The 72,089-nt window shown below is 36.7% G+C and overlaps 1 protein-coding gene across 1 annotated transcript; it reads left to right on the forward strand.

Moving 5' to 3' along the window:
• Positions 1-19,320: 19,320 nt before the first annotated feature.
• LOC141347552 (phosphatidylinositol 3-kinase regulatory subunit alpha-like) lies at positions 19,321-53,812 on the forward strand. The gene is made up of 9 exons (XM_073852552.1): positions 19,321-19,327; positions 19,420-19,515; positions 21,142-21,219; positions 30,937-31,007; positions 40,979-41,039; positions 41,177-41,308; positions 47,392-47,593; positions 50,072-50,157; positions 53,757-53,812. Exons 1-9 carry the CDS (start codon positions 19,321-19,323, stop codon positions 53,810-53,812), a joined length of 789 nt encoding a protein of 262 aa, XP_073708653.1.
• The last annotated feature ends 18,277 nt before the right edge of the window (positions 53,813-72,089 follow it).

Raw genomic sequence — 72,089 nt, forward strand, 5'->3', positions numbered from 1 at the left:
GCACGCACATACATGCTGATGGGCAACGTACACATTTACATCAAGGAGAAAAAAATAACTTCAGTCTGCTTTTATCTCCCTTTTCTTATTAATTATGCATGCCTCAGTGGGCCGCGGTCAGGCGCTCATGAATGAATACATTTGCGGCGCACACACTTTAGTTCCTCTCACGGTAGTGAAGAGGTCTTTAATAGCTCATTAAGCGGCCTGCAGTACTGTAAGTGAGCGTTAATGTTCTCTTTGCAAAGGATGGACGACCACCACATTGTGTGCTCTGATTCAGACACCCCCATTCAAAGACTAGATCTAGTTACCCGACGCAACAAGATATTTTTAGAAATTAATCCAAAAAACTGTTGACTCCTTTTGAATTTTATTGGATGGACAAAAAACCGAGATTAAACAAAAAAGGGCATTTAAATGAGAGACAGGTCATGGGTCAGTCAGATTTTTTGTTACTTCTGCTTCAAAAAGTACTGAACTTGCATACTATAGTGCATGATATAGTCAATGTATTGCCTATCCCTAGCTGAAATATGTAAATACAGTTGAGGTCAAAAGTTTTCACCTTTCGGAATCTGTGAAATGTTAATTATTTTACCGAAATAGGGGGGAAATTACAATATGCATGTTATTTTCATTTATTTAGTACTGACCTGAATAAGATATTTCACATAAAAGATGTTTACCTATAGTCCACAAGAGTAAATAATAGTTGAATTTATAAAAAAAAATGACCCGGTTCAAAAGTTTACACCCCCTTGATTCCTAATACTGTGTTCTTACCTACAGTAAATGATCCACAGCTGTGTTTTGTTTTGTTTAGTGATAGTTGTTCATGAATCCCTAGTTTGTCCTGAACAGTTCTGAACAGTCCTAAAAAATTCTTCAGGTCCCACAAATTCTTTGGTTTTCCAGCATTTTTGTTTATTTGAACCCTTTCCAACATATACTGTATGATTTTGAGATCCATCTTTTCACACTGAGGACAACTGAGGGACTCATATGCAACTATTACATAAGGTTCAAATGCTCACTGATGCTCCAGAAGGAAAATACATGCATTAAGAGCCAGGGGGGTGAAAACTTTTAGAATTTGAAGATCAGGGTAAATTTTTTATGTATTTTGTCTTCTGGGAAACATGTAACTGTATCTTCTGTAGCCTGAAGGGGAGTAATAAATGAAAAAAAAAAAAAAGATCTTTAGACAAAATAAGAAAAATGTACACGTCTTCATTCTGTTCAAAAGTTTTCACCCCTGGCTCTTAATGCTTTTTTCCTTCTTGAGCATCAGTGAGTGTTTGAACCTTCTCTAATAGTTGCATATGAGTCCCTCAGTTGTCCTCAGTGTGAAAAGATGGATCTCAAAATCATACAGTATATGTTGGAAAGGATTCAAATAAACAAAAATGCTGGAAAACCAAAGAATTTGTGGGACATGACGGATTTTTCTGAAGAACAGCAGGGAGTTTAACTGTTAAGGACAAACAAGGGACTCAGCTGTAGATCATTCAGGTAAGCCATGTCAAAGCAGTAACTAAATCAGCATACTATCATCTCAGAAACATTGCAAGAATTAGATGTTTTGTTTCCCGTCAAGACTTGTTCATGCCTTTATCACCAGCAGGGTGGACTATTGTAATGGTCTCCTCACCGGCCTTCCCAAGAAGACCATTAGACAGCTGCAGCTCATACAGAACGCTGCTGCCAGGATTCTGACTAGAACCAAAAAATCAGAGCATATTACACCAGTCCTCAGGTCCTTACACTGGCTTCCAGTTATGTTTAGGATAGATTTTAAAGTACTTTTACTTGTTTATAAAGCACTCAATGGCCTAGGACCTACATACACTGCAGATATGCTCACTGAATATAAACCTGAAAGACAACTCAGATCACTAGGATCGAGTCAGTTAGTAATATCAAGGGTTCACACAAAACAAGGGGAATCCGCTTTTAGCTATTATGCCGCCCACAGTTGGAATCAGCTTCCAGAAGAGATCAGATGTGCTAATACATTAGCCACATTTAAATGCAGACTCAAAACTCATCTGTTCAGTTGTGCATTTATTGAATGAGCACTGTGCTACGTCCGAACAGATTGCATTATTTTATGTATAATCATTTTACTGTATTAATTCATTTTAAATCATTATCTTAAATGTTCTTAAATTTTGTTTTTATTGTGATTATTATAAATTTGTATGATTTTATGCTATTATGATTTTAATTCCTTTTATGTACAGCACTTTGAATTACCATTGTGTATGAAATGTGCTATATAAATAAACTTGCCTTGCCTTGCCTAACAACACAGCATTAAGAATCAAGGGGGTGTAAACTTTTGAAAGAGGTCATTTTTATAAATGTAGTATTTTCTCTTGTGGACTATATTTAAACATCTTTTATGTGAAATATTTTATTCAGGTCAGTACTAAATAAACAATAAAATACATTTTGTATGATCCCTTGTATTTTTGGTAAAATAATTAACATTTTGCATATTATATATTTTGTTGTTTGTTTATTTATTTATTTATTTATTTATTTATTTATTTTACATTTTTCATTAAAAAAAATTCAATAAATCATGAAATGTATTAATATTACTAATTTAAACATAGTACCAGGCGAGCTTCCAAGCAAGTTTACTACATCAGAAAAGCCATATAAAGGGAGCTTGTTATGTGATACAAATGTGAAAATATATTAGTTAACAAACCAAGCACTATGGTAAGTGTTTTGTGGTCATAATGTAGCATTGTGCAAGGCACCACACAAAATAATTGTTTATTAACCAATTATCTAATAATACTGTAATAGTAATTTGTGGGGAAAGTAAAAAAATGGTGTTTTAATGCCACCAGTGTTCATTTCAACTGTAAACTGCAGTGAATTGTCTGAATATGTACATTTTTGGAGTTTAGAAAAAATGTATGTTGTGTTTGTGTACATGTATACATGCGTAGTTATAGTTTGGGGACAATTATTTCATATGGGATTTTTTTTCTCCATAAACAGAAAAAAATCAGTAAATTAGGAAATGTATTAATATTACAAATTTAAATAATTCTTCTGACAAGTAATATAATTTATTAGACTAGACTAGCTGCAGGCTGTTTACATTTGCCAAGCCACATGCCACGTTTAATATATAAACTGTGACTGCAGGTGTGTATTTACCAGTGCTCATCAAATTTAAACTTATTAGTTTTATATAAAGATTCCTCCAAGGCTCTGCTATTTTTTATACATTTTTACTAAGAAACAGTTCTTTATTTCCAGCCCTAGGTGTACTGTAACCTCTGAAGCTGTAATACCATTTGCTGCAGACTTTTGTTTAATGACATGTTAACCTCAGTCGTATAAACTTCCAGCCCTCGTCTGACTCTTCAAGTTTTTTAATTTCTGTTTTCTCCCTTTTCATCAACTTCTTTCTTATACCGTTCATCTGACAACACACAAATCTTTCCTTAGCTACTACGATCCCTATCCCTCTCCCTCTCCCTCTCATTCTCCTCCCTCATGGAGTGCTCTAATTGAAGAGGCATGTGCTCTACGCCCCTCTTGTGGGACTCTGTCATTGGCTGCAGGCAAAACATCCGAGGCCAGGCCCCTGCCAGGTGGCATCTTTTTGGGAAGGCCACACTGCGACTTTCCTCTCTCCTTGCTTGCATCCATCACCTGCTTTAATTCTTGGCTATTTACATTCCTCATACTCCTGCTCTCTCTTCATTCTTTATTCTCCTAACTGTGACATGAAACACTTTTTACTTTCTGTTTTTTTCTTTGAAGTAACTGCATAGATTTCCTTTTTTTTTTTTTTTTACTAACTTAAAAAATGCCTGTGGCGACATTTCTGTAAAATTATATTAAAAAGATTCTTGGACACTTTACGCCAATTTCAAATTTAAATGTCAAGTGAGGAGCACTAAAAGCTTGTTTAGTTTTATCCGAAGCAGATGAATGTAAATCTGGCAACGTTTTATTACATTGGTTGTTGTACATTTCGCGGCACTTTGGAAATGAAATGTCTGGGGACTATCACATTTGAAACTAACATACCACCTACAGTCAAACCAAAATTTATTCAGACACCTTCAACATTTCTCACATTATCACAGTTTATTCGCTATTGTTTAGAAAATGGAAATAAAATAAGACAAGAACTCAGAGCTAAACTGTGTCAGAAAAAAATCATCTTGATAATGTCAGATAACTTTGATAGAAAGGTATGTAATGGATTACAATCAACCAAAAATCAGACAAGTTAGTATGACAATATGTACACAACTATCAATACTTTGTTGACCAATTACCAAGCAATGCATAATTTTGTTCAGTCTGTGGTGTAAAAAGATCCATTACCAATTAAAGAAAACACACTTAAGCAAAACATGGTCTGGTCAAAGTGTCAAATCAAATTTTTGGTCCCAGTTTTTTATTAATTTTACTGGTAGTGCACTGTATGAAGAATCTTTTGGTATAATATGTCACAGTTGACTTTATTTTGCTATCCTCACATAAATTAACTTAAAAAAAAAAAAAATCTGGTGTCTGAATAATTTTTGATTTGACTGTATACTCTAGTCCTACTCTAAAACTAGTCCTACTCTAAAACTAAACTGAACACAAATATAATATAAAACGCATTTGCTAAAGCAACCATGCCATTTTAGCTTGCAGATACAATTCTTTGAGGTTTATTTTTTAGTTTTTATTTTCTTTTTTGTCATGAGTCATGGGATTCATACTCAAGCCTTCTACATTGTAAGTGCAATGTGCTACCAGGTGAGATTCCAAGCAAGTTTACAAAGCCAGAAAATCTATACACATCACAACGTCACAAACCATTTACAAATCATTTACAAATCATGCACTATGGCAAAAGCATTTTGAGGTCATAACATACTTTTGTGGAAGGAAACGTATAAAAATAAGTCTTTATCAATCAATAATTTGCCCTGTAGTCATAATTTAGACCAAATTTAAAAAAAACTGAGTGTCTATTTACACTAAATGCAAATAGCCTGCCATGTTGCCATTTACTGGCTGCCATTTACCTGGCATTTACACGAACTTCACCCACCAACGTGTGGTTGGGCTAGACAACATTGCAAAAGATGGCGGCCAGTCAACAGCTCCAGTGACGCAGATATTAAAACGCATAGCGTTTTTGATGCGATCAACCTAAATTTGAATCCGCCTTTTGCCGAACACATTCTTCTCCATTTTCTCATCTCATATCACATCACATCAGAAAGGCAGGTCATTCAAATGCTCACCTATCATTCATCGACCTCAAATAGGCTTTTAATCTGACAAATTATGTAGCATGTAGTAGCAACTTTACATGGCTGCTCAATCTAATTTTAACCTTTAAAAAAAGTGTGTTATTGCCAGTGCAGTCACTTGCTCTTAAAATACTTATACAGATAAATCTAATACATCTTTCAAATCTCTAAAGTCTACGTTTATTTGTGTGCACTCAGAATAACAACGAAACACTGCGCTTTTGTAAAATAATTCAAACAAACAGGATGCGCTTTCTTCTGTCTCTGTGAACTTAGGTCGCTGTGATTTTTCCAAGTAAGACATGTTTCTGGATTAGCATCGTTTGTTTATCCTGGATCAACATTACTGTCTAAAAATATAGACTTAACCCAATTCCCTAAAACTAACCCTACCCTTAATTTATTCCTAAAATCAGAGGGAAATGATAGCTGACAGGCTTAACAAGAGTGAAGCGCCTAATCCTGATTGTAAACCTAAAACAGACATTTCCTGAAAAGTTATCCCTCAATTCTGATTGGTTGATCAGAATGTTGTTCCAGGATCATCGATGATGTTTATCCAGGAACATGTTGTACTTGGTGAAATCACATTCAGCATTCAAGTTGATCACGAAACTCCGTGTAGGATATACTTGCCTTACAGACATGAAAAAAATATATATAGAGAGAATGAAATGTCTACTTTTAAATTAACCAATTCAAATGATCCACTACTGTGGAGATGACGAGTCAGGTTCGCTGACTTCATCTCTTAAGCCGAAAATCAAGAAAGCACTAGTTTATCAATAAGTGATTAAAATGTCCTTGCTGTTTTGCCCTGACACATTCATAATTATTACATCTGCTGGTGTGCTGTGGCAAGCTTTTTTGTGAACGCTTGAGCATTTATTAGGCTATGTACGGCAATTAAAGGGTCATTATTATGATTTATATGATTTATTAATAAACGCGTCGACGTGTAATAAACTAATAGTCGAATAATGCTTAAAATGAATGACGAGTAGTCGACCAGAAAAATCTTTAGTCGAGGGCAGCCCTACTTCTTCTAGTGTTCATTTCAACTGGAAACTGCTGTGATTTGCAGGTATAGGTAAGTTTTTGAAGTTGAATAAAATTGTAGGCAGAGGCACGTTTTTCCATTGAGGATAAGTTGGTTGATAAAATACAGACGTCAGTCAAGATAAGCGCTATCACACATTCAGTATGAGAATCTAACCCTTTTATCCCAGAGGGCTCTTCATGGTGTTTAAATTTACTGAAATGGTTCAAAATGTGATAGATTGACAGTCTCCCTCTTGGCATCACTTTCCCGCACTTCATAATCATTTTAATCTCGGCCTGTGTGAACCTGATAAAATTTGTGCGAACTATTGATTTGTGTAATGTATTTTCTTATCCCTTCAGGAATAGACAATGAGCACATAATCAATATCAAGGGAAGAACTGGGCGGTTCTATCTATCTGGACAACTGGTTTGGATAGTGCATCTAAATTCAATTATTTTCCCTGACATATTTTCACCATTATCTTAAAAGATTATTCCAAACATACTGTGGCCAGTGTGAGTGTGTGTGTGTGAGTAAGATGCTATTTTGCGAGGCAGTTTGGAAACGAGCTGTGGTAATCTTCTCCGTGTTGAAGGGGGTGGCGCCCGCTATCACATGTGATTGATAAGGATGTGGATTGCAGGAATTAAAAAGCTGTGGAGTGTATGCGTATGTGTGTGTGTGACACAACAGAGAAAATATCAGAAAGCTGCATTCTGCTGCATTTGAATCAAAGTTCATACTTGTTCACGGGGTTATTTGTGAGTGTATACCTTAGAGTGTGAGCTGGCCAGTCCACTTCTTTCATCACTCTAGCCTGTGGCAGGGTCAAAGGCTAAACAGCCCTTATTGACACAGCGGAGCAGAGCAGGTAAAGAAACAGGGCAGAGTTTCAATTTCACACTGTAATGGTGGAAAGGAAATGGCTATAGCTATGTGTGTGAGAGAGAGAGAGAAAGAGAGCGAGGGAGAAAAGAGAAAGGAGGATAAATCCTTCAAAAACATTCAAAAGATTTACAGGAAGAGACTAATCCCTTATCACTTTGGCAGGAGCGTTGTAGCTGCAAGCCTTCATCTGTCTGACCGCTGCTCCTCCTCCTCATACTCCAATTCCATTCGAGAGAGCCATCAGCTCTCTTTGTCTGAATCTTATGTATTGTGCGCCGGGTTTTATGTACAAAGCTTGATTTACTATGTGACATCACTATAAGGGAGATGAAGGGAGTGTTATGTAGAGGCAGTAAGCGGGAGCTTTATTTTCACCTTGTGTTATGGATTGTATTGTGTGGATTGTGCACACAAATCCCATTTGATTTCGAAATTCAGTCTGGCTGTCTGCTGTCATTCTGCAAGTGATGTAATCTCATCCGTTTGTTCAGACAATGTAGTCAATATCCGTTGCATCTACATTGGTTGCTGTAGTAATAAATTCAGTGTTGTGAGTGTCACACTGTTTGATATATAAGGATGGAGAGGCATTGAAAATTAGTATAGTCACACATAGATCTTGACCAGGTGTCTTCACATTGGGGTCGCTGGAAAGTTAAGAGAATTTGAGACACTTTTTCTATATTTTGAGTGCTAAAATTTCTGTGGAACTGTATTTATAGTAGAGATGCACCGATTGCAATTTTCTTGGCCGATTCCGATTCCGATTTTATTTTTTTAAGAACTTTAATGAAAGCATAGGCCTATACAGAAATATTTTCTTTAATTAAATGTATTTTATATTAAAATAAATTTTTAAACATTACAGGATCTTCTTACAACAAAATAACTTTAACAGCAAAATAAAGTGCTTTGTGCCTTCGAAAAAGGTATAAAATTAGTTCCTGTAACTAACATAGTATAGTTATACTAGCAAAAATCTTTTCCTCAATGTATTTTTTATTTATTTTATAATAAAAGAAATGTATAAACATTACAGCATCTTCTCATATTAAAATAACTTTAACAAAATAAAGTGCTCTGAGCCTTGAAAACATTAGAAATAAAATATAAGTAACAAAGCAGGCATACAAAAATCTACTTTTCTTCAATGAATTTTATATGGAATTTTTTTTTTAAACATTAATTACAGGATCATCTCACAACAATAACTTTAATAACAAAAAGTGCACTGTGTCTTCAAACAGGTAGAAATAACAATGCTAGTACTAAATGCTATTACTTGAGCATTAATGGCTAATTATTCTTGATAAAGAGAAGCATTTCTGCCTTGTCACCAGTTAATCCAGCGGTACTACGCTTCAGAACATTCATTCACATATTTGCGCTACTCCACCGCATACAGCGTCTTCATACACAGATGAAACTTACTAGAGAAGTGTAACATAAATGCATCTGCAAATAAATACAAATTAAATTCACGTCGCGCACGCTTTAATTACTTTCAAATGGAACATATATGCTCGCTTCAAACTATTAGTATGTGAAGAGGCTGTATGCAGGCGCAGCGCAAATATATGAATGAATGAAAGTGTAGTAAACGTCAACGGATTTCCACTGCTCAGGGAGTAGGGAGCAATGAACATTGGGCAGGGACCATGTCAATCGGAACACAGTTCATTCACGGAGCTTACTTCCAACGAGCGGGTTATCTGAATCAGGTGTGTTAACTAACAGAGACATGCAAAATATGCAGAGCGGGGGCGCGATCTACCACATGTCCAGCCAAGCTAAACAAGCGCGTAGTTCGTGGTTGTTCCCTCACGTTGTATTTTGGCCTTATAAATGTTACAAACTGCGATCGTTGTGTCATCTTGTGTCATCGACTGTGAGTGCGCGCGCGTGGCTGTGATGTAATTTCATGCGCCTCTGGCAATAAAGGGATCGGCTAGGAATCGGCAAGAGGAGAAATTGATGAGAAATTGATGAGAAAAATCGGCCAATTCCGATCACTAGCCGATCAATCGGTGCATCTCTAATTTATAGTGAAAAGATATTTACAAATACATATGAATTGAAAATGCCTAAAGGATTAGTTCACTTCCAAAATAAAAAAATCCTGATAACTTACTCACCCTCAAGTTATCCAAGATGTTCAAGTCTTTAAAAAGGTAAAGTAGGACGAAAACTTTGTTTCATTTTCTCCTCCAACTTCAAAATTGTCCGTCATTTGTTGTTTAATTTTTTTAAACACTTTTATCGTTTTGTAAACACTGGGTCGGCCTACGCCACACCTGACCTTTCTAGCGTGACTACATAATGTGTGACATTGAGCTAGTGCAAGATGAGCATTTGTAGTTAAAAAGTATAGTATTTTTTTTTTTACTTTTCAAAAAATGACCTTCATTTCACTAGATAACACTCTTATTCCTCGGTTGGGATCGTGTAGAGCCCTTTAAAGCTGCATTGAAACTGCAATTTGGACCTTCAGCATATTGATCCCCATTGAAAAAATCCTGGAATGTTTTCCTCAAAAACATTAACTTCTTTTTGACTGAAAAAAAAAAGAAAGACATGAACATCTTGAATGACATAGGGGTGAGTAAATGATCAGGATTCTTTTATTATGGAAGTGAATCAATCCTTTAACTGTTTTCTTATAGTGAGAGAAAAACACATACACATTTTTACAAAGTTACTGTTTTCCAGGTAATATTTCAATCATTTGATTTGGCATCAATAAAGTAACAAAGAAGCCAGTTGTTTAATTTAGCAAACAAAATGTTGCCTTATATATTATTACAATTCTTACACAGTACAAATGAGTCTTTATATATAAAAACACATAGCTGTCTTTATACTTATATATATATATAAAGGGGACAGTGTCAGTTTAGTATTATTTATATGCTATTGTAACATTTGTGACCCTGACTGACCACAAAACAGTCTTAAGTAGCATGGGTATGTTTGTAGCAATAGCCCAAAATACATTGTATGGGTCAAAATTATTGATTTTTCTTTCATGCCAAAAATCATTAGGATATTAGGTAAAGATCATGTTCCATGAAGATATTTAGTAAATTTCCAACTGTAAATAAATAAAAACGTATTTTTTGTTAGTAATATGCATTGCTAATAACATCATATGGACAAATTTAAAGGCGATTTTCTCAATATTTTGATTTTTTTGCGCCCTCAGATTCCTAATTTTCAAATAGCTGTACCTCAGTCAAATATTATTCAATCCTAACAAACCACACATCAATGAAAAAAAAAAAATTAATTAAAATTATACTTAATTTTGTTATGGTCTTTTTGTCTAGTTACAATAACAACACTAAAAGGGGGTTTCTCACAAGAGACTAATCATAATTTGTGGATGTCCTTGGCATCAAAAGTATAAAAACATAGTTTTGTATACTTGGTATGCCTTGCATCTAATGTTCAAATTGAGCCTCTGTCCTGTTTGTGTATGTATTTCACATGTACCACAGTTCCCAGAATCTTATGTAAGATCCCACCAGTGGCTCTCACCATTCTTTTGTCCTTTCAAAGCGGTCAGTTCTGTCCCACACACTGTATTCCCTTCTGCAGCACACAAAGGCTCATATATCTGCATCACTGAGACTCTGTGGCTAGTGTGGCACCCCCTAGTGGTCACTGCGATATATTGCTCTGCGTTAGGTGGACTGAAGATAATGAAAGAGCAGGTATCGCATCCTCAAAGGGAATGAGCCAATAAAAGACAATTATTTAGTTAACATGTGCGGAAAATTAGTAAATAGTGCTGACAGTATCCTGAATATGCTTAAGTCAGAAAATTAAAAGCAAGACTTATTTAATTTATCGGAAACTGGGCGTAAGAGAACATGTTTGCTCTTGTTTGTCTATATAAGGACTAATGTTGTGTTTCCCACATTTTCAGCTGGCTGACCCCCGACTTTGGACACTTAATGGCTTTGTGCAGAAGTGCTGATCCATTCAGTAATTCCCTGTCATCGTGACCAGAGCTCGTTAAAACACACACACACACACACACACGCACACACACAGGGCAATGAAAACCCTAGAAATTGCTTTCTGTCCTCTTAATAGAAAACGGATAAGATCTGATAGGCTGGTGTGTTCTCATAGAGCAGCTGGGACGGGCACACACACGCTTTGTACGGTGACAGCGACACCCCCACGGTTTAACATAGTCTTGTGCTTTACACTCATAAACGCCACTAATGGGATCAACAATAGATATTAAGTGGAGATGCATTTTCCTTAAAGGTTCTTTACCAACAGTGCCATATTTAGTTTGTTTGGCCTTTCCTTTTTGCAGATCTTTTGATTGTCTTAAGTTACCTGCAAGCTAATTAGCATGTGTTTGAACGGCAAAGCACCTGGAAAAATACTTGCAAACATGTAACAGCGGGTGATATGTGACAAGCCTCCAGCGACAAGCAGTTCGTTTGTTTGCTCTGAACGTAAATCTGCCGCATGACATGACACGAACAGCCAATCATAAGGTGATTGATGTTTAATTTACTGTGTGCATATCAGTGCATCCATGTGTAGGAATTCTGTCTGATATGATAAGCTGATAATTATTATTAATTACAATAAATATGATAATTCATTTTGTTTTTGTTTTTTATGTTTTTTTTTAAATTTGTCACTTATGCTCACTAAGGCTGCATTTATTTGACCAAAAATAGAGTTGAAATAGTAATATTGTGAAATGTTATTGCAATTTTTAAATAACTATTTTGTATTTTAATGCATTTTAAAATGTAATTTATTTCTGTGATTATTTCTGCCATTACTTCAGGGCTTCAGTGTCACAAGATTCATTAGAAACCATTCTAATATGTTGATTTGGTGGTCAAGAAAAAATATTATTGTCAATGTCTGTTGAACAGCAGTGTAATTAATTTTGAACAATTTACTAAAGACTACATTTAACAGTATTTATTAAAATATTATTAGTTGCCATATGTGACCCTGGACCACAAAACATGAGAGTTATAATGGTAATTTTTTTAAGATTCATCTAAAAGCAAAATCTAAATATTTAGAAAATTGTTAGAAAGTTGTGCAAATGAAGTTCTTGGCAATGCATATTACTAATCAAAAGTTATGTTTTGCTATATTTACTGTAGGAAATTTACAAAATATCTTTGTGGAACATGATCTCTGCTTGATCTCCTAATGATTTTTGGCATAAAAGAAAAATCAATAATTTTGACCCATACAATATATTTTTGGCTATTGCTACAAATATACTTGTGCTACTTAGGACATACAGAAAGCAATAAATTGCTGTATTGTATACATTTTCGACAGAGGACGATATGCATCCTAGCTATATGAACCAATGAGATTTCACAGTAGGAGGGGCTACTGAACATGACTCTGAAGAAATGTAGCAAGGATTGTACAGTACATACAGAATAACAATTTCTCGAAAGCAGCATTTGAATTGAAACAACAGCATCATTGTATTAGTTGCTGTTGTTTTGTTCTCAGTATTGCTTTTCCCATGCCCTTTCCTTTCCCTCTTGTTCCTCCGTTCTTTGCTGTCCCTCACCCATCAGCTTGTGCCTCACGTTTTGAGAAATTGCCTCGGTGATGTTTTCTGACAGTGACGTTAATCGAAGCACCAAACGCATAGTAGCACTCCAATTGAAAGGAAATTTGCCCACTGCCTTCTACACAAAGCCAAACAACCTGTGACCGCTTTCACGCACACATATAAACGTGAAAGTCCTGTGGTGCCAGAAATGTAAACACAAGTTCACGCTGGTGCAAATCGAAGGGCAAAGTTTTGACATTTGAAATGCAAAAAAAAAAAAAAAAAAATCGTAAATACCAAGTCAGATGTCTGGAATGATTTCCTGATGTCTCGTGGTGTTGTTTTCTGCAGTAATTTTGAGTCTGTTGTGATCATTTATACATGCATTTTTGCACAAATTGCTCATAAAATGTTATGTTACTTACATCAACTAACAAACTTAATCTACTGTGCTTAAACAAATCAAATTTATTTACATGCTTTTCCCACCCTGCACTGTGACCATGTCAGAATGTATTATTGTTTGTTTTAGGGCTGTCACAATTCATCGATTTAATTCGAGTACTCGGTTTTAAAATCAGACCTAGCGCATAGACTAATTTCCAAGGCTGCGTGATATATTAAACTCATTTAAAAATCATAATACAACATAATACTGTTGTGAATACACAAACGCTATGATTTGGTTAAATAAATATATGTGCTTTAATTATTTACATGCGTGTAGGATATGTACGTTCACAGTAAATGCTGCTCCACACAAACAGTTATCATGTACATGTGTGGAGCGCCTCAAACTCCATCTCTGCGTATTGCTGTGAGTTTGGCTTTATTATAATGCTCATCTTGGAACGCAACATGCGACATTTCATCAGATTTATACGGTAAATCATTTATAAGCCTGCAAAAACAAATGAGAATACATCAATATCTTTCTTAGTATGCAAACTGTTCATCGTGATTTGAAAATAAAAGCTCAAACCCTTTGAGTTTACACATTTTGATGTACACATATTAAAGAAATGACAGTGGCTGTAGCATTTCTATGGTAAACAAATGGGCAAATATAAAAAATTAAGTGGACATTTTAATTAAATGTTGCTTAGTCAATATTAAACAAGAATTAGATCGCACAGTAAAGTGTAAAAACAATCGTCAGGCCGTTGGTGTTGTACATTAGTTCTGTTGTTTATAATATAGTGTATTTGAACAGTTTTGTTCAATAAAACCATGATTACTTGCTTTTGATACTTTATTTGAACTATTTATTAATGTCTCATTGCTATTATATATGTATTTTAAGTCTTTTTTTAAGGCTATTGTTCGCTTAGGTCTGTTTTTTATTACCACAAAAATAAATTACTTATAATTATCTGAGTACTTGATTAATCATCAGAATAATAGACCAATTACTCGATTACCAAAATAATCGTTAGTAACAGCCCTAGTTTTTGTCTTATTCATTTAAGCAATCTTTTGAAGATCAGATAAATTGTATGGCTAATTTCCACAGAAATACTGTGGAATTTGTTACGATAGAACAATAATTGGTCGAGATACAACTATTTGAAATCTGAAGAGTGCAAAAAAATCTAAATACTAAGAAAAATTAAGTTTTGATATATTTATGGTAGGAAATTTATCAAATATCTTAATGGAACATGATCTTTACTTAATGACTTTGGCATAAAAGAAAAAAAAAATAATAATTTTGACCCATATTGCTACAAATATACCCATGCTACTTAAGACAATATTATTAAAATAACACTCCTACATCTTTAGTTTCATTATAGTGCAAGATATAGTTTGCACACAGCTCCACTTTTATCTGCTGTCTTATAAATCTTGGCTGGCCAACAATTAAGGAATGTGAGGCTTCCAAAACAAAAGGAACAAGGGAGAGCAAGAGAAAGTGTGTTTGTGAGAGAAAAAAGAGAGAGAGAGAGAGAGAGAGAGAGAGAGAGAGAGAGAGAGAGAGAGAGAGAGAGAATTATGATTCCTCCCATCGTGCTCTGACCTGTTTGCTCATTCATAAGGCGTCACTTGTCGAGGTCCATAGAGAAACCAGCAGGATGTGGAGCAATTAAATGCACCGCGTGTTGTTAGAATACCAATGCGCTCCGCCGTTAACGTGTGTAATCTCAAACCTCCGCCGTCTTTGTGCCACCTGCATCAAAGCCTCAGAGGAACTTTTCATTAATCTTTCAGTTTTTTTATTTTTAATCACTGTCATCTCCCCCTTTCCTGTTCCTGTAGCTTCATCTATATTTTTACTAAAGGATCACAGCAACTTTTACATTTGCATATGGTAAGTCAAAAGTAATGGACCTAATCAGTTCCTGTACTGCAGATGCTGATACTTCTGGTTAGATTTAAACTGTCGAACCTTAAACCTTTATAGCGGTGCTTTGAAAAACAAAAAATAAATTAGCACTGCCACCTCAAAGCGTGATTCTCCTGTGCGAAAATTGCAGCGGGGTGCAACAGGAGCCACTGCTGTGCAGATTAGCGCACCAATTACACCCGTGCATGGGAACGCAAACTTTTCCTGCTGTCAACAGATGCTTGTGTGTGTGAGATTCTGTTAAATAAACAGACATTTCCTAATTACAGAAAGAAACAACGAGAGATAGCATTGGTATCTGTGTAGACATTAGCGGGTGGCACACATTATTGCTAATTAGTGTTGTCACTGAAGATAATTCACAAGAGCCTGCAAACGGCACTACAAGAGCACTACGGTTTCACGGACCTCATGCTTCACATAATGGTGCAGAAAAACTGAATTTCTCGCTTTTACGCAAATTTGATGTAAATGGATGGAATTGTCACTCGGTGGCTTTATAAAACACATAAATGAGTTTAACAGTGTTTGGAAATGTCTGAGAGAAAAGAAAATCCTACTCTGAGTTTGTTATATGATAGCTTAAAGGAGTAGTTCACTTTCAGAACAAAAATTTACAGATAATGTACTCACCCCCTTGTCATCCAAGATGTTCATGTCTTTCTTTCTTCAGTCGTAAAGAAATTGTGTTTTTTTGAGGCAAACATTTCAAGATTTCTCTCCATATAATGGACTTCTATGGTGCCCCCAAGTTTGAACTTCCAAAATGCAGCTTAAATGCAGCTTCAAAGGGCTCTAAATGATCCCAGCCGAGGAAGAAGGGTCTTATCTGGCAAAACGATTGGTTATTTTCTAAAAACGTTTACAACTTATATACTTTTAATCTCAAACGCTCATCTTGCCAAGCTAGAGAAGATGGGCATTTGAGGTTAAAAAGTATATAAATTGTCATTTTTTGTTTTTGTTTTAGAAAATAACCCATTGTTTCGCTAGATAAGACCCTTTTTTCCTCGGCTGTGATCGTTTAGAGCCCTTTGAAGCTGCATTTTGGAAGTTCAAACTCAGGGGCACCATAGAAGTCCATTATATGGAGAGAAATGCTGAAATGTTTTACTCAAAAAAACATAATTTCCTTACGACTGAAGAAAAAAAAACATGAACATCTTGGAGGACAAGGGGGGAGTACATTATCTGTACATTTTTGTTCTGAAAGTGAACTACTCCTTTAAAGGGATAGTTTGTCCAAAAAATTACAATTCTTTCATTAATTACTCAGCCTCATGCCATTCCAAACCCCTAAGACATTTGTTCATCTTTGGAACACAAATACAAATATTTTTGATGAAATCCGAGAGATTTCTGACCCTGCATAGACAGCAATGCAACTGACATGTTCAAGGCCCAGAAAGGTAGTAGGGACATTGTTAAAATCGTAAAAAAATATATATATTTTTGTTTTCTTTGCGCACAAAAAAAGTATTCTCATAGCTTCATAACATTACGGTTGAACAAATGATGTCACATGGACTATTTTAACAATGTCCTTACTAGTGATGCGCGGGTCGAGGTTTTTTTCAACCCGCGGGTCCCGCAATTATGAAATTATTTGGCCCGCCCCGCACCACTGTGTCTATTTTTACAACCCGCCCCGCCCCGCCCCGCACCGCACCGCCCCGCACCCGCAACCATTAAATAGACATACTATGCATTGTAATGCAAATGAATACAGCTTTTTTTTTGCTTGGAAACAATCACAAACATCGCCCTTTAAACTGGCAACAACATACTGTAAGATTATGGATATGAACCATAAATCAAATCATATTAATAACAAGATAATCGGTGGTGTCACGTTAGTGGTGCCGGAAAAAAAGTGGGTATATACGCTTATATATGAATATCGTTTTGAACTTTCTATTTGAACGCATTCGTTTACTGGATCCTTGGAAGTTCTGATCATAAAAATCTGCTTCTTTTTATTTGTAAGGTATTGTTTTCGTTATTATGAACTGTTTAAAATGACTAGGGCGCGCACGCATCACGCGCAATCACCATCAAAGCAAGCCGGCGCCACGGTCCTGACTGTATCATTGCTGTCTTTATTGTGTGTTTTTAGCGAATATTTACATTCATTCACATATGACTGGATGTGGTTGACTGTCTTGATTTTGACTAATGCAGGATAATGCGCATCCGAGGAGATTTAAATACGCATAGCACCAGGCCTGCAGAGCCGAATGAGCGTTCGCTTGATGCGCTTGTGGCTGGCAGCGGGAGCTGCTTGGCGCTTTCGTGACGTGACGTGTTGATAACCTTATTAAAGAACTTAATAAAATATGAAAATAGATATTCCCAAATATGTAATATAGACTATAGGGAATTGCACGCAATATACATTTTTTTTTTTTTTTAATGACCCGCCCCAACCCGCCCCGCAAATAAAGTGACAATTTCTTTACCCGACCCGCGGGTTACCCGCGGGGCCCGCGGGTTATGAGACGACCCGCGCATCACTAGTCCTTACTACCTTTCTGTGCCTTGAACATGGTAGTTGCATTGCTGTCTATGCAGAGTGGCGGGAAGCTCTCAGATTTCATAAAAAATAATCAAAGATGTTGCTTTGTTGCTAATTCCAAAACATTATTTTAGACCTACAGGGCTTGAGCTGTTGATAGTAATGCAGTTATTAATGCAGTTAATTAATGCAGCATGTATACATCTCCTGAGTGTGTGTCTCTCAACAATTTTTGGCAGCAGTGTCTCTACTAATAGAGGAACTGTAAGTTTATCTGCATCAAAAACACCATTATTACTTCGCTAGTGAGAAATGACAGGCAGTGTTTAAGTTGCTAAACTATATTTTACTGATAAGATCATCACCGCAGTGTTGACAACACATTTCTGTGTGTATGTGTGTGTACTGTGTCTGTGCGTTTGTAAAGGAGAGAGAGTGGGAGAAAGAGAGTGCTTTCAGTACATAATAAAAAATGATTTTGTGGCAAAATCATTGAAATAAGTTGGCGTTTTTATCTTGTTGTTTTATCTTGTTATTTCTTTGCTTGGTTAGTGTCATTGTGGGTTTTGGTTCTTTCGCTGTTGCAGGCTGTAAGGACCTTTGAACTAACTGAAGTAATTTGGTGAAGTCAAATGGACATATAATGCAGTCAAAACCTGACTTGAACTACCCACACGTTTCCCTGAAAATAATTGCACACCTTATAACATTTGTCAGCCAATCAGATTCTAACATTCAAGCCCTGTAGTATAACTTAAATTAATAAATGCTTTCATTGTTAGTTCATGATACTTAATGGCTAATAGTCCTAATAGTCATTTAAATCACAGGACAACATAGATTAGGGTGTCATTTGAAGCATGCTCCCGTGTTCCTTTCTGTCACACATATGGTCAGAGTGTCATTGACATTACTACATGTCAATACTAAAAATCAGACAACTCAAGGATTTTATTCATGGTGGCCTGAACGCATATAAGTGCCCATATACAGAGATATATGGGCACATTTTCCAACTGTAACCTCAGCAGAAGGTCAGCGCTTAGTGGAAGGACAGTGGAGATGGCAGAGACAATGATGCTTATGAAACATTATGCACTGTATTTCATTCTGCTGGAGGACATACCTGGAGGACATATCATATACTGAATTTTAAAAACCTGTTTGGACAAATTGTTTATATTTTCCAGCATTTAAAGGCATAGTCCACCCAAAAATGAAAATTCTGTCATCATTTACTCGTGTCCTTCCAAACCTGTGTGACGTACTTCTGTGGGGTACATATTTTAAAGCATGTTTAAACAGTTTATAGTCCAATTGACATCTGTTGTATGGACAAAATATAAACGAAATCAATGGGAATCGTAAGTGGTAATCAGCATTCTTCAAAATATCTTCTTTTGTGTTTAGCAGAAGAAAGACACACATACAGGTTGAGAGAATGATGACACAATTTTCATTTTTCGGTGAACTATTCCTTTAATATAACTTTGAATTGCAAAGTGTTAATACTTATAGAAATTAAAATAACCTAGATTTATACAAGTGTTTAGAGTTCATGGTAATTCTTGCATTAACATAAATGTGTGAGGTTGGGTTTTGAGTATTATGTTGCATATCTACCATGCTTGTGTGAATATGACAACCTGACTGTTCCCTGAGGAGAGATGAGATGTGGGTTTACAGGCAGCCACCTAATCAGGGAATTTGGTCTCACCAGTGGGATTTCTCATCTTCATCTCTCTCTCTCCCTCCTTCTCTGACAGGCCCCTGTGGAAAGGGAGATGTTATGGAGCAGTGCGCTCTGCCTGACCAGACCCCAGCCGTGGTGCTCAGGCTGACGGAGGCTCTAGAGAGACTGGGTGAGTTTGCTCCTCTGCCTCACCTATCTAATTGAACTATTCAGAGAGAGTCACTTACATTGGTGAGCTATGATGTTACTGACAACTTCTAGTAATTCTAGTGCTCAGTTGAATATTTCCTTTATCTTAAATTAAATATATATTTGTGCAAGTATAAAAAACTTGCATCTAGAATCAGTTAATACAGTAACATGATAATGCCATTTTGTTTTGAGCATATAGTTGAGGTCAAAATTTTACATACACCATGCAGAATCTGCAAAATGTAAGTTATTTTACCAAGAATAAGAGGAATCATACAAAATGCATATTATTTTTTATTTAGTACTGACCTAAATAAGATATTTCACATAAAAGACCTTTACATATAGTCCCTGTTCAAAAAATGTTCAAAACTTCTAAAGCATCAGTTTGAATCTTCTGTAATAGTTGCATATGAGTCCCTCAGCTGTCCTCAATGTGAAAAGATGGACCTCAAAAGCATACCGTTATTGTTGGAAAGTGCTCAAATAAACAGAAATGCTGAAAAAACAAAGAATTTGTGGGACCTGAAGGATTTTTCTGAACAACAGTGGGCAGTTTAACTTTTCAGGACAAACAAGGGACTTGTGAACAACTATCACTAAAAAAACAACAACAAAAAAACAGCTGTGGATCATTCAGATAAAAACACAGTATTAAGAATCAAGTGTATGTAAACTCTTGAACAGGGACATTAAGTGCTTTTTATTTGAAATATCTTATTCAAGTCAGTGCTAAATAAAAAATTACATGCATATTGTATGATCCATCTTATTTTGGTAAAATAATTAACATTGAGCAGATTCTGCAAGGTGTATGTAAACTTTTGACCTCAAAATGGTGATACCATGGTATTCTTTGAAATACGTTGTAGGACTGTATACAGTAAATGCCACAACAATCACATTCAAGACTATGTTGTACAGTATTATTCAAAAGTTTGGGTTTGGTAAGTTTTTGAAAGATGGCTGCATCAAACATACAGTAAAAAAACAGTAACATTGTGAAACATTATTACAATTTAAAAGAACTGTTTTTTTATTTTTATATATTTTAAAATACAATTTATTCCTGTCATGGTAACTGAATTGTCAGCAGTAATTACTCCAGTTTTCAGTGTCACAAGATTAATCAGAAATCATTCTTATAAGCTAATGTTGTGCTCAAGAACACGTTTTAAAGCTATCAATGTTGAAAAGAGCTGTGCTGCTAAATATTTTTGTGAAGAAAAAAAATATTTGGATTTTTTTTCAGGACTTTTTGATGAACAGAAAAGTTGAAAAGAACAGCATTTATTTGTAACAATATAAAAATGTCAATTGTCACCTTTGATCAATTTAATGCATCCTTGCTTCATAAAATTATTTTTGAAAACATCGAACTGAGGTCAGACCCTTGAAAGGTAGTGTATATATTTAAAATACAATGTTTTTTTTACCATCTAATACCATTACTTTACCATTGTACCTCCTCAGTGCATTTAGTAAGGAGTTTTAATGTAGTTTATTTCTTCAACAGATCAATTTACTTAACAGTTTGGTTTGCATGATACCACATCAGATTATAAACCTGACTTTTGACTGTCTGCTCTGTCCTGTGTTCAAGACTGGGAGAATGAGCCACTGTACCGGCCTGGCCAGACCTCCGCTGGATCTCCAGAATTATTGCAGGCTTTGGAAACAGGTAATTCATGCCATTTCTTTCATCAGTGGTTTATTTTGTACATTCTAATTTCAAAATATCTATTAAATAGTATATTCAGCCCCATGTGTGTAATAGGCATGTAGTTATTAAACAACCATTAAGTTTCAGTTTACCTAGATTGATTGTATGGTATAGGAGTCTTGAGAGTCGTAATTAAAATTAAACGATCATGAATGGGATCTAATTTATTTACATCTAAGATTAAAATGTTGCTTTCATGTGTCTGTGGTGCAAAAGAAAAAAACTGAAGGATGACAGTCCTAATTGTGAGATGCGTAAAACATGAACAGATGAAACAATAATACCTTCTTGAGCAGTGGAGTAATTTCCTGTGCTCCGCACGCAGTGTAGATCCAGGCTACTGTTGTTGAAAAAGTTTATAAAGTTTAGCTGAAGTTCTTATTTAGCACCACAAGGGAGTGCTCTGGCTCCGTACTTTTTTGGGGAGATGATGTTTCCAAAAAAACTTGGCACTACTATTGAATTAGATGAAGCAAATACGCGCATATTCTCTCTTACACACACACACACACACTGCATCCTTTCCCTCTCTACTAAAATGATTAGATAGAGCATGCATTTCCCATAGGAGAAAACTCATTTTATCACTGTAGCTCACATACAATTGTTGTTTCAGACTGAGACTTTTATTAAGTTTAAAAAAGGGACTGTGTTGAAGATTGTGTTAGCAATCTGTTATGTCACTGAAGTGCAGATATATGTACAGGTAGTCCAGCAAAACCCTTGACATCTTGACACAACTTAAGCTACGATTTAAGCATCACAACCATATAAATAATTTCGCAGGTTGTTACATGTGCACTAACATGGCCTGGGCCTATTCATGTCACTTTCTTTAGAGTACATGTGCACATTTATGCTCACATGCACAAATCCATAAAAGGGCAAAGGGTCTTTCACGAGTTGCTGCACAGATTCCGAAAAATGCCTTCTGACATGAGCACTCTTATGAACTGAGGAACTATATGTATAGGGTATGTTGTCAGGTTTTGACTATTTGACATGAATGTGCTTTGACAATGCGGTAAAGCCAGTTTACGGTGGTGTAGGAAAGGTTAGCTTTTTTCATATTGACCTTCAGCTTTGGTTTGAGATTTTGCCTTTTAAAAGTCCTTTGGTATGTTGGAGAATGTTCTTCAGGCTTATAAGTCCAGTCGCTTATTATGTCATAACAGCTTTAGATTAGATTTGGACGTTACACAACTCTCAATTTCCTTTTCAGAGTGATTAATTTTGCATGTGTTTTGGGTCAATGTTGTGTTACACGGGCAACTGACAGATCTCATTTTTAAATGTCATAACCAGTCAAAAGTTTTTGAACAGTGACGTTTTAATGTTTTTTAAAGAACACTCTTTTGCTCACCAAGCCTGAATTTTTTGATTCCAAGTAAACCAAGAACAGTGCAATTTTCTAAATATTTTTACTATTTAAAAGTTAATGTAAAATGAAATTTATTCCTGTGATCAAAGCTACATTTTCAGCATCATTACTCTAGTCTTTATTGTGACATGATCCTTCAGAAATCACTCTAATGTGCTTTTTTGCTGTTCAAGATTCATTCAAGGCACAAGTATACAAATACTTTAGCCTAAGTTAATACTTGTTCAAAACAATCACTTTAGCAAAGTTTATGCTATTTTCTGCTTATTTTGGTAAATAAAAGAATTAAATTTATTTCCATTAAAATATGTTAATATAAAACATAATTTCAAAATACAGAAACAACATCATTTTAAAATGTAAAGATTCTGAAATCATTGAAGGAAATCCCATAGTAATTTAATAGATTTACAGTAGTAACAATTAATTATATTTTATTATATTATATGATTTACAGTATATGATGGACACCCAACCTAATATGAAATTTACAATCTGAATCTAACAATGTCATGTCAACAAATGGAAAAGTCAGCCTTCTGAATTATCATCCTAATTGTTGTGCCTTTTTAGCCCCAAGAGCAGGGGTCTTTTGACCCCAAAAACCATACTTTTACATATTCTTTCGTTATTTAAACACTGTTGCTTTAATTATCTTAAACAATTATAGAATTATAGAAATTAATACTTTTATTTATGCTTTAATATATAATTTATTTATATTGTTACAACAATTTCTATTTCAGATAAATGCTGTTCTTGTGAACTTTCGATTCATTAAAGAAACCTGAAAAAATGATACTTTTCAACATAATAGTAATAATAATTTTTTGAGCAACAAATCGGAATATTGAAATGATTTCTGAAGGATCATGTTACTGCAGTAATGATAATATAGTAATATTTTAAATAGAAAAAATATTTTAAAAATACTGTTTTTGCTGTTTTTTGAATCAAATAAATGCAGGCTTGGTGAGCAATATAAAAAATCTTTCTGTTCAAAAACTTTTGACTGGTAGTGTATATATACATATAATAAAAATTCATGTATATTTATGTATGTATTTGATTAAGGTTTATGTCATCTCTTTCTTATATGCACCTTTTTACATAACTTTTGTTGTTTAAATAGTTCCATTCACATCTAACCATAAGTCTAACCTTTGACTGGTATGAATGCCATTAAGCCAACCGTGAAACGTTACGAAGTGTATCCAGCACCCATTTCCTGCAGTTATATAACACGTTAGTTACTCAGTGTGGAAATACTCACACCATTGCATACACTCTCATAAGTGTTTTGGCAGACACGCACCATGATTGCCATTTAAAATCCCAGCCAAGAAGTGGTGAAGTCCAGTGGCCACAGAAGACCAGAGACAACATTACGTCACCCAGCTAGAGTTTGTGCTAACCAACCAGCGATTTGTGGATCAACAGTGTGTTGTCATGGATACGGCAAGCCGTTTTAGCCACGGGGTTACATATTTTAGAGAAATGAGAAAGAACGAAAGAAGAAAGGTTTCATGTGGGAGGCAGAGAGGAGCGCAGAGAGGAATGACTCATGATCAGGTGTATCGAAGATCGACAAGTGCACACGCAGTAAATTCAAACTAATGGTCAAGGAGAATTGACAAACATTTGCATGTGTGCATGAATATGCATTCGGTGTACAGCAAAAGCACACAAGCGTGAACACACACGTACACAGTCGACGAGAAAAGAAAAACGATTCCAGCTCCGGTCTCCCTGGATACAGTGACAGGCGCACGGAGAGCGTGGCTGACCCGTGCCCACTCCACAACATGCCAACAGCCCCTCTTCCCTTCTGTTTATTAATTTCGACATTCATCATTGACGCATTTTTCGTCTTTTTCCTGCGTGAGAGAAGCTGAGCTCAGCTAAACACAAATTAAAAACACTCTTCTCATCTTCCGCACTTCCTGATCTCCCATTGGCTGCCAGTGATGTCATCCTGTCTCATATGCAATAGTCAATAACCTATTAGAGTCCAGCGTTTTACAGTCAGCTTGGGCAGAAGGGGCTTCTGCCACTTGAGCTTTTCTACGCCCTTTGTTTTATTGGAGTCTTTTAGCGATTGTCTTGATTAACACACCCTAAATTCCTAAAGATTTCTGAGGGAAGACGGTTCAGTGCCCCGTGGGAACACTTTGTTCTGCGGGTGGTGTTATAATTGTTTTTCATTGCAAATGATGCTGTTTTTTTTTTCCTGTCTGTAAATGCAGGCCATTTACACACTGCAGAAATGCAACCATCTGCGCGTATTAATTTTATATGGTATGTTTGAGGTATATAACGCATCACATGCACATTCACCTTTATATGAACTTTTAGCATCCTTAAGCTGTATCAGCCATTCATTTCAGTCATTTCAGCAATCCTGTTGGAAATTTTCTCACCTTTCTGCAGGATGGCCTCTCTAGTTTTGTTTATGCTCACTCTACCTGCATAATCTATCCATGGCATCTGTTCTGTCCAGCTCTTTCTCCTCTTTTCTGCAGATACAGCCTTGGAAGTGATCACTAACAGTGATGTCATCCCTCGATTGCTCTCTCTCTCTCTCTCTCACACACACACACACACACACACACACACACACACACACACACACTTACTTATGGCCAGGCTCCTCCCTTGTTCAGCCTTGGCTTTTAGAGTTTCCTGACAGAGATGTTCTGATTGATTTCGTCACTGAGTTAGGGGCTGTTTATTGAGGATGCGCTCGTGCATCCATCTGCAGTGTTTTTAAATATATCATGTGTATATATATATATATATATATATATATATATATATTAGGGCTGTCAAAATTAACGCGTTAATCGCGCGTTAACGCAAATTAATTTTAACGGCACTAATTTTATTAACGCGCGATTAACGCAGCGCGCATTTCTGTTTGACCCACTACCTAGCCCATAGTTAAAGAAATGGATGCAGTGCTGCCAACCTAGCGAAAAGTGTCTAGCAACAATACATAAACACATAATTGGACAAACCCAATATAGTTTCTGAGGCTCTTCGGTTTTGCTGAACGTGCGTGAGGTCTCCCAATGAATGCGCGCGCACCTCCCTCTCTTCATATCTGCGTCTGCTCTGTTCAGCGAGCGGCAGTGGAGCAGCGCTTTCGGTTAAAACAGATGTTATGTTCATTCCAGTGCTTGAAGTGGGCCGGTACGCAGGTACTTCTGTATTTTATCCTTTTGCGTACACCGGCACTTCTGCCATATTTAATGAATGCAAGCGGAGTCGGGCTACGTTAGGATTGGTGCTGTGGGGTTGATGCGTAAAGCCACATACGAGTATGCACGCGAAAACGGCGTATTAAATGCACGTCAAACACATGCATAATTGCATATCATATGTACGCCAAAGTTAATTTCAGCTTGTTAATAGCACGCCAAATAGAAACAGAAAGTCGTGCTAGTGCGCATTTGCATGAGACCAGGCTCTCCAATCAGTACATTATAACCAAAACAATACATTAAAACATAAAAGAAGCAGGTTTTTGGGATCACATAACTTTAAATGGCTAAACTCCTAAAAAGTCAAAGGATCCTGAAGGCATTCAAACAGGAAGTTATATGAATAATGATCATAATTCAGGATTTTTTTCAGTTATTATTTCATATTACTTTGGTTGTCTGATAACAGAAATATTAAATCAAAACAATGGAAACAGTTTTGTTGAGAACTTGGCTGCATCAAATGACAGTATGTGGGCACCGAGAGGCAAACAAATGTAATAATAAATGTAGATTTTGCATGTTCAGAAGAAGTGAGCTGCCCTGTCCTGCAAATAATGTAAACAGGCTTGTGTAAGTAAATTGCTCAGTGCAAAGAAAGAGAAGTAATGGGAACCTGGTGTTTCTATGTTCTTTTTTTCATGTGTCTAATAGACATGAACAAGTTATTTGAAAAACATCTATGACATTTGAAACAAGTTAGTCTAGTCAAGTATGGTTTCACTGATACATGTAATAAACACATATTTGCTCAAAGCATCCATGCCAATGTTGATTAGAGTATTAAAAACTTTAAAAAGTGTTAATTTAAGGTACATTTAGAACAGATAAAAATGTGTGATTAATCGCGAGTTAACTCAAGACAACCATGCGATTAATCGCGATTAAAAATTTTAATCGATTGACAGCCCTAATATATATATATATATATATATTAGTGGTGGGCATAGATTAATTTTTTTAATCTAGATTAATCTAGATTAAATCTTGAAATTAATCTAGATTAATCTAGATTAAAATGGCTAATTTGAATTCTGCTGAAGGCATTCGGAATATGTGTGCTACCCAAATAATGACTATAGAAGTAAGTCTTTGAGAACGGGTTTCTCAAGCCAGGTGGCGCATTAGACCAGGCGCTCATCTCCTGCTTCCAAAATGCATTACAAACTGCTTGACAATTGCATTTACAACTCAATTAACTATACAAACTTGTGTAACCAAGTACTTCTGCGCAAAAGGCTGTACGACGTGCGCGTTCCCGTGAAATACACAGGCGCGTGGGTATGGATAGCCTATCTGCGTGCATAGTCTTCCAATAAACTGCGTTGCTTTTAGAAGCGTCAATTCAGTTGTTGCATATAGTTTAATGTCTTTATTTCGGGATTATCAAAGTAAATTATAACTCAAACTTGAGATTTTACTGGGGCACAGCAGATTTTCACTGGGGCACGTGCCCCAGTAAAAAGGGTCTAGCAACGCACACACCTGCCCTGAAGCGGCTTCATAACTGCATCCATGTCTGCGCGTCTCATTTGATGTGGTAATTACACAGAAGTTGAAGACTTGTTCTTGCCCCCTACAGTGCAATTCAACTAGATACACGTTATCCGCGCTAAAATATCAAAGTGAAAGTCATCATATCTTACGTAGTTTAGACCCAGCTCCCAACCCAACTTTGAGAATAGATTAACGGCGATATTTTTTTTATCGCGCGACATGAGTCTCACGTTAACGCAGCACGTTAACGCCGATAACGGCCCACCACTAATATATATATATATATATATATATATATATATATATATATATATATATATATATATATACATACATATACATATACATATACATGCACTAGGTAAGTGAGTTGACCGTCATATTGATAGATAGATGGATGGATGGACAGACAGAGACAGAAAGATAGCAGACAGACGGATGGACGGGTGGATAGATAGATAGATAGATAGATAGATAGATAGACAGACAGACAGACAGACAGACAGACAGACAGACAGACAGACAGACAGACAGACAGACAGACCGGATGGATGGATGGATGGATGGACAGACATAGATAGATGGATAGATAGATAGATGGATAGATGGATAGATGGATAGATAGATGGACGGACGGACGGACGGACGGACGGATGGATGGATAGATGGACAGACAAAGATAGATAGACAGACGGATGGATGGAGGGATGGATGGACAGAAAGAGATAGATGGATGGATAGATGGTTAGATGCATGGATGGGCAGACAGAGACAGAAAGATAGCAGACAGACGGATGGACGGGTGGATAGATAGATAGATAGATAGATAGATAGATAGATAGATGGATAGATGGATAGATGGATAGATAGATAGATAGATAGATAGATAGATAGATAGACAGACAGACAGACAGACATAAATGTATAGACAGATAAAAGATAAAAGGATAGACTGTTAAATAAAAGGACAGACAGACAGATAGACAGACAGTCATGGATTGACAGATAGACATAACAAAAAAATCATTTTCCACATTACAGCCGTTTTTAAAACCTAATATCCTGAATGGCAAGCATGTTATATAACTGGCAGAGCTCTTTTCCTCTGCAGTGTAATGCCACAGTTGTATCATCTCTATTTTTCCACTCTCTCTCTCTCTCTCTCTCTCATGTCTCCCCTCTTTTAAACTACTCCTTTTCATTCGTCCATTTTCACTCATTTCCTTTCCCTAACTCTTTTCATGCCCTCCTCGAAGACTTGATTGGATAGAGACGCATAATGTGCCAAACCAGTGCAAATTAAATTGAGTTCACAGCAGCTTAAACTGAATAACAACATATAAGTGACTGCGTCGCTTATGCACCGTTTTCTTCTTTTTCTTTTTTCTTTCTTATCGCTTTCCTTTTTTATTGCTGTCTTGTTTGCTTTCTTGCTTCTCTGTCTGCTTATTTGTCTCTTTTTATTTGGCCCAATTTAATAATTTTAGACTCATGTCATCTATTATCTTTGTCCAAACTCATTTTCTCATCAGCAGTCTAGGAAGAGTATTTTTACATAATTAAGACTGATTCTATTGCAAAGTTGCCATCTTTTCACTTTATTAGATTAGAGTTGTGTAATGACCTGCAGCTTTAATCAGTGGGAAGTTTTGTCTGTTGAGTTTATAATGAGGCCTACTGTATTTGGTGCTGTAATTCTGTAGGTCAGTGTCTGTTGATTGCTTTGAATCTCTGCATGTCCCTGTTCTCTGTGTGCTGGCTCTCCTTGTCCTTGCTTTCAAGATGTTTACATGACAATCTCCCCCTCATTTTTTACGCTCATCACCTTCTCTCTACTCTCACACATGTGTGCTTGCACGTACACAAATGCACGCTCACCACGCTCCTGTCCCATCCCACAGGGTAAACAGTGGCGTGCCACAGGCGTCAACTGTGCTATTGCATATTGCTGGTATCAGCGTTTGTAAGCGTATGTGTATATGTTGACAAAATGGGAAAGAGTGTTATTGTGGTGTCTAAATGTCTTTTTTGGTCTACAAAAAAACTTGCGGCACAGAGCTGAATGAAAGATGACAAAGTTTAGTTAAAGAAACAGTGGACCCAAAAATAAAAAGTCTGTCATAATGTACTCTTTATCATGGATTACGAAAAAAATTCTTTAGTGGGACAACTAGTAGTTTAACCAAAAATGTAAATTCTGTGTTTTGTAATTTACTCACCTTTATGCAATTTCAAAATTGTTGGACTTTTTTTCTTCTGTGGAGCATAAAGTCATTATTTTTCTTTTCTTTGCACACAATAATATTCCCATGGCTTTATAACATTAGGGTTGTACCACTAATGTCACATGGACTATTTTAACAATGTCCTTACTACCTTTCTGGGCCTTCAACGTGGTAGTTTCATTTCTGTCTATGGGTCAGAAAGCTCTCTGATTTCATTAAAAATAACTTGTTTTAATTTGACAGATTAATGACAGAATTTTAATTTTTAGGCAAACTATCCCTTTAAATTTTAGTCTTTTCCTCACAGAAATCTATCATATGGCTTCAGAAAATGAGCATTTATCACTGTTTTGATACTTTATCTTTAGCTTGAAAGCCTTAGTCCACCTTCATTATATTGAAAAGTGCAGCTTGGACATTCCACTAAAGATCTCCTTTTGTGTTCTACTTAAAAAAAAAAAGAAGTTCACTTCCAAAAACAAAAATTCAAACAAATTGTCTTTCAAGATGTTCGTGTCTTTCTTTCTTCAGTCGTAAAGAAACTATGTTTTTTGAGGAAAACATTTCAGGATTTCTCTCCATATAGTGGACTTCTATGGTACCCACGAGTTTGAACTTCCAAAACGCAGCTTCAAAGGTCTCTAAACGATCCCAGCTGAGGAAGAGGGGTCTTATCTAATGAAACGATCGGTTGTCTTCTATAAAAAAAAAAAATAAAATAAAAAAGTTAACGGAGAAAATGAGATGGGAGTTTTTCGACATACCCTAACTGCCTTGAACCGGAATACACAGAGTACACGCAGAGCTAGACAAGACAAGCATTTGAGGTAAAAAGTTTTTTTTTGCTCTTTTTGCTAGATAAGAGCCTTCTTCCTTGGCTGGGATCATTTAAAGCCCTTTGAAGCTGCATTTAAACGGCATTTTGCAAGTTCAAACTTGTGGGCACCATAGAAGTCCACTATATGGAGAGAAATTTTGAAATGTTCTTCTCAAAAAACATCATTTCTTTACGACTGAAGAAAGAAAGACATGAACATCTTTGAAGACAAGGGGGTGAGATAGAGTATAAGATAAATTATCTGTAAATTTTTGTTCTGGAAGTGAACTTCTCCTTTAAGAAAAAGTTAATTTGTAAGGTCTTTGTCATTACGAAACACATGTTCCAAGTATCCTTCCTACTGACTGTAGCTGTCACTCTTTGTTGACATATTGACAGTGCTGCCAGATGTTTACATTTATGGGCATCATTCCACATTTCATAGCATTTTTGTACCCATGACAGCTTGTGTTTTTGGTGTCTGTGAATCAGGTTACAGAACAATGAAGGAGGTGATTGAGTTCAGTTTGAGGAGGAACATGGCCCCACTGGCTGGGTCCACAGTGGGTCTTGCGGTCACTTAGGAATGAGGGCTGTCATCTCTGAAGCTATTTTCCCCTCCCTGTTCCTAAAGGTTGCGCCTTACTGGAACAGTCTCCTTCATTACTCCAACATAATGCCGAACACACAGCATCAAAGCTTACAATAACAAAGCATGCTATAGCCATAGATGAAAACACAAAAGCACATATAGCCATTCACAAGACACTGAAATGACAGAGCTTTCTGTGTCAAAAGAGATCAACAGAGAAGGCACATGTACTAGCATAGTAAAGCCTTACCAAAGGCTGGCCTTGTTTTAAATACATCAGAGTTTTTAGAACACAAATTAAGATATTTTTGATTAAATTCGAGAGCTTTCTGACCCATAGACAGCAACGCGACTACCACATTCAAGGCCTAGAAAAGTAGTAAGGACATCATTTAAAATAGTCCATGTGACATCAGTGGTTCAATGAAGCTACGAGAATACTTTTTGTGTGCAAAGAAAACAAAAATAATGACTTTATTCAACAATTTCAGTGTAATGTACACTTTGGATAAAAACGGCTGCCAAATGCATAAATAAATATATATTTAAAAAAAAATTGGTCCACCACCTGAAATAAACTGTCAGACTTACTGACCCATTTGAGGTTTGAATATTCTCCATACACAAGGGCCTTAAATGCCCCTAAGCCTGTCCTCTGCGAGCCCAATGTCTGAATGCCTTTCTCTGTTTGCACCCGTAAATATCATAAACAAAAGCCCCTGGGACTCTTGTGTTGCTTCAGAGAGTGGCTGGTGACAGGAAGATAGAGGAGGCGACAGAGAAATTGAAGCGAGGGATCAAGGGTAGTGCTGGGTAAACACAGAACATGGACCAAAGAGCAACACTAAGGGTTAAAGTAGGCTTAGCAGAGCATGAATTTGTGGACTGACCCACAGAATGCTTTGACAGGGTGTGAGTGTGTTTGCGTGGCTTTATGTGCACATGAGAAGCCAGAAAGTGTCTTGGACAGGGTCAGGTATGCTGTCCCATACTTTTCCACTTCAGACTGGCACCAAGCGTGTGTAATTCTGGAAAAGTGTCATGAATATCTTGAGGGAATGGGAGTTATCACTTCGGAGAGTGTATTATTAGTAGGCAGACAAAATCGGTAGGCTGTTTTTGCATTTTGTGCATTGATTTTGAGTGGGAAATCAGTCTTCTGTGGAACAGAGATATTTTGAAAAATGCTGGAGTCCAAACAACATTGGACAAAAACACTGGGACATTTTTTCACAAAATCTGTTTCACAGAATGCATGTACAGTTGAGATCAAAAGTTGACATACATATTGCAGAATCTGCTAAATGTTAATTGTTTTACCTAAATAAGAATGATCATACAAAATGCTTGTTATTTTTTATTTAGTACTGACCTGAACTTTTTTTTTGTTTAGTGATAGTTATTCATGAGTCTCTTGTTTGTCCTGAACAGTTAAACTGCAGTGGTACTTCAGAAAAATCCGTCAGGTCCCACAAATTCTTTGGTTTTTCAGCATTTTTGTGTATTTGAACCCTTTCCAACAATGACTGTATGGTTGTGAGATCCATCTTTTCACATTGAGGACAACTGAGGGACTCATACGCAACTATTACAGAAGGTTAAAATGCTCACTGATGCTTTAGAAGGATACACAATGCATTAAGAGCAAAAGAAAACTTTTAGAATTTGAATATCAGGGAAAATTAAACTTATTTTGTCTTCTGGGGTACATGTAAGTATCTTCTGTAGCTTCTGAAAGGCAGTACTAAATAAAAAAAATATATGTATATATATTTAGGCAAAATAAGAAAAATGAAAATCTTTATTCTGTTCAAAAGTTTACACCCCCAGGCTCTTAATGCATCGCTTTTCCTTCTGGAACAGTAGTAGTTGCATATGAGTCCCTCAGTTGTCCTGAGTGTGAAAAAAAGATGGATCTCAAAATCATACAGTCAGTGTGAAAAGGGTTCAAATGTGAAAAAAAAACAAAGAATTTGTGGGACCTGAAGGATTTAACTGTTCAGGACAAACAAGGGACTTATGAACAACTATCACTAAACGAAAAAACACAGCTGTGGATCATTCAGATAACAACACAGTATTAGGAATCAAGTGTATGTAAACTTTTGAACAGGGTCATTTTCTCTTGTGGACTATGTAAACATATTTTATGTGAAATATCTTATTCAGGTCAGTACTAAATAAAAATAACATTTTGTATGATCCCTCTTATTTTGGTAAAATAATTAACATTTTACACAAGGTATATGTAAACTTGTGAATGACTTTTGTGCATGACAGTTCAATGTGGGCCTACTTTTTACTTCAGTTTCTTGAACTACATCCTATCTGGATCACTAAAATGGACATAGTATAGCAGAGTGAACTGCCTTTTGGTATTCATGATCGCAGTTTTAAAAATATTGGTTCATAAGATGTGAGCACGGTATGGTGTCTAAGCAATGCAGGAAACACTTTGATGTGTGGGCGAAAATGCAAGTGAGTCAAGTGGGGAGAAAAAGAAAAAGGGAAAAATCCAAGATCCATTTCTGTCACGGTGTGGGAGCTTCAAACATAAAATCACAATGCGGTGCCGAGTCAAACATTCTGCATGCATACGCACACCGACCGTGATTCCCACTGTGAGAAATCTGATTACTTTCTCTGAAAACCTTGTTTCTCTCAGATGTAAGGCAGCGAACCAACACATTCGGTGTTATTAAGAAAAAGTAGTTTTATTTATGTTGTGCCGTTTCCAAGCCTAAGGTATCTTTATAGAAGTCATTGAGATATTAAAAAAAATAGTACTGGGTAAGCCAGTGAGCAGCCATTACAGTTTTTAACCAATGCAGATACCTGAAAGGATCCATTTTTCATTGTTATAGAACAGCTGGATGAATATTTTGCCTCTGCAAACCCAAGCAAATCTTACCAACTTAAAACTTACTTAAGTTAAAACATGTTTGAGTTTTATGTTATCTAACTAGAGCTTTGAAATAAAACGGACGATGCCTGAGGTATATTTAGAGACATGAGTTATCTTTTTAAAATATGATATGGTAAGTAGTTTCAGAACCTTGAGCTAGTTCTGTCCTTGCAAAACTACTCAATCAGATTTGCAAACAGCATCCAGCTCGCAGTTCGCTCAAATGAATGTCAGCAGACATTTCAGTGTTGTTCACAACAGGCCAAACAACTGGCTAATGTGAAGCAAAAAAGAACCAGAAGGAATTGTTAAGATCTACAGAGCAAACACACACTAATTCCATCTCTATTCTCCATGGAGTTAATGTACTTAGGGGTGCTTTTTTGATTCAGAGGCCCATGACTTTTTGACAACTGTTCCCTTTTTATGCAACACAGTCACAGCTTTTACCATTGTGAGCGATTTGGGTTGCCTGCATGGCACAGCTGAGTGAAAGATGAGATAATGTGGCAAATGGAATTATGGTCAATCTAATTCCCTTAGGCAAAAAATGCACCACTGTCTCACCTATCCACGTTTTTCAGACCATTTTATCAGTAACATTCCATTAGCTTTAATCTTCATTATTAGATTTGATGTGAAAACTTCACTGAAAATAATTAGATCATTTGACATTCCCCCCCCCCCCCCCCTTTTTTTTTTTTTTCTCCTTCAGTAGACCAGCTTGAATAGACCACAAATGAACCATGTGGCAATTTCTGGTCGCTGAATATAATATCGGTTAAGTGTTCTACATGTGATGCAGTTTTATTTTGTTAACAATTTTTATTTATTTGTATATTTATTTAGTACTTGTATGTTTTTGAGGCTTTTTAGGGGTTCAAGTGCATAGCGCTGAAACCCTATTGTAATTGTTAGAATGGTCAGAGATCAGTGATCTCCACGTAAAACTGATCATGCACACCAAAATCATAAGTCGTAGTGACTTAAAACTTGAAGGGATGGTAGTACTCACACCAGCTACAACGTCACCAAGGCTCGTCCTAATCAGCCTGACGGTGGCGCTACAGCAATCAAAAGTAGGAAATCGCTTATAACTCCTAAACCGTCAGTTGCAGGCTCAAGTGTACAGATACAGATCATGAGCCTGTCGAAATTATTGGGTATTTTGGATTTTTTGCAAAACCTACTTTTCCTAGGGTTTTCACCCAATCAGAACTAAACCAGTGCATAAAGTTATCAATAATATCAATACTGCCCTACAAAGCAAAAAGGCAGTAACTGCATTTTTGGTCAAAAATGAGTTATTATCATTTTCATGACATTCAAGGCATCCTTTGTTATGTGACAAAATATCTTATCTCAAATGTGTGTGATTTCGCGGCATCCTCACGGGACGGTTTTAACATTGGATAACAGGCTGGATGACAGGATAACTTTAAAGTCATTTTTCTCAGTTCTGCACTCGCCTTAGTTACTGCCTTTTTGCTTTGTAGGGCAGAATAATTATCAAAAAAAAAAGATCTAACTTTCGACTCACCGTCACAAAGGGATGTCTTTAACTCCTGAACGGAATGAGATATTTTTGCCAAATTTAGGACACTTATGTAAGACCTCAATCTGAAGTTGCAGGACTAAAATCACGGTACTTGGCCACTTAGTCGTGCTATAAGAGTGAAAAAACTTACAAAAGGACATTTGCGTATCTCAAAAAAAAAAACATGGCCACCATTGGCTGATGAAGTTTGAGCACCTATTAGATATGGTTAACGGAGGCCAATGGAGCGAAACTTGGTGTGTCTGTTTGACTCATGGCCCCAAAGGTCTGTGAGAAATTTAAAATAAATTGGCCACTTTTGCACATATACGTGATATTCATTGGAGGGATGATAGTACTTACACCGCCTACAATGTCAACGTCAGATTCGTTCATGAGTCTGGTGAAATTTTGGGGTATTTTGCGAAACCTACTTTTCCTAGGTTTTTTGCTCGATCGGAACCAAACCAGTGAAGAAAGATTCTCTGGAGAGCAAATATCAATAATAATAATAATAATAATAATAATAATAATAATAATAATAATAAAAAGCTAACTGGGGGGGAGATATCACATTTTTCAAGGGAGTAAACGATTGTGCGTTGCACCTTTTTTTTTTTTTGCACATATACACGATATTCATATAGTATGACAGAACTCCTTAGGGGCCGTTCACATGAAGCGTCTTTTGCGCGCGCAAGTTCGTTATTTCAAATGGAGCCGCGCGGCTTGCGCGCGCATATTGGAAGCGACGCGGTCGCGACGCGCACGCGGTGCGACGCGCTCGTTTTTTCCAGGCGCGTCCGCGCCGCATCGAGATAAAAACATCTCAACTTTTCAGAATGCAGCAAGCGCACCGCAGCTTGGAGCTAGAGCGCAGCTGATGGTTGCTTAGAAACGGCAGACGCTTCCGGAGCGCAAGCGCCCGAGCGCTTTGTTGACAAGGAAGAAAGCGGCGCGCCTAGCGTTTTCCACGCGTTTTAGGCGCGACATGTGAACGGCCCCTTATACCGGACAACTTTGCCTCTAGAACCACTGCTGTCAATCAAATGGTTTGTTAAATAATTAAGAATATGTAAAAAACATACTTTTGCAAAGGAAAACTCAAAACCTGGTGAGCACATGCGACAGGTGATTCCAAAGCAGCATGCAAAGTTTTAAGGAGATTGAACAACAGCTGGCACTATGACTAGGGATGCACCGATCCGAATCGACCGATCATGCTTGCGCGTTTTGTCAGTAAAGCCGGTTCTGTAATCAGCGGTAAATGCCATCAGGTGCGTGATTTCACGTTGAGCCGTATATACTACACACAGCCGTTGTTTACCGACGAGCTGCGCAAATCAATGTTCATTATCAGTGTGAAAGTGCGCAGCTCGTCAGTGAACAACGGCTGTGTGTAGTATATACGGCTCAACGTGAAATCACGCACCTGATGGCATTTACCGCTGATTACAGAACCGGCTTTACTGACAAAACGCACAAGTGATCGGCCGATTCGGATCGGTGCATCCCTAACTATGACAGTCATAAACGTTACAAAACATAATATTTTTTTATGGTAAATTACCTGTATTTGCAAAAAAAAGGCTTGCTACATAATGTCTTTTTTCATATGTGCTTAAATTTCTTAAAGCTTTTGAACCCCGGTAATTGCTGCTTGCAGCTATATCTTAAATATATTCTCTTAAGATATATGAAACACCTTTGGTTTTTTTAAGAAAATGTGAAGGAAATTACTGTAGACTGTCTGCAGTTGTGTTTTATCTCCATTTCTCTTCCTTTCACTTTTTTTCCCACAAAATATTTGTATAACTAGTCCCAGTCTGACGAGATTTGAACGTTACTTTAATACAAATGTATGGCATTGAATTCCTGCTTTTTAAACTACTATAATTTACACCTTTATTTTCCGCCACAGCCTATGCGAGATTAGTAGGTCAGCGCTTCCATGGGGACTAAGCCATGTGTAAAATTTTAACAGCAGATAATGACCAGCTGAGGCAGCTTTATCCAGAGCCAGTGGTGACCTTTACCCAAAGGATCATGGAGATGACTCGTTTCAATGCTTTTAACTTACAGCACTAACCTCTAAAACCAGTCTGAATGTTTTCGGGCTATAATCACAACCTTTTGGTCCTTCGCCATGTGACGTCTCTTCACACATTTTAAGTGGGGTCACTGTGGAGAGTGGGGTAAAGTCCAAATGATCATAGCTGATTATGTGTCCCAGTGGCCAACAGAAGGTGCTAGGCACAATAAACAAAGGCATGGCGGATCAATAGTTTTAGGCTAGACAGATCGGAGGGCTGAATTTGACAATGAGTTTAATTGATAGGCACGTAAATAGATGAACATGAGGATTGGTGGAGAGTTAGGGATGGGGCAAAATCTTCTTGATGACCCAAACAAATCTGTTTGTAGTGGATTAGACACTTTACAAGCTGGGCATTTAAAAGCACACTCCAACAATATATGGATCAAGACAGGCAGGGGAAACAATCGATTTGGGCCACTGGCAGGCAAGAAATTAAAGATCGGCAGATGGGCATCCACTGGGAGGGTGATTAGAAAAATAAGAAATTCATGTGGAAGCTCGGGATGGACATCACGGCCAGTAAATGGGATTCATTGAGAAACTGTGATCAATAGGTGGTAGTTTCTCGCATGACTGTTCCTCTGTGATAGAGAGGGGACTCGGGTTATGGAAAATCCCTGCGTTAAATTAGTCTGATATTAGCTCAGCGCTCTTTGTTAGCCATGTGAGTTTAATGTAGAAGAACACTATTTCTTTAGAGGCTTGATAAATTGCACATTTTCAGAAGTGCAATCAACATGATGGCGAGACAAATGGTTCAGCCAGTCTTTTGAAAATTCTGATGAAAATGTGTGGTTTTGTCTATTTTTATGTTAGAGTTTCAAAGCTCTTAAAGGCTGTTCACATAGAACACGTTTTTGCTTCGACCTGCACTGATTTTTCATTATTTTTCTATGCCATTGTGCAGTGTCCTGATGATGGATTTTGTATATTTTGGAATGCCTAATAGAGAAATTAAATAATAAAAATTATAGAATAAAACTTTCCTGATAATTTACTCACACCTATGCCATCCAAGATGTTTATGTCTTTCTTTCTTCAGTTGCAAAGAAATTAAGCTTTTTGAGGAAAACATTGCAGGATTTTTCTCCATATATTGGACTTCAATGATGGCCAATGGTTTGAAGGTCCAAAGTGCAGTTTCAAGCTTCAAAGGGCTCTAAACATTCCCAGCCAAAGAATAATGGTCTTGTCTAGTGAGACAAATGGTCATTTTCTTAAAACAATAAAAATGTATATACTTTTTAACCACAAATGCTCATAATCATGTTGGAAAGGTCACGCGTCACACAGGCAGAAGTACCGACTCAGCAAAGAAAGTCAAACGCCCTTTAAAAAATGGGTAAAACAATGACTTTTGGTTGGAGGAGAAAATTAGATGTTTTTGAGATTGAGATGATACCTTTTTGAACCAACGTTCACAGACGAAGAACTAATCATATGTGACCTTTCCAACATGATTATGTAATGCTTTAGGACACACATGCGCATCACAAAGTTAGTGCAAGATGAGCATTTGTGGTTAAAATGTGTATAAATTTGAATTCCTCGACTGGGATCGTGTAGAGCCCTTTGAAACTGCATTGAAACTGCAGTTTGGACCTTCAAACCATTGGCCACCATAGAAGTCTGCTATATGGAGAAAAATCCTGGAATGTTTTCTCAAAAAGCTTAATTTCTTTGCGACTGAAGAAAGAAAGACATTAACATCTTGGATGACAATCGGGGTGAGTAAATTATCAGGAATTTTTTATTCTGGAAGTGAACTTTTTTAAGTGTACCTTCAAAAGGAAACTGTTATATCTGTTATTCACTATCCACACTATCCATACCTCAATAAAGTGTTAATGAAAAAATACTTAAATAAATTTCTGTTCACATTTTGATGTTAAATATTTATTTTTGGATTTCTGTTACTGTTATTGGCTTAATGGGTAATTAATGGCTTATTTGTGGTTTCACCTGCTGCCATTGAAAGTCCCTCCCAAGTAGTTTGTATTACTTATCAGGTTTATCTGGAATACCTAGAATATCCTGAAGCTTTGCATTGGATGCCAGCATTACAGCAAGTCAACAAACTAATCACATTTGGAGAGAGAGAAGGTCATCAGCAAAGCTTAATGGGTTTTTGATTTCACTAGAACCTGATCACAGGGAAACTTTATTTTACAATTAGTCAGACAGACGATCAATGCAATTACAATTTAGCCATGGGGGTCAGTCACTTTTCTTATACTAAAATGGCAAAGGATGTTGGAGAGCATTGAAAAATTAAAGAGGTGAGGAGAGGTGAATGGCTTCAAGCACCTCCTCAGGTTTTCAGATGACACTTGACCTCTTTCTGTTGCAGATATTTCTTCTGTGGGCAACTTTAGTGTTAACCTCATTATCACTGGCAGAAATGTTTATTTTATTTTATTTTATTTGCAGGTGAATTTGAACTTGATAGTCAGAATGTGAATACCATTACACAACACAACAATGTCCTAAACTCTTGCAAATTAATCATAATAATATACTTTTAATCATTTAATTGAACTCAAACCTTAAATGCAACCATTTAAATTGCAAATTGCAGTTTCAATGCAGCTTTAAAGGGCTCTACACCATCCAAGCTGAGTAATAAGGGTCTTGTTCAATGAAACAATCAGTCATTTGCTATAAAAATGTATATACTTTTTAACCACAAATGCTTGTCTTGACCGACCTCATACATTACGTAATCATGTTCATCAAAATGATAGTTAAAAAAATAATAAAGAACATGAATGAAATAAAAACTGTGTATCAATGAACACTGGGCTGACTGATTTTATGTGTTTATTTATTTATTTAGACAGACCTTGTACTTTTTTTTTCTCCCACTAAGTGTTTTTTCTCTAAAAACCCTGTCCTTACTTTACCTTGACTGCCATTTACTTCCTTTAAGTACAGAAAGGAGAGAGATGAATCATGAATGATTCATGAATGAATTTTTTTAAGCTAAAGTCTTGGCAACTGGAGACTTCTAGTTACTCTCCAGATGTCCAACACGTGCGACGAATGTGTCAAAACTACTCACACGCTTTTGACCATCTACATTTTTTCCTGCATTATTCACTTCCTAAAACATGTTTTCACTATCCAACATTCTGCAGGCATTGTGGATTGTACAGTAAAAACTATTTATAAATCTGCAATTATACTTAAACTACAAATGAAAAGCTCTGATCTGAAATACGTGAGAGATCTGTCATCGCCTTTTACACCTTTCCAATACATCAATATGCCATTATAATTTTAGCACAATGAAAGGCCTTTTAAAATTACTACTGTATAATTGCAGTCTTCCGAGCTGCCATTATCCGAGGCTTTGAGTTATTGACCGGGAGACTTCCACTCAAATTTACTCTCTTTGTTAAGCTTGTGACTGGATCATTGTCCCCAGAGGGGGCAGGAATGGTCAGGGGATCTGACTACCACTGTAAGTGAATCGTTATAGGGTTTCGCCAAGGGCACATAGTTTGGAAGGGTAAATAACGGAGAGAGCACTCTGGGTCCCTATAATTAACCATTTTCTCTCTCCCTCTCTCTCTCTCTCTCTCTCTCTCTCTCCCTCAGACCCAGCAGCGGTGGACTTTGAGCAATATGAATTGTCCACATTGGCTGATACACTTAAGAGTTACATTCAGGACTTGCCCTGCCCGCTCATCCCAGCTGTAGTCTACAGCGAGCTGGTCTACACTGCTCAGGGTAAGCTCTCCCTCTGGAGCTCAGCACAAAACATTTAAACACCACCATTTTTTTATATTTCTAAATCATGCAATTGAATAGAAAAAGAAATAGTTCACCCAAAAAAGAAAATTAGCCCATGATTTACCCACCTTCAAGCCATCCTAGGTGTATACGACTTTCTTCTTTCAGATGAATACAATCAGAGTTATATTAAAAAACGCACTGGCTCTTCCAAAGCTTTATAATGGCAGTGAATGAGTGTTGAGATTTTGAAGTCCAATAAAGTTCATCCGTCCATCCATCATAAAAAGTATTCCACATGGCTCCAAGGGGTTAATAAAGGCCTTCTTCAGTCGTAAAGAAATGATGTTTTTTGAGGAAAACATTTCAGGATTTCTCTCCATATAATGGACTTCTATGGTGCCCCCGAGTTTGAACTTCCAAAATGCAGTTTAAATGCATCTTCAAATGGCTCTAAATGATCCCAGCTGAGGAAGAAGGGTCTTATCTAGCGAATTGGTTATTTTCTAAAAACATTTACAATTTATATACTTCTTAATCTTTACACAGAGTACACATAAAGCTAGAAAAGGCGAGCATTTGAGGTTAAAAAGTATATAAATAGTAATTTTTTTTTAGAAAATAACCGATCGTTTTGCAAGATAAGACCCTTCTTTCCTCGGCTGTGATCGTTTAGAGCCCTATGAAGCTGCATTTTGGAAGTTCAAACTTGGGGGCACCATAGAAGTCCATTATATGGAGAGAAATCCTGAAATGTTTTCCTCAAAAAACATAATTTCCTTACAACTGAAGAAAGAAAGACATGAATATCTTGGATGACAAGGGGGTGAGTACATTATCTGTAAATTTTTGTTCTGAAAGTGAACTACTTCTTTAACCGTCTGGAGCCATGTGGAGTACTTTTTATGATGGATGGATGTACTTTAAAATCACAAAACCCATTCACTGCTATTATAAAGCTTGGAAGAGCAAGGGCATTTTTTTAATATGATTTTGATAGTATTCATCTGAAAGAAGAAAGTCATATACGGATGGCTTGAGGGTGAGTAAATCATGTGATCATTTTCATTTTGGGGTGAACTGTCCCTTTAAGTGAGAAAGCTGAGATGGTCTGATAATCTCAGTTAGTTAATGAACTGAACTTGAGAAATGGATCAGTGTTCAGTACATTTGTTTCTAAATTATTTAACACTGATCTCTCATGAAGTCTAACTTTGCAAAAGTCTAAAACGTAAATGTATGATCAGATGGAAGTAAATTTTGCAATGAATAATGAAAAGTATTACTTTTTTAATCATTTTTGAAGCTTGAAAGTCTCAGTCTTTACGCTTTGTAGTTTTTCATAAAGTCATAAAGGCTTGAAACTAGATACGAGTGAATGATGTCAGAATTGAAATGTTTAAATTCTCCTTGGTTAAAATGCACAACTAAAATAGGTGGGCGCATTTGTCCTCTTCAACATATAAATGCTCAAAATGTTTAGTGGGCAGAAAGAGGCTTGAGAGAGACCGAGAACAAAAGTACTGTTATAGAAAGATGCAGATTGTCTGTGTGTATGTGTGTGTGTTTATGTATTAGTGGGGGCGCTACTACGCCGGAGGGTAGGTTCACACCACCTCTCTCTGACCTCGCTTTGCATTACACCCACTGAAAATGAAACAAGCATACACAGAGTCTGCCCCATCTTTTAGACATGCCTGGTTGCTCATAAGTGTTGCCTGACTTTGTAAGGACAAACAGAATTATGTAAGGACCCTCACTGAGTTTTGCCGCATCATGTTTCTGTTGCCTGAAAATTCCTGCAGTCTTGAGACATTTTCTATCCTTAAATATACTGGTTGCATAGTGTTAGGATTAGTTGAGTTCCCGAATAAAACTTTCCTGATCATTTACTCACCACCATGTCATCCAAGATGTTCATGTCTTTCTTTCTTCAGTCAAAAAGAAATTAAGGTTTTTGAGGAAAACATTTCAGGTTTTTTTCTCCATATAGACTTCAATGGGGATCAATGGGTTGAAGGTCCGAATTGCAGTTTCAATGCAGTTTCAATGTGCTCTACACGATCCCAGTTGAGGAATAAGGGTCTAATCTTGCAAAACGATCAGTCATTTAAAAAAAAAAAAGATTTTTTTATACTTTTTAACCACGCAAATTCACTCATTGAGTCATTACATAATCAGTTTGGAAAGGTCACGCGTGGTTAGTTCTTCATTTGTGTTTGATATCTTGGCTGGGATCATGTAGAGCCATTTGAAGCTTGGATGACATAGGGGAGATTAAATTATCAGGAAGTTTTTATTCTGGAAGTGAGCTAATCCTTTAAAGGATATACAGTGCAAAAACACATTTCCTCTCGAAATAAATGTATTTATCATAACGTATTGACAAAATGTTCATGTTTCAGGCATTTTCAAATCTCAGCTAAATGTTCTTGTTTTGAAGGCATTTAGATATTTTTTACTAAAACTACATGCTAAGATACATTTTGGCAATTGCATTGTTTATTTATTTAGGCCCATTTGTTTACTTTCAATTGTGAGATTTCAAAGAGTGATCTTTTTGACTAAACATACTTGCCTATTGTTCATATCTTCAATCTGCAATATATTCATTAATTGTCTTGATTGGTTTGCATGATTGGTCCCATAGAGTGGTAAGTCTAATTGCAGTTTAATTAGTTTCATTTAGATCATGCAGTAGAAGCATACTTGATTGATTGCTCATACCTAATAATTTAATTTTCCGTCTTCGTTTCTGCTGGTGCTGATATATAAGTTACTTAAACGAATTGCAAGACTTAAAGTGAAATATTATATCTTTAAAGGAGAGAACTAATATTAGTTTTGTGATGCAGTGAACAGAATTCAAGGCAATGACTCACTATAATGGTTATAATACATTTTGTATTGGGTCATTGAGTCTTCAAGTGCAAAGTCACTGTAGGATTTGCCATATGGCATATTCAGCATTTGTGCATTAACCGTTCTAAAGAATCAATGGGCTATTATAGCAAATAAGCTTTCCTGGAAAGTCCCTTTGTCATGGGGTGCCCTTAACAATGCCAAACTCTACCTCCCTCTTTTCTTGGATAAAATCCATTTAATTGTGAAATCAAGCATGCTTTTGTTTGATATCCTTAATTTAATCAACACAGCAATTCAAGCTATTAATTTTTTTTTTTTTTTAAATATCATGTTATCCAGAACTCAAGGAGTTTTATGATCCATGACTTGAGGGTAGAATAATCAAATTCATTTCAAGCTTTAATCTAAGACAAATCGACTTGACAAAGTATTGCTTCCCAAAGCATAGCGGTTTTATTTAGTAGAAGAAAAGTGCAAAAAGTCCCTTTTCTGCTAAAAGTTTGAAGTCCCATTACTCAGTATTAACTCTCATGCCTTGAGAACCGGTGCCCATCTGGCTGGCTAGGAGCCAGTATGCCCTCTTCCAGGAATGCGATTGGCCGTCTGCAGGGCTCCCCTTCCCCCGGTTGCGTCGTGCTGAGTCCAGATGGACTCGGCCAAGTTCCCAGCCGTGGCCTGCAGCCCATGACAGTGGCCTTTATTGAACAGAGGTCAGTCTCTATCGGTAATCTCCAGGAGGCAGCGGTTGGTGGGACTGTCCGGCTCCAGAATGGGGGCATGGGTGTCTGTGTGTGTCTGTGCATGTGTTATTGAGTGTATGCATAGATGCATAGATGTATCAATGGTCAGTGAGTCTCAGGCCAAGGTCAAAGTACTGACCCGTTTTCTGATCGGCAGATTGTCAGACATTCATCATACGACCCCCTGCCACCCACTGCTCATAACCTTTGACCTCTTAGCACTTATCTTCTATAAGCACTATGGGAGAAGCGCCTTAACCAGCCAACACCTTAATGGCTTTGTTCATGCTCATAATTCATGCAGGAAGTGCGGCTGGCAGGGGATTGAGTCTGTGTGTTTGTTGGGGGGGGGGGGGTGAGAGCAGCTTTTAGGCAGTGTTGTGAAAGTGTTGTGACAGGTAAGATTTACTGAGTTTATTGCACGACTGGCCTGTCTGCAAGCTGACACCATTGACACTGAATTATGACTGTTATTTAAAAACATTCATATGAACTAAAATGAAAAGGAAATGAGGAAATAATGTGTACATGTTAAACGTTTTATCAACGAATGACGAAAACTTACTAAAATAGAGATTTATATAACTAATTTTGTTCACTAGCTGTTATTTGTAGTATGACACTTTGACATTTGTGACCCTGGACCACAAAACCAGTCTTAAAGGAGTAGTTCACTTGCAGATAATGTACTCACCCCCTTGTCATCCAAGATGTTCATGTCTTTCTTTCTTCAGTTGTAAGGAAATTATGTTTTTTAAGGAAAACATTTTAGGATTTCTCTCCATATAATGGACTTCTATGGTGCCCCAGAGTTTGAACTTCCAAAATGAAGCGTCAAATGGCTCTAGATGATCACAGCCGAGGAAAGGTCTAATCTAGCAAAACAATCATTTATTTTTGAAATAAAATTACAATTTATATACTTTTTAACCTCAAATGCTCATCTTGTCTAGCTCTGTGTGTACTCTGTGTAGAGATTAAAAAGTATATCAATTGTAAATGTTTTTAGAAAATAACAGATCGTTTCGCTAGATAAGACCCTTCTTCCTCAGCTGGGATCATTTAGAGCCCTTTAAAGCTGCATTTAAACTGCATTTTGGAAGTTTAAACCTCGGGGGCACCATAGAAGTCCATTATATGGAGAGAAATCCTGAAATGTTTTCCTCAAAAAAACAATATTTCTTTACGACTGAAGAAAGAAAGACATGAACATCTTGGATGACATGGGGGTGAGTACATTATCTTTACATTGTATACATTGTATGGGTCAAAATGATTGATTTTTCTTTTATGCCAAAAATTATTAGGATATTAAATAAAGATCATGTTCCATGAAGATATTTTGTAAATTTCCTACCGTAAATATGTCAAAACTTAATTTTTGATTAGTAATATGCATTGCTTAGAACTTAATTTGGACAACTTTAAAGGCAATTTTCTCAGTAATTTTTTTTTTTTTTTTTTTGCACTCTTAGATTCCTGATTTTCAAATAGTTGTATCTCGGCCAAATATTGTCCCATTTTAACAAATCATACTTTAATGGAAAGCTTATTACACACATTTTAAGATGATGTATAAATCTCAATTTCAATAAATTGACCGTTATGACTGGTTTTGGGGTCTAGGGTCACATTTGTTTTAAAGAGCTGTTTGTGTACTTTTTCTATCAATTATGGTGACCGTTAATTCATCAAATTATGGTGACAAGAGTTATAACCAGGCATACATAGTGAGTAAACGGCAGTATCAGCAGTTCATTCTTAGTGAATTCCCCCTTGTTCTGTACTTTCCAAACTGCATGATATCTCGCATTGATATCCAGACTGTATCTGTGTTCCTTTGGCTGATGAAGACAAATATTCATTGTGTGTAAGGGACTTAGGGATGAAATGCTCATATCTTAGCTGTGCCACCAGGGTACACTTTAGCTCAAATAAGCCTGAATCACAGATGCTGGCCTTTTTGCTGTGGGAAACCCCATCTCAGAGGAGCTCATCAATATGTTGGAAGCTGTCGCAATAACTGCATTGTCCTTGTGGTGCTCATACACAATAGACTTGAGGGCAATGTTAGGCTAGCACTTTAACTCCTGCTGAGATGACTTTCCAGTCCCAGGTCATGGGTTTTGTAATGTGCCTCAATGTTCAATGCTGCTGTCCGAGTTCAGATGAGTTACACCTATATTATTAGAACCACAGGGTGGATGTTTCGCTTTTAGTCCATGCTGGTAGATGTCAGTACTGCATCATCTGTCTGCTAAATGCATCTTATCCATTGACAGCCTTTCAAAAGTATCAGTTTATTCTATTACATTTTTATACGTAATAATAGCTGAATTCCATTTGTATGATATTGATCTCTATTTGCTCCCAATTTGTCAATAAGGGCATGAAGCTGTTTGTGTTTTTTGTGGTGCTATCAACTCAATCTGAATGCTCTTTATAACGTAGTCTCCCTCGCTTTCTCTCTGTTAGAAACCCAAAGCATGGAGGAGTGTGGACAGCAGCTGAAAAGAATCCTTGATTCTCCCAGTGTCCCTCAGGCTAATCACCAGCTCCTGGTTCATCTGACCCGACACCTAAGTAAGGTGGCCAAAAGTGGGGGAGCAGCTCAGGCAAGCCCCAGGCTTCTGGCTCTGGCCTACAGCGAGGCCATCTTCAAAAACAACCACTTCAGGTACTGTAAATAACTTGTTGTCTACTAAAATGACAACAGCTATGACAAGTGTTACAGCTACACTCGTTCAAAAGTTTAGGGTCATAAAGTTTCTTATACTCACCCAAGCCTATGTTTATTTGATCAAAAATGCAGTAAAACAGTAATATTGTGAAATAATACTATAAAAAAAGAACCGTTTTCTATTTTAATATATTTTAAAATATTGTGAAATATGTGTACTATTTAAAATAACTGCTTTCTATTTGAGTATATTTTAAAATGTAATTTATTCCTGTGATCAAAGCTACATTTTCAGTATCGTTACTCCAGTCTTCAGTGTCACATGATCCTTCACAAATTATTCTAATATGGTCATTTGCTGTTCAAGAATTTTTTTTTTTATTATAATCAATTTTTAAAAAGGTTAGTACATTTTTTCAGGATTCTTTACTGAATAGGAAGATCCAAAGATTGGCATTTATCTGAAATAAAAAGCTTTTGTAGCATGCATTATACCATTCAAAACCTTGGAGTCAGTATTTTATTTTAATTATTATTATAGAAAAGAACACAATTAGCAGGGATGCTTTAAATTGATCAAAAGTGATGATAAAGACATTTATAATATTAAAAAAGATGCATGCTGTTCTTCTGAACTTTCTGTTCTTTAAAGAAAGTAATGATGCTAAAAATTCAGCTTTGAAATCACAGGAATAAATTAAATTGTAAAATTTTAAATAGTGAAAATATTTCAAAATTTTACTGTTTTAGCTATACTTTGGATCAAATAAATGCAGGCTTGGTGAGCAGAAGAGATTTAAAAAAAACATTAAAAAGCTTACTGTTAAAAAAAACTTTGGACTGGTAGTGTAAATCTTTTGTAACAGTATAAATGTATTTTTGTCAGTTTTAATTGATTTAATGCAATCTTTTAGAAAAAAAAAAACGTAGTGTATGCTATTTTTTAAAGTACATTTTACAAGAAAATACTATTTCAGTCTTTCTACTATGAAATGTTATGTTTCATTCAATGTGTTACTTGACATTTCTTTGTAATTATTTGTAAATATTCGTCAGTATATATGCAGAATAAGGTGCTGCAAAAAAAAATTAGGAACCTTTATTTGTATTTGAGTGTAAGATAACTTAATTATGCCATTATGTAACAAAATAAAGAACTATAACTTGGGTCTGAGTTAAAAGTCATTATCTTTTTAGACTGGCTGCATCACAATGAAAATATGTTTGAGACCGGATAATATACATCTATACATTATCATGTTCAATTTTGTGGTTGCTCATGCGGGAAAAAACAGTTCTATAAAAATGACTTAAGGCGTACACATTGTCACATTCACACTTGCATGTGCACGCATGTTCTTTGTTTCAGCAGAAAACTGAGTTGAACATATGTCGAAGCCTATCTTTATTCCCCTAGTTTAATTAAAGTGGAGCAGAAAGAGATGAGGGAGCTGTTATTCTTGATCTGTCCCTCAGCCCACTGTAAGACAGCCCTTAATGGCTGTAGCTCCAGTACAATCTCCTGAGAGGAACAGCACATAACATACAACAGATGGGAATGCTTATTAAAATGTGTTGCACCATGTTACAATCCCTTGTACTTGCCATTTGAAGAGTACCAGGAGTGAATGTTGATAACTCACTATTTATGTAACCTGACTATTATTATGTACCAGACCCCTGTATCAGACCATAATACATGATCACATTATTGTTGCACCTTTATTAACTATGAAACTGATTTTTCTTTTTCTTTTTTGCACAAATTTTCCTTATTCCACAGGTTCAATGAATCTCTATTGCGATCCCTGTGGTTCTTGACTGTTGAAAACAGTGTGATTTGCATCACATCAGTTAAATAGATAGTGACATCACACCTTCTATAAAGTGCCCTTCTGAATGAAGGACTTTAGTGCACATAATAAAGAGTAGTGTGCAAGTGAGTCACTGCTAACTCAGTCAGCACATTGTAGTCCATTAAGTCGCCTCGCTCTTATTCGATTGTGAGCTGCTTTCCTATTCCTCTGCCAAGAGACTCCAGTGGGACTTTCCCTGCTCTTAGCAGCCTGTCAATTGTCTTATGGCTCTGGGGCAGTTCAGGCAGAGAGAGGGAGGGAGAGAGAGCGCATTATGCCTCAAACAGTCATTTCTGGTTAGTCATCAGCTTCACACACTACCTGAAGTCATTAAGGCATCACAGGACCTGAATTAAATCTGAATACATAAGCAAATGAACAGTTGCCTCTAAAAATCTAAATCGAGTTTCGACCGTAAACAAGCAGGCAAGAGTTCACCAAGTACATCAGCCTCTGCAACTCATGACATGACCTGTGTGTGAGAGATTATGACCGACTGGAGTCTTGATGCTGTTTAAGAGCTTTCCAGTTTTTAGAGCATTTGTTTAGGTCCAACTTCACTTTTAACCATGGCATGGCTATATATACTCACTCTTAAAATATCTTTCTCTTGCTCCAGTGCGGATGTAAACCCAGAACATCATGTGAAGATTCTTGAGGCACTTATCATGGTTGGAGGCCTAGTGGAGATACAGGCTGCTCCAGGTAGGACATTGGAGGTTCTCATTATTTTCTTAATCGCTTTTGGGACTGTGATTTTAAGCTTACTGCATCACCTCAGGCTTCCTTTTGAGAGAATCCAGTGGGTCATTTATTTTTACTGGCGTTGATAGCTAACTTGTTTGCTTGAGTGGTTAATTATCAAGAACTATCATCATTATTTATAGATTTTAGATCCAAACAAGTCATGCTTCTACAGTGGAGATCAAAATTAGAGAACAATCTATAAATACCTAATGTTTTTTTCTGTTATTTTCCACACAACATGCTCCTCAGCAAAGGTGAGCCTAGCCTATTGATTATTTCTGCTGATGAGATGCTCACTACAGAGTGAGCTTTCAGTCCAACTTCTCTTAAACGTGCTGAGGGACATCCTTACCCTGTTTAGCACTGAACTGGCAAGCAATTCCAGCTGCAGTGTTGAACCGATTTTGAACCCCCACATTTGGACCGGCCCTCTGAACAATGCCAGAGACATATTTTGAAAATGTAATTTTAAATATGTTTTACTTATATCATGTCGGTAATAATAAAGGTAATAATAAAGATAATAAAGGTTGGCTTTCTACTAAACTAAAATTTCCCATAGTTATTAACATAGCAGGTGATGCATGAGCCAGCTAGAAAATTCAGAGCGATGACAAAATGACTCAATAGCATTTGAGGTGAAACTAGCACTGCTTGTGGGACAAGTGCAAAAGCAAGACTTCACTCATCTCCCAGTTACCCAAAGTTTTTCAGCTGAGAACCAGTTGAAAAGTCTGTGGAAGCGCTGAAAATGCTGAAGGCGGAATTTGACGTGTGATTCAAAAAACACAGTGGACCAACACCAGCAGATGACATTGCACCCCAAATCATCACAGACTGTGGAAACTTAACACTGGACTTCAAGCAACTTGGGCTATGAGCTTCTCCACCCTTCCATCAGACTCTAGGACCTTGGTTTCCAAATAAAATAGAAAACTTGCTCTCATCTGAAAAGAAGACTTTGTACCACTGGGCAGCAGTCCATTTCTTCTTCTCCTTAGCCCAGAGCCTCTGATGTTGTCTGTGGTTCAGGAGTGGCTTAACAAGAGGAATACAACAACTGTAGCCAAATTCCTTGACATGTCTCTGTGTGGTAGCTCTTGATGCCTTGACCCCAGCTTCAGTCCATTCCTTGTGAAGTTCACCCAAATTCTTGAATCTGTTTTGCTTGACAAGCCTGTCAAGGCTGCGGTTCTCTCGGTTGGTTGTGCATCTTTTTCTTTCACACTTTTTTTTCTTCCACTCCATTCTTCCACTGTTAACATGCTTGGATGCAGCACTCTGTAAACAGCCAGCTTCTTTGGCAATCAATGTTTGTGGCTTACCCTCCTTGTGAAGGGTGTCAATGATTGTCTTCTTGACAACTGTCAGATCAGCAGTCTTCCCCATGATTGTGTAGCCTAGTGAACCAACCTGAGAGACCAGTTTGACGGCTCAGGTGTTTTGAGTTGATTAGCTGATTGGCATGTCACCATATTCTAATTTGTTGAGATAGTGAATTGGTCGGTTTTTGTTAAATGTGAGCCAAATCATCACAATTAAAAGAACCAAAGACTTAAATAAATTTAATGAACGCAGAGTGAAGTAGTTTAATACACAAGTTTCACAATTTGAATTGAATTACTGAAATAAATTAACTTTTCCATGACATTCTAATTTACTGAGAAGCACCTGTATATCTTTTGAAAAGAAATGATAATTGATAATCTGGTGCATAAAATAATAATAAACTATTCTAGCATTAAAAGGTATAATAAATACAGGTAAAATCATAATCAAATTAATAATAATAATAGTAGTAGTAGTAGTCGTCAGTCCGGCCCATGTAATTTTCTTTTATAAGCCGACCCGGCCCCCCATTAAACAAAAGAAAATTATGTGACCCGCTCAGGAAAAAGTTTGGGGACCCCTGGCCTAGAGGTATCTGTAAGTGTTCTCTAATTTTGATCAGAGTTCTTTTTCAAATATCTATTTTAGAATACAATTAATTCATGAAATATTCTTTAAAAACTGCCCTTATACTCCTGTTAAGACTTCACATAGAAATAAGCAGTGACCTTGAAATTTTGGAAATTGTAGGTTTCTTTATTTTTGACCTCCACTGTATGTCTTTGAAGATGGGTTTCTGGTAGATATGAAAGTAGTGTATTTTGTAAATGTAGGCCTAAATGTGTGTGTGTGTAAGGAAGAGATATTGAAAAAAGTGATTGGTTGTTGAGAGTTTAGTAAATATTCATGGAAAACTTGTGAGGGCTAAAATAGAATAATAGTTCATAAAACTTGCTTCTCTAGATTGCTGCTTTTTCACTCCACCCAGACCTGGCGAAACTTTGTTGTTATGGATCTTCTGGCTCGCCACTCCCTTTACTTTCATTGATTAGAATCCAAACATTGAGTTTCAGTCAGTGAACTTCCTGCAACAGAATATAAATGAATATACGCCTATTAGATGTCTGGAGATAGTCTGGAGTCCCAGGCAGTCCTAGGAGGTTAACATTAGCCTTGGAGTGCATTAAATGTGAATTATATCAGTTCAGCACAAGAAAATGCAGTGGAGGATTTATGGTTTCCATTTTGATGCACTTAAGCAACTCACTTGGAGCAAACTTGAGCAATTATGAATGATGTACATTAATTTCTGAATCTGCAGTACAGCAGTTTGGGGTTTGTAAACAAGCAAGCATGGATAAACATATGGGCTCACAACAAAGCTGTCAAATACTTTAATTCACAATGTAACATATTTTGTTTGTACCCAATTTCTCTGACACTCAAAGATAGAACTCAGCATTTAAGTTGGTCAGAATTCTTTTCAGAAGGAAATTGGAAACTTTAGTCAACACAATCTCTGACACAGAGGTTCAGCCTGGGGTGAAGTAACAGACTATAACTTGGAGCTATTAAATGCACCACCCATGGACACATACATAGATTTATGGGAACTGGTATGACCTTTTCTTGCTGTTGTGGGGTCACAACCTTAGCCCCAAAGCAAGACTAGGGATAATGATATCGTTGGCAAGCTTAAGTCTTACTTAGAACTAACAGACATGGTCAGAAACATTATACTATATTCAGTGATTGAATTTGATTGGCTGTCATACTTATAAAAGCTGCATTTATTTGCATAATTGTTTATTTCAGCCATTACTCCAGTCCTCAGTGTTACATAATATTTCAGAAATCATTCTCATATGCTCATTTCTAAAACTAATACATATTTTTCAGGATTCTCTGATTCTCATATTTTATTACATTGAAAACTTGGAGAACATCTATACTGTCAGTTTTATTCTATTTATTGCATCCTTGATCAATACAATTATTAATTTATTAAAAAAAATCTTATTGACACTTTTTGAACAGTAGTGTAATAACTTTTAGTTTAAAAACTAAAATTTAAAGCAGTAGAAAAAGTTGTATTCCACTTGCATGTTTTACATGCACACTACTACTAGTCCTCGAGCACTTTCTTTGTGTGGAAAATTAATTCAGAATCTGCAGAGACTGTGCACAGGCTCTCCATCCTAATGCTTTCATCATCTCTTTCACTAAAGGCTTCATTAACAGGGGTCAGAGGGCAAAGGAGCCTGGATGGGTGGCCTACGAGTAGAGTGAACCTCTTCACAGCCCAAAATGTGATTTATACAAAACACAAAAGAACAACTAGAGCAAAAAATAGGTTAGAACGCATCCACTCGCATTATAACCCATCAGCTTATGTATGACTTCCTTTTTGGAGGCAGCCGGTAATGTACCTAGAGTGCTTTAGCAAACAACTGACCCCTCCTGCGCCTCCAGCTCTCTAGTTTGGCCCTAATATGTTCCAGCTTGGTAAAGTTTGTTGGCAAAACATTGCATTTAAAGAGCAATCTTTTGGGGGCCACGTCGGGCTCACTCTCTCCTGGATGACTGCACTTGTCAAATGCTGATGGATTCACTGTGGCTGTTAGCATGGGCTTTAGTGAGAGAGGAAACAAAAAGGAAAGCAGGCAAATACAAGTAAGCAAAGAGAAGGGTATGACGAATACAGTTACAGAAAGATCATAACCGCTCTTATGGTATTTCTGTCACTGTCAGGGACTTCTGTTCTTCTACATTATGGGGGAACAACTGAAAAATTGCAACTTTTAGAGCATTTTTGAACTTGTGTACGAGTTATATTTGATCTGTTTCAAACCCTAGTGATCATTTTAAAGGGATAGTTCACCCAAAAATGAAAATTACCACATGATTTACTCACCTTCAAGCCATCCTAGGTGAATATGGCTTTCTTCTTTCAGACGTTATATTAAAAATGTCCTGGCTCTTCTAAGCTTTATACTGGCAGTGAATGGCGTTTAAGATTTTGAAGTCCAATAAAATGCATCCATCCATCATGAAAATAACTCCACATGGGTCCTGGGGGGTTAATAAATACAGGAAACTGTACTGTACAGGAAATACAGTAAAATTGTGAAATATTGTTGTAACTTAAATTTAAACTGTAATTTTAAATCTTTAAACAATTTCATTCTAATATGCTGATTTGCTGATAGAAATTTCAAATGCAGCATTTATTTGAAATATAAATTGATTATAACATTATAAAATCTTTACACGTACTTTTGATCAGTTTAATGCATATTGCTGAATAAAATGATCAATTTTCTTAAAAAGAAAGTCATCCCAAACTTTTGAATGTTTAGTGTAGTTGCACTGCCAACATAAAACATTACAAAAAGTAGGTTGTAATTTTATGCTGCCTTTTAGAATACTTTGATTTATTCACGTTATAAAGCAGCCTCACATATCCTTTGCAGAGAAGGTAATCCCATAATGCATTTTAACAGGCTCAGTGAAAAAAGAAGTCCAAGATAGTGAATGTCTAGTGGTGAAATAAACTAGGAATGAGGTGACTCACTTTAAAAGATTGTAGTGTTTTATTTGTAATTTATTAATCGAAAAAAGGTATATATAAAAAAAATATTTTACACTCTTAAAAATAAAGGTGCTTCACGATTTCATAGAAGAACCTTTTTGTCTAAATAGTTCCATAAAGAACCTTTAATTTCTCGAGAACCTTTCTGTTTCACTAAAAATTCTTTGTGGCGAAAGGTTCTTCAGATTATAAAAAGGTAAGAAAGAGATGGTTCTTTAAAGAACCTTTGACTGAATGGTTCTTTGTGGAACCAAAAATGGCTCTTCTATGACATCGCTGTGAAGAACCTTTTAAAGCACCTTTATTTTTAGGAGTGTATGGTGTTTTGCGATTATGACCAGCTGGATGTACATTATCCCACTTATTACACGGTTGCTTGTCACAAAAGTACATAATTAGACATAAAACATTGGGGAAGCACACGTTGCTTACAAATTTAAAGTATAATCATTTTAAAAGTTAAGCATTAGCAATTTGAAAAGTTGCTTTAAAAAACAGATGTAGGGAGTGAGGCAGCTTGCTAGGTTTTGGAAACTGATCGACCAAGCCGTCCAAACTCTAGATCATCACAAGGCCACGACATGCTGTTTTTTCTTTTGTTTTTCCTCAACTATTCTCTTTCCAGTTTTTCTTTCTCTCTTTCTCTCTTAGCAATGTGCTGAGCTAACACATTTTTAAAAAATACATTTCTTTGCTTTGGCTGAGGGAGTGCTTATTTATGCTGTGTTGAGAAGTCCGATCTATATCTGTCACTCGTTCTTATTCTCTCTCTATGTATATTTCTCTGTCCCTCCAGCCTTCGTTTCCCATCACACAAAGCTGTTCTCGGTCATGCCCTCGAGCACTGACTTTAACCTCCATATACACACAAGCCCACATGCACACGTTCTCTCCTGAGGTCATGTTGCAGCCTCATGGAATTCCCCACTGGCTGACCTGGTGTCCCAGATGACCCAGTGAAAATGACCAGTGCTTTCTTCCGCAGCCTCTCAGCTGCACACAATCACATGCTTCAATGTACCATGTAATAATCTTTGAGCTGCTCACTCGATGGCCTTTGTTCCACAGCCCTTTTTTTCCCTTCCTCTATCTTCATCCATCTAAGGTCATTTGCAAGCACAAGCTCAAATGTGGCATTCTGCTTGGTCATACAGGCCTCAAGCCTGCTCATTATGGGTTGTTGCAGCACAGTTGGAGCCTTGAGAGTGGGCAGTTAACATGAGAGCAGATGAGGTCAGGTATAATGGATGGCGGAACTATTCTATACTTAGAATGCTTAGGATTACTTTTTGACTGTATGTTTTACGTGATATTAGCGCCAAGCTGTCCTCACGCGCCATGGACTAATTCATCTGAGCTTTAATGCTTAAGAAGAGCAGATGCGCTCTCTTTCCCCCTTTCCCTCTCTCGTTCCCTGGCTTTCTCCCTCTGATTACACCATTTCTTCATTAAAGAGATAGCAATCTCATTAAGGTTGCCTCAGTTGCACTCTAAAACACATTAATCTTCCTTAAAGGATCCCCTGCCTTCTCTTAGCACAGGGCGAATCAAGCTCTGATTAATATGACGTGGACGATCTTAAGCTGGTTAGCTAGTTTTACCTCTGTTGATAAGGTGATCCGGAGTAGAATTAGCCACAGCTGATGTGTGACGTTGTTCTAAATTGCATCCACATTTGCATTGTACAACAGAGGTAGAGTTAATACAAATTGTGAATGTGGACCATATTAGCCTTTTAAAGAGTTACTTCACTCCTGAATTCAAATTTCCTGATAATTTACTCAACCTGATGTCATACAAGATGTTCAGGTCTTTCTTTCTTTAGTCGAAAGGAATTAAGGTTTTTGAGGAAAACATTCCAGGATTTTTCTCCATATAGTGGACTTCAATGGGTTGAAGATCCAAATTGCAGTTTCAATGCAGCGTCAAATGGCTCTTCACAAGAAGTAAAGGTCATTGAAGTCCGAAATTTCTGTCCGAAATGTTCGCACATAAACAAATAAATACGACCTCATGTTGTGCACACTGCCACAGAAACGTCCATCAAAAAAAGTTTGGATCAGGTTCGATTTTCTGCGTTTTTGCATCTGTAGCAAGCGTTTTGATAGGAAAGGAGGACGAATACGAAAAAACAATAAAAAATTCGGACTCGGTGTGCAATGACCATAAGGCTCTGACGTAGGCGGAAGTACAGTTTTTTTGGTAAAAAGTATATACATTTTAATTTTTCTTTTTTGAAAATGACGTTTTGCTAAATAAGACTCTTATTTCTCACCTTTGAAGCTTTTTGAAGCTGCATTGAAAAGGCAATTTGGATCTTCAACCCGCTGATCCCCACTGAAGTCCACTATATGGAGAAAAATACTCCAATGTTTTCCTAAAAAACCATATTTTCTTTTGGACTGAAAAAAGAAAGACATGAACATATCAGGAAACTTTAATTCAGGAGTGAACTAATCCTTTTATCACTCTTTTCAATGATCTCAACTTGAACTGGATAAGAATGTCATGGTCAGATATTTCTGAACTTGTTAAGTTTTGCTTACTGTGTGTACTGTTTAATATAAAAACCTTTTGTCAGCTATTTAAGTCATCTGTGTTTTTACTGCACACAGTTGTTTTTATATATACTGTAGCTAATCTTAACTACTATAAACTAACCCACATGTAAACCCAAAATAAACTCTCTAAACTTTTAGCATCAAAAGTAAAACCATGCTGTATTAATTGTTTTTTTTGTTTTTTTTTTCAAATGAGCATGTCCCTGAATGTGCCCGTAGGGAGGTTGTGCCAGATTTAGCTAACATCTTGGGACAAATCAGTCCCTAAAGTTTAGCAAAGTAAACCCCCACAGGCGCACACACACACATTGTGAATAATTTCCTCTGGCAATATGCCACCTAATCTTGCTCAAATATTTGATATGAAATGGCCAGTGTGGAAAGAACAGGCATGAAGCCAAGACACTCATTACTGTATGACCAGTATTTTCACACACATTAAGAATGATGGAATAACCTCTACACATGTCACTGTCATGTAATATCTAATTATCCAGCACAAGCAAGAAAGATTGATTTGTGGATCTTCAGTTAAGTGCTTCAGTTAAAGTCAAAAGTTTACATACACTTGCAGAATCAGCAAAATGTTAATTATTTGACCAAAATAAAAGGGATCATACAAAATGCATGTTATTTTTAATTTAGTACTGACCTGAATAAGATATTTCACATAAAAGACATTTACATATAGTCCACAAGAGAAAATAATGGTTGAATTTATAAAAATGACCCTGTTCAAAAGTTTACATACGCTTGATTCTTAACACTGTGTTACCTGAATGATCCACAGATTGATTTCTGAGAAATATGTACACTGTTCAAAAGTTTACACCCCCAGCTCTTAAAACATTGTGTTTCTTTCTGGAGCATCAGTGAGCATTTGAATCTTCTGAAATAGTTGCGTATGAGCGCGTCTGTTGTCCTCGGTGTGAAAAACTGGATCTCAAAATCATGCAATCATTGTAGGAAAGGGTTCAAATATACAAAAATGAAAACAATGAAAAACCAAAGAATTTGTGGGACCTGAAAGATTTTTCTAAAGACCAGCGGGCAGTTTAACTGTTCAGGACAAACAAGGGACTCATGAACAACTATCACTAAACAAAAACACACAGCTGTGGATCATTCAGGTAACAACACAGTATTAAGAATCAAGCGTTTTTAAACTTTTGATTGGGGTCATTTTTATAAATTCAACTATTATTTTCTCTTGTGCACTACATGTATATGTCTTTTATGTGAAATATCTTATTCAGGTCAGTACTAAATACAAACTAACATGTATTTTGTATGATCCCTCTTATTTTGGTAAAATAATTAACATTTTGCAGATTTTGCAAGGTGTATGTAAACTTTTGACTTCAACTGTATATTGTAAAAAAAAAAAAAAAAAAAAAAAACATTTTTAGAATTATTATCAGGTATGCTTTTATTTGCACTTATATATCGAGTGTTCAACGCTTCATTTGCAACAGCACGACAATGCAAGTTAGCAAAATAGCCCAAAGATTCCCCCAAGGTCTGTTTCATGTGTGTTTCTCTACCACTAGACTGTTTTTTTCAAAAAGAGCAGATGATTTTAATACAAATAACTTGGCCTGACAGTCCTTCTGTTGTGCTGAGGGAGTAATTCTACTTTATATGTATCTGGCATACAAAAGCATGAACTTTTCGCTGCCAGCTTAGCTGCTCACATATGATATGTGATTTTAAAATAAGAGTCTTTGCATTAAAAAGCAACCCAAAAACCATCAATACATTACACATGTCAGGTATAGAGGGTTTACACTTATGTCACGCTTTGGTCAGTATACTCGGATGTAAACAACAGCATAGATTGCATGGTTAATATACTACTAAATATGTTGTTCTGCTAATTTATGCTCTCTAAACTACAAAAAAAAATGTGTGAAGCTGCTAAATCATATAGAGAAGGACTTAGTAAGCAAAAAACGGCACAATAGTTTGACAAATAGGTGGTAAAGATACGTACAAGCAGTATTAATTAGGATATTAGCCTATTATTTCACCTACCTGACTGGAAATAAGAACAAACATGAATGTTGTCAAGAATCTTGCCCTAAAAATCCTAGTTTAGATTGGCCAATCACATACGCCTTTTGTTCCTCGGACAGTTTTTTGCACTCTTCTCCTTGATTTGTTATAACTTTTGGCAGTCTATAGTACTCCAAATGTTTTTCCCGATCGGACCGATTAGTACAGCCCAAAACATGACAGTAATTTACAATTTTCATCAGCAATAATCAGCTAAATATGCGAGTTTCGTTTAGTTCAGTGGCATTGTTTACATTTAGTGCCACCAAAATGGCCGATTGATGACTCGTCGGGAAAACACTCTATATACATTGTTAGTGACCAGGAAAGCTGCTGTCTCTGGCTTAGCTAAGATTTTTCTGTTTCTAAAAGCTTCAGTCTGATTGTGTGCATGGTGACTGACCCCAGGTCAGTAGCCTATATGAACTGGGAAAGCTTAGGGTCTGTTCTCCTCAGACATGCAAAGCTCATTATCATGGATACTGGTTCACATGTACGTGCTTCATTTGTGTATGTTTACGCAGAAATCATGTGTACGCACTTAATGAACTAAGAATTTACATTGCTTCCGCTGCCGTCAGCTTACTGCTTACTTCATTGCCTCTCATCCAATTATGTGTTTGCTCATCCATGACATCATATGCTGTACACATGAGGAATTATTTGGTCAGATTTACATATAGACAAAAGAACGGATTTCTTCGCATTCTGATTGCGCACAAACCACACGTACAGACTCCGAAAAGGCCCAGTGGACAGTAGTGCATGAAAAGAGTAAGTGTGTGTTTGTACGTTTGTGAATGTGAGTAAGTGTGTGTCACAAAAGAATTTATACCACCATAAAAAACAAATAAATCCTAACACACAGCTATTCGACCTTGACTCTTTCTCTCTCTCTCCCCCCTCCTCTTTTTTATTTTCTCTGTCTTGCTCTGTCTCTTCAGGGGCAGAGTTGGAGAGACAATCCGGACCAATTAATATAACAAATTACTCGCACGCATGCAGAAATGTCATATGCAGATACACTGGCACTTGGCCAACAAAGGAAATTGGCTGAAATTAAAAGAAAAAAAAGGAAAAACAGCCTGGTTTCAACTTGGCAAAAAGAAATCCCTGTGGCTGAGGAAATTGTTTTATGTGCCAGGAAAGAACAGAGTATCAATGAATGTTATCTAGGAATGCAAAAGACTAAATGATCGCCATCCATAGTCTTGTCTTTTAAATTGAGATTTTTGATTTTATAGATAGTTTTTATCCACAAATGTCCACATTATGTCACACTAAGAACCTTTGTATAGTATAGTCTGAGAGAGTTGCTATATCTGACAATGCTATATCATAATATCTTTTATAATTTAAATGTATTTTCATGCCTTGCAAACATAAACACTTACTTTTCTATGACATTTTGTTGTGAAATGTGACCCTGAACCACAAAACAGTCATAAGGGTCATAATTTTGTTTTGAAAGCTGCTTAATAAGCTTTCCATTGATGTATGGTTTGTTAGGATATGACAATATTTGACCGACATACAACTATTTGAAAATCTAAAGTTTTTAGCAATGCATATTACTAATCAAAAATTATGTTTTGATGTATTTATGGTGGGAAATTTATAAAATATCTTCATATCTTTACTACACTAATGATTTTTGGCATAAAAGCTATTGCTACAAATACACCCATGCTACTACTTTGTTTTATGGTCCAGAGTCACACATTTCCATCATTACTCCTTTCTTGGAGTTTACTGTATAATTCTATTAATTATGTATAATTTCCAGATATTACAGCCAATTTTCTGAGAGGAAAAAAAAAAAGATAATATATAACATTTGATGAAAAAAAATGCATTATGTGTGAAAAGCTGCCTTTATATAGATGTACAGAATATAATGTAATATCATGGTAAATTATTGTAAGTGTGTCCACACATGTGCTCATTAGATCCATTAAAAAAAATTCTCAGGCTTTCGGTCAGTTATAAATGAGGGTGTGTGCTCTAAACCATCTGTGGCTTTGAAAGTGTTTCAGTCAGTTTCATCAGCAGTGTGTCAAGTCTAATGCATATATTTGTTGCATTTGTTTGTTTTGCCTGGCTTCCAGTTTTAGCACTGCCTTTTGAAGTGTAAGGCCTTGTATAACTCTTTTCCACTGGGAATGTGTGGATGATCGAGCAAATGGGAGAAAGAGAGAGAGAGGGAGGGATGGAGAGAAAGAGACTAAGGCAACTACAAGAGTGTCAAACTCAATTTAACTACAGCTTGAGTTTGAATTTCCTGTACTCACTGGAGAAGAACGTAAAAACTTTTTTAATATATATATTTCATCATGTTAACTTCATATTACATTATGTTTTAATTACTCTGGGGAAAACTTGGTGTTGCTTTAAAAACAAATCATTAAGAATTTTGCATTATTTAGCATTATTAAGTTTTTTAAAAATATTCAGAAAGATAACAGTAGCAGTGTTAGTATGTGTTTTTATACTGTTATAGTTTTTGTTATTATTTTAATATTTTATTAATATAATATTTTAGATTTAGATACATATAAAACTTTACATTTAACTTTAGATTTTAGCCTGATTTTTCCGTCTTTCGTGAAGAGTTGCGATACATCTGTGACACTGGCCAATAGGAGCACAGAAGTGTCTTTGCACTTGCTTTCAAACGAGCCAAAACAAAAAAAAAAGACAATGGTATCAATGGACAGTGGAGGATATGTTCCAGCATTTATGGGTTCTTTTTCTCTAGGGGCTACTGTGACCGAGTGAAAAAAGGTTAAATAAACACTATTTTACCTCAGTTCTCTTTGACAGTTTAAACATATATTATGCAGTCCAGATTTGTATCCACTGTCAGGTTTTCTTTCTGTTTTGGGCTTTTCTAACGACAAGTCCCCCTTTTGAATTTTTTCGAGTTCGAATTCCTCCAGGGTCTCCGCCCTGCCAAGCCTGTTCGAAAAGGGTGAGGGTAAGCATCTGGCGACGAGGCGCCCTACCCGTTATACCCTGGTGCCACGTGGAGGGTGGATGTTTGGCCCCAGCCCCCTCTTTGACGCTTAGTCATTTTTCCAGTTCAAATTCCTTCAGGGTCTCCGCCCTGCCGAGTGTGCCCTAAAAGGGTGAGGGTAAATGGGCCTGCTGTCTCTCAAAGGGCCCCTGCTTTTCAAGGTCCATGTTTTTGGCCAATCATTCAAAAGTCCACAAATTTAAGCTTAGGCCAAAATTGTGATGGCACAAAAAAGGACCATCCTCCAGGGTCGCGGCCCGATCCCCACCATGTCTAGGGACGAGGCGCCCTGCCCAGTATACCCCGACACCTTGCGGAAGGTAGATGTTTGGCCCAAGACCCCCTTTTTCACTTAGCAATTTTTTTGAGCTTGAATTCCTTCAGGGTCTCCACCCTGCCGAGCTTGTCCGAAAAGGGTGAGGGTAAGCAGGCCTGCCATCTTTCGAAGGGCCACTGCTTTTCAAGACCCATGTTTTTGGCCAAGCAAATGTACGCGTTGGCCGAAATCATGATGCCATGTAAAAAGGCTCTCGCCCAGGTGACCCTCCTCCAGGGTCGTGGCCCGTGGATGAGGCACCCTGCCCTGTATTCCCCAGTGCCTTGCCGAGGGTGGATGTTTTGCCCAAGGCCCCCTTTTGCACTTAGTCATTTTTTTCGTGCTTGAATTCCTCCAGGGTCTCCGCCCTGCTGAGCCTGTCCGAAAAGGGTAAGGGTCTCTTGAAGGGCCCCTGCTTTTTATGGTCCTTGTTTTTTGAAAAGCATTCAAAACCTAAATCCACAAATTTACACAACGGCCAAAATCGTGGCAACACGTAAAAAAAAGCCGCCATGTCCGGCAATGAGGCGTCCCCCCCATTACTCATTTTTTTCGAGCCCAAGTTTCTTCAAGCTCAAGGAGAAATTGTTGAATAAAGTCGTTTTTGTTTTCTGTTCATACAAAAAGTATTCTCGTAGCTTCATAAAATTACGGTGGAACCACCATGAAAATACCGTGGTCTGTAGTATGTAGTATAACACTAAAGCCTGAAATATTAATAACAGGAAGTTGCTTTTAAACCCATGAGCCTTAGGTTTGACATTATCACGTTAGCGTGTCAGAAACTGGCATGTGAGGAGATGAAAGGTGAGACAGGGACAAGCTGTCAAAAGATGTTTGCCTTGACATACGTGTTACCTGAGAGACAAAGGGCCAATAAAGTGAAGAGATGAAAGTCAAACTAGCAAGACACGAGTAACACTGAGAACTTCAGCTCAGCGCTGCATAAATGAGCAGCAGAGGCCCTAATGCGGCGTGATTTACGAGGCTCAGCCCTGGGCTGTGGTTTTACAGCTTTTATGTGGCCAAGCAGTGTGTGGAGCGCAGTTTATCAGGTCATCTGCACTGTCGCCGATACCATCTCATTCTAGCCTGTGGAGAATAATGGTGTGACATTATGGGCCTTTAGCAAGCCCTTAGAGCAGGGGGTCAAGGTTAGCCCGTATGAAGATGTGAAATGGGCCCTGTTATTGTCCCGAGCTGAGATGTGTAGAAACAGCTCTAATTTCTGTTCACATTTCAATAAAACAGCCGCCTCACCTTTTCCTCTCATGGGCGGAAAGGTTTATAGGCAGCCGGGGGATCGTAATGGTCAGGGTGGCAAGATAGAAGCAGGCACACAATGACATCTCAGCCTCACACACACATGCACAAACAGAGCCCCTGAGACCTCACACACACAGCCATAACGCAGCCCTGCTCTCACACACATTCACACTGTTTGGCTCTGTCAACATGCATTTGTGCCTCATAAACACCCATACACACACACAGACACACATGTGCACACCCACAAGTGTGGTCTGTATATTTTGCCCTTTCACCTAGTGAAGGAGCATGGATAATGAAATTTGCTCTCAAAGGAGTAGTAATACTGGATATATGCTTTTTGTGTATTTGATATTGATGAGTTTTTTCTGTTTTAAATTGCTGATATCATATTTTAGTTTTACCTCAGGCAATAAGTCATGATAAGCCGGGAATATTTCAAGCTGACCATAACTTTTCATGTTAAAAATAACTATTTTATATTTTTTTCTTTGTTCTTCATATAATTTAAATCTTTTAATTTCCCTTTCCCTTTCCTTTCTCTGTAACATTTCAGTACTTAGATTTTTTTATATTTATATAAAATATTCAGTTTATTTCTAAATGTTTCAAATTACAATTTTGGTTAGAATAAATATTTTGTTTTGTTTTACTTTTTTCTTTTTTTTTAATTATTAGTTTATTTTGTAGGTGGCGAAGTATGGTACACCAAGTACCATAAGAAGTAAAAAAAAAAAAAAAAAAAAAAAAAGGAAATATTTGCATATTGGCAGTTCATAAATCAAACCTGGTTAGTAGTAATTTTTAATAAACTTTTCATATGCCCGAATGTTAAAATAACTCTTTTCTTTTCTTTTCTTTTCTTTTCTTTTCTTTTCTTTTCTTTTCTTTTCTTTTCTTTTCTTTTCTTTTTCTTTTCTTTTTTTTCTTTTCTTTTCTTTTCTGTCTTTTCTTCTTTTCTGTCTATTTTTACTTTCCTTTTTCTTACTTTGTACCATTTCAATCTTTAATTTTTTTTATATTCATGTAAAATATTCCATACATTTTTATGTTTCAAATTACTATTTTAGTATTTAGTAAATGTTTTTGTTGTGCTTTGTTTTTCCTTTTTTTAATTATAATTAGTTTATTTTGTCAGTGGCTAAGTATGGTACACAAAAAGTACCATAATTAGTAAAAAAAATATATTTATATACAATATTACAATCATTTTTCATTTTTAGTGTTTTGCCTCGCTTGTTTTGTTTATAGATATTTATATATATATATATATATATATATATATATATATATATATATATATATATATATATAATTATTAGTTTATTTATATTTAAATAGTTTATTAGTGTTGAAAAAAAGGAAAAAATAAATCAAATCTGGTTAGTAGTAATGCCCAAATATCAAAAATAATATTTTAATAGAGTTTTCTTTTCTTTTCTTCATATTAAATGAATATTTTTATAAAGCATTTATTTTTTATATGTCAAAATGTTTAAAATTATTGAGATAAATCATTGTTTGGTTTCTTTTCTTTTTTTTTTTCTTTTCTTTTTTTTTATTATTCGTTTATTTTGTCCAAGACTAAGTATGGTATCCAAGAAGTACCATATTAGTACCATAAGTGCATATTGGCAGGTCATAAATCAAACCTTGTAAGCAGTAAAACTAGTCTGGTATGTTCATAGAAATTTGTAATGCATATCTCATCCTAGGTACTGAGCGAGGCCATGAGGTCATATCTGGCAGCCTGGCATATAGCCTTTAGCTTAGACCAGCTGTCTCTCTCATCCCTGCTGTCCTCAGACACACATGCACACACCATAACATGGCTATGACCATATGACCATTGCTCTTCTGAGAGGTTTTCACCTCGGTACCAAAGGTCAAGTAGATTTGACCCGTGAGTTTCATGCACAACCACTTAGTATCTATTTCTGATCCCCCTATATTTCTTCCTCCGGGGTTTTCCGTCTCTCTCTTTCTTTCTAGTGCTTACCGACTCTTTTTATCTCCTACCCACAATGACAATCATGCTGAATTAAAATCACACTTAAAATTCCTGAATATAGATGTAGATGCAAATTTTGTTTTCATTTTGAGAAGTATATCTATGTTTTATCATTTTAAACCTAGCCAACCTTTTATGAAATGTGAAACTTGATGTTCAGCACGGTTAGGGTTGGGTACCGAAACCCGGTGCCAATACGGCACCGGTACCCATATAACCGGTATGTACCGGACCGAAACACAACGCGAATTTCGGTGCCTCATTTCGGTGCCACTTAAGTGTCTGAACTGTCTTTTTAAATATTTGTCTTCTGGTGCTATACACGGATGTAAGAAGCTTTGATTTGTCAACATGCATGATCGCTAGTTAAATTTAAATACTGCATTCATGGGGTGTCAGAATGATCGGAAAAAATATTTCCTGAATGAGAAAACTCACGTGAACGTCGGAAAGCTTTGATGATACAAAAATCCAAGACATCTGGCCATTTTCACATTTCAAATTAAAAGCACAAATCGTCGGGAAATGAAACCATCCAAGAAGCACGTGAATTCAGAAGCTATCGTTACTCTTGCTCTGACTGCAGCAGGTGGTCTGTCGTTAGCTAACGTTACATTAAACTCGCTTAACTTAAAATGCCAAAAACTAAATGTTCTAAAGTGTGGCTATATTTCACAAAAAATGATTCAGACAACGCGACATGCAACACATGTTTTACAACCGTTGTGTGTAAAGGGGGAAACACGTCAAACTTAATGAAACATTTGAGGGCACATGGAATAAACTTGAAAGCATAGGTATGTACCGTGTTTGACAGTTTGTGGACATCAGCTGGCACTATCAGCAGGGCGCGATTTGCTCTAGTCTATGCATCCCTGCCTCTGCTGAATTATTTGAATTCCCGTTGGGATAAAATATCCCGTGAAGCTCTCCTACGTCCTGATGTAAATCGTCTAAATGAATCAAATGATTCGCGATACACGCATTGAAGTTCTGTTCTCAATAAAATGATTCGCGATCCGATTGGAGCGATTCGAAAGAGTGAATCACTGTGCGTTACTTAATAACCACACGAACCCAGTCACCATTAACAAAGGGGTTATTATTAAAAGGAAGAAGCAACAAAAAAAACGTTTAGGAGGATGATTCCGCTCGCATATACATTTGAGTGCAGTGCAAGGGAAATACCCCGAAACCCGAGCCTTAAAGGGACAGACACCCAGACCGTTACAAGTGGTTTACTAATTCGTAAATAGTTTCAAATAGTTTCAAAAAGCTCTGTTTATACTTTGCTAACTTTCTCTATATAATTGATTTGTTGTCTGAAATTAAATCATTACAATTAATAGACCTAACTTACTAAACTTAATTTTTTTTAATGAAATTGTGATCACATTAGACAGTTTTTATATTAAAAACAATTCATGACATGACACGTAACAGATTACACTAACAATTTGGTCACCCTTCCACCTATAGGAAGAGAAAACAGATTTAGACTAGAATGGAGACAGATCTGAACACTGGGCATGTGCACATCAATCTAACGTTATTTTTATCACAATGTACAACAATAATACTGTTTTATGTATAATAGTAAGGGCTAAGTGTAGACATAAAAAAAACACAATCTTTTAGGTAGAACAATTAATTTCATTGTTAGTTTCAGGTCAGAGCTGTACCCCTTCTAGCCACAACCCTGCCCCCTGCCCTAGTCTTACCAGGACATGCAATAAGTCAGGAGAGGTGTTCTATTTTGCCAGAGAAGGCAAATATGGTAATATTTCTGCAAAAGAATTGCTGAAATTTGAAGCTGTTAAATTATTGTAGTTGGGTTAGGTGGCTTAGATTTTATTGTTGTGTTTTGTATTTACTTATATATTAATGTATACTTTAAACTTTTAATACATTTTTCATTTTAAAGAACCTTTTTTGTCCAATAAAAAGATATTCTTGTGTCATCCACCATTTTGTGGCTTTTTTTAAAAAGTATCGGTTCAGGCACCGTTTTGGCACCGGTACCGTTTTAAAAGTATCGATTTGGCACCGGTACCGTTTTAAAAGTATCGATTTGGCACAGGTATCGAATAAACCCCAAACGATACCCAACCCTAAGCACGGTAGTGTTTTCATATTCCAAAATATTTCATGCAGTAGTTGTGTTTCCCAGTTGCCTCACCTGTGAAAGTATTGAAAGTAAGGCATCGGTTCTGCGATGTGATTATGTAAGTACTGTAAGATAACTCTTGACAGAGCCTCTTCTCATCTGATGTGGGCTGAGCACAGTGGCCTGGGAGGCAGCATGCCGATTTAGCATCACAGAAGCGCTTGAGCTCACAATAAAAACCTCTCCCTGTGGGGTCTGACATCTCCAACAGCTCCTGCCATGAATGTGCAACATGATACTCTTTATTGAATGGCTTATTGCTGGTGGAACTGAGACACTTTATCCCTAGCGAGCTTTACTTCATGAGGAGCCTAGAAGAATATCCTGTCCATTATTCTGTTGTACAGTGCATAGCACACCCTGCCATGTATCAATTAGTCCTAGAGTTCAGAATGTCCTGCTCTGTTTATTGCATAAGGCTGTTGAGGACAGGTGGATTTAGGCCAGTACATAATTTTTCTTCTTACTCAAACATGCTACTACATTGTCCTCTGAACCTAGTAACCTAGTAACAATGCGTGGTAGACACAGTATGCCTATGCCTTATGTATTTTGTATATTATTTATTTTGTACGTATTTGGAAAGAAAATCTACTTGCTGAAACTCACCGTTAGGCCATCCAAGATATAGATGCATTTAGAGAACAGATTTAGAGAAATTTAGCCTTACTCACTAGTAGATCCTCTGCAGTGAATTGGGTGCCATCAGAATTAGAGTCCAAACAAATGATAAAACCATCACAATAATCCACAAGCAAGTCCAATTAGGGATGCACGATATGAAAATTTTTTACCGATACTGATAGTTAAGTCCTTCTTGTGGCCGATGCCGATACCGATACCCAATACGTTCATATTTTTATATGATAATTTTGTGCACCCAGGAGAATACAAAATCTGAGATAAACTAATGAAATGTATATTATATATCTGGGTCTAACAATCATAGCAAACATCAGTCCTGACTCTTCAAAAATGTTTATATTTTTGTGCAAGGCACCACAATTCTAAATAAATAAAATGCTTTGACATTTGTCAACCTGGAAAAAATGAAAAGTGCATCATGGACTAACGTCAGATGTCCAAATGTCTGTTAAAGCTTACGTGTAGTCCATTCTTATTGATCATATTATGAATGTGTGCAGCAACCAAATCGTACAAGGCGGTGAATAAAACATCAGAATCGAGATAAAAACATCAACTTTTCAGAATGCCGCAAGCCCAACGCAGGTCATGTGACATGAACCAACCAATTAGCTTCACCCATTTCCCTTAATAACATTGAAAGCACTGCCAAGGTGGAGAAACAGCTTATCATAGCTGTACAGGAATAAACATTTTTAAATAAATTTAATAACAGAGCTACTGCAAGCGATTTTTAATGCTGAAAATCCATTTATCCTTTGCTGAAACTTCCGCGTCTTTATGGAGAGCGCAGGTCATGGTTGCTTAGCAACGGCAGACGCCACGACAGAGCAAGCTACAGAGCGGTTTGGAAAGAAAGAGAAAGCGGCGCGTCTAACGTTGTCCATGCGTTTTTAGGCGCGACATGTGAACGGCCCCTAAAACAGATTCACCGCGATGACGACCTCTGAAGTGAGATATAAGATTTGTTGTTAAAACTTGACAGCTTTTTACCGCCTCTCAGAATCCTTGCTAAACATGTGTTGCAAATAGCAATAGCATTGTCCTTCTCTGCCACCGTGAAAAACTTCCAGACCTGCGAAGGCGATGATGACGACACAGATGATGACGTATTAAACGCGACAAAGTCCGAGAGTCGCTGCAGTTTACAGCTGCAGTCACTTGCACTCGGAAAGCAGATGAATCTCAGATAAACCAGACTGATTGATTGATTTACCAGCAAGAGTACTTTATCGGATCGGATTTCATTTATTTATCGGAGCAATAAAAATGACGTAATAGCAGGTCTATTAGACTGAATTTACACTGCAAGGCCCAATGCACAGATCCAATATTTTGGCACATCTGGCTTTTTGTTTTACACGTTTGCAATCACTGAAGGCAAACGGACTGTGTTTACATTAATACCACACAAAGATGAGCATTTTGACCAAGAAGTGCATTTGATCGGTCAGGCATGCAGCCTTCAAAGGGATAGTTGAACCAAATTCGTTTTATTTATCTTCAGAACACAATTTAAGATGGAATTTTGGAACATATTTTAACATTCTCGTAGCTTCATAAAATTACGGATGTCACATGGACTATTTTATTGATGTCCTTACTATCTTTCTGTGCCTTGACCATGGTGGTTCCCTTGCTGTCTATGCAGGGTCAGATAACTTGGATTTCCTCAATAATATCTTAATTTGGTGTTCCGAAGATGAACAAAGGTCTTACGGGTTTGGAACAACATAAGAATGAGTAATTAATAACAGAATTTATTTTTTTGGGTGAACTATCCCTTTAAACAGAATATACAGTTAAACTGTCTGCTTTTTTTTCAGAAAAATCCTTCAGGTCCTACAAATTCTTTGGTTTTCCAGCATTTCTGTGTATTTGAACCCTTTCCAACAATGACTGTATGATTTTGAGATCCATCTTTTCACACTGAGCACAACTGAGGGACTCATATGCACCTATTAACAGTAACATGCATGCATTAATTGAATTTGACTTATTTTGTATTCTGGGAAACACATAACTTTCTTCTGTAGCCTCTGAAGGGCAGTACTAAATGAAAAAAAATGAACACATCTCCATTTCGTTCAAAAGTTTTCACCCCCTTAATGCATCGTTTTTCCTTCTGAAGCATCAGTGAGCGTTTGAACCTTCTGTAATAGTAACATTTGCATTCCTCAGTTGTCCTTAGTGTGAAAAGATGGATCTCAAAAGCATACAGTCATTGTTGGAAAAGGTTCAAATACAAAAATGCTGGAAAACCAAAGAATTTGTGGGACCTGAAGGATTTTCTGAAGAACAGCAGACAGTTCAACTGTTTAGGACAAACAAGGGACTTATGAACAACTATAATTAAACAGAAAAAACAAACAAAAAACAGCTGTGGATCATTTAGGTAACAACACAGTAGTACTACATAAACAATACAATGTATTTTGTATGATCTCTTATATTTTGGTAAAATAATTAACATTTTGCAGATTCTGAAACTTTTGACCTCAACTGTATCATTCACATGCACAGCCCCCACATGAAACTGCTGCACCATATCAAAATGCTCATGAATATATCCACACCCATATGCCAGACCGTAATGATAAATTTGGAGGTTGCATGAAATGGGCAGTTCTTTGGTTGCAACATTGTAATGCAAATCCAAATGCAGTTAGTGTTGAAAAAGGCCAAACCCTGCTACAGAGCCAGGAGCTCAAGGCATTCTTATTGAATTAGCTAGGCTGCGCTGGAGCTCCATGGTGCATGCTCTCAGGCCTGCTCTAGGGTCTTAATCTGACTGGCTGTTATAGGGGCATTCTGCATGGTTGGCTAAAGGGATTCTCCCTGTGCTAATGAGTTTAGATTTCATTACTTAGAAATTGAAAGAGGCTCCCTCTGAATCCAATCATGGCTGCCGTCTGGCTTTCAAAGCAGT

The sequence above is a fragment of the Garra rufa genome, chromosome 12 (genome assembly GCF_049309525.1).
Source record: "Garra rufa chromosome 12, GarRuf1.0, whole genome shotgun sequence".
NCBI lineage: Eukaryota > Metazoa > Chordata > Actinopteri > Cypriniformes > Cyprinidae > Garra > Garra rufa.

Excerpts from the sequence above, each read along its gene's own strand:
- LOC141347552 (XM_073852552.1), top strand. Across the intron at positions 19,516-21,141 it reads GGAGGCTCTAGAGAGACTGG|ACTGGGAGAATGAGCCACTG; the intron begins GTGAGTTTGCTC and ends CCTGTGTTCAAG. Across the intron at positions 47,594-50,071 it reads TTCAAAAACAACCACTTCAG|TGCGGATGTAAACCCAGAAC; the intron begins GTACTGTAAATA and ends CTCTTGCTCCAG.